This window comes from Hemiscyllium ocellatum, chromosome 29 (genome assembly GCF_020745735.1).
Source record: "Hemiscyllium ocellatum isolate sHemOce1 chromosome 29, sHemOce1.pat.X.cur, whole genome shotgun sequence".
NCBI lineage: Eukaryota > Metazoa > Chordata > Chondrichthyes > Orectolobiformes > Hemiscylliidae > Hemiscyllium > Hemiscyllium ocellatum.
Genome location: NC_083429.1, coordinates 40,896,379 through 40,968,467, shown reverse-complemented (window position 1 = coordinate 40,968,467; position 72,089 = coordinate 40,896,379).

Here is a 72,089-nt window from a genome sequence, read left to right as displayed (position 1 = left end):
TATATGACTGGGGTGATATGCTGTGGTGCTTTTGATGTGAATGTTCCATAAAGATAAGCAAACTAATACAATGGAGATTCAATCATTTACAAGTAAGTTTTTAAAATATATTTACATAGTGCATTTAAATAATTTTTATCTGATATTTTAAATCATTAACATGGGCATCCATTATATATTTCTACTTGTTATCTTTGAAGAATAGTTATGCTCAATTGTCTGCTATAATTATGGACAAATAAATAGATATAAGGAGGAGGCAACCAGTAGCTGAAGATGAATAATAAAGTGCCATTCTTGGACTCAGATTGATTGACTATGGTCTCTTAGAATGAGATTCACACACTGTATACAGTGTAACATCAAAGGAGAGTTCAATGCCGTCACTCTAATACATTGGCAAATCTACAGCTCTTACTGCATTATTGAAATCACTCAATTCAACAATTCCATTCATCTTAAATTCATAATGTCACAAACAGCCAGGGAATGAAAGGTAAGGCAAGGTTTAGAGATGAGGGTTAGACTTTCCCAGCAACTTGCACTTCGAGAACACCTGGGACATTTTGCTGATTTGGCAGAGACATTCTATCAAACGTACTCTGACTGAACTAAAGGTCACTTAGAACGATATTAGGCTGGATGAACAAAGGGTTGGGAAGCATTACAGAGCATTTTAAAGGACTGATAAAGATGGAGAAAAATATCAAAGCCTATCTTAGAAACCACGTTACTGTGGGCACTTCTGATTATTCAGCATTGAGGCAGGGTTATGAAGGTCTGAGCTGAGCAAGTTTTGAACTGATAGTTCACCAATAAGATAATTGTACGAATGAGTAATGTAAATGAATGATTAGAGAATGATTTAGAGACAAGCAATGGGTTTTTTGACTGATACTGAGTTTGTATACACATTTCCAATCATGGGTAAATAACCCAGGTACACAGGTGAAGACCAGTGTGCAAATGATGCAAATATCCCTCAGGCAGATGGGTTTGTGGATGTCCTGTGCAGTCAGAATCATGTCAGGTGACCATGGGCCATTCACCACCCTTCCAACATGTAGGACAGTTAGTAGTCAACACTGTGTCTCTTTTCATTTTGCTTTGCTTCAATTTGCAAAAACACCAAATGAAAATATGAAGCTAACATACTGTACCTCCTCTGGTTTGCCTGTTGTAAAGAGGTCACAACAATCAGTTTGTCTCTGAAGAGTCAGAGAAACGAATTCTGAATACCTATAAAACAGAGAGAGAAAAATGGAGTAAGTGCGGCATAAATGGAGTAAAATGCAGACAGGAAACAAATTGAGCAGTAAGGTGAATGCAGAGAACTGATTAAAACTGAAGATGTCTAAGTGCTTTTAGACCAGAATGGGTAATAGATGAAGGCATGAAAGATGAGAAGTAATGTGAGTGATTAAGGACCAAGAGGAAGAGAAATAAATGGAGTGAGTGCACAGATTGAAGGGGATGTAATAAAATGCACAAAGATGAAAAGTAGAAAGTGCTGGAAAAACTCAACTGTACCTGTGGATTGCAAAACAGAGTTAACATTTCAAATCCAATGTGAGTTTTCTTCTGAACTGAACAAAACTCATATTGACTCAAAACGTTAACTCTGCTTCTCACTCCACAGATGCTGACAGACATCCTGAGGTCCTCCAGCACTTTTGGTTTTCATTTCAAATCTCCAGCATCTGTAGTACTTCACTCTCGTTAATATTACAAAGGTAATTGAAAGTTGACAGAGTAAAGGGTACATTGAGAGTGAACAAGTGAAGAAAGCGATAATATTTTTTAGGGGAAAGAAAGGAAAATCAATTGCTGAGAGCCACCCTCTGGTCTGCCAACTATCAGTGGAATGACTGAGGACATGTTCCTCTTGTGTACTCCACCCACTGCTTCTTCACTAATCTTTATCTGTTAATCTCGGGCCAGGAGAGAGTGTGAAGCAGAAGACTGAGAGAGAAGCTAAAAAAAGAATCAAGTGGCAGAAAGCACAAAAAAGAAAAAGAGAAACAAGAGAGAAAGAGGAAAAACTTAACCCTTTCATCACTTGACTCCCTAAAGGCTGTCAGCCACGACACAGCACAAGTCAGGGATGTGATGGAATACTCTCCAGTCGTCTGGAAAAGTGCAGCTCCAACAACACTCAATAAGTTCAACACAAGTCAGGACACAGTATCTTGATTGACACCACATTCATTCCCTTTACTATCGACATACAGTGGCAGCTGTATAAACTGCAACAACTCAACATGCAGTAACAGTTCTTTGAATTGGAGGTGAGTTTTTGCACATTTAATTTTAATATTATATAATCAAATTTTAAAATTATTTTGCAGACACAAATGTTCAATTCCTCCCCACTTCAAACAGAGTTCTCCATGGTAGTTATTCATATTCTTCACAAGTTAAGATGCTTAGTGGCAATGAATAGTTGGAAAATAATCTGGAGAAACTTATTGATAGCCAGAATGATTTCATTATGTGTTCAGTGAATTAAGAGATTGTTAAACAGGACAGGGTCAAGACACTTTTATGAATTTATACATGACCATAGCTTCAACAATTATTTCTATAAACTATCTTATTCTTGAAATTATATCAATTCATCTCTTTCTCAAAAAGCAATATGTACATGCAAATAAAACTAAACTTGCCAGAATAAGAAAGTATTTTACAAATAAACCCTTCAGCAGTCTTTCAAATAAAACTAATATGGACTTTTGATTCACATCATCATTGTTTACTAAACATATTAGTTTTACATCTATAGCCCAGGGACTCCTTTGTAAAAGTCAATGCATAATAAGTTTGAACAGCATGTAAAATGATCTCAATTAAAATCTGTCCATTCCTCTATTTATTTATAGATAAAATGCATAACAAACAGCCACAATTTTTCTTTCTCTCTGACACATTCATTCATTAATTCAGTGATTACTTTCTATAATTAACCCCACAGCAAGCTATATATTAAATGTTGCCTTGTGTAGATGCATTGTCTGTTCACTCGATGACTTTTAAAACAACTTCAATCACTGCTGTTCTCATCTTTCATTAAAACTACACAATTACATTAGGAATGATCAGAAAGAAGTCTGAAAATCAAAATTACATATGGAACAAAATAAGATCTTTCAGTCATTAAACTCATTACTTCTGTGGAACAAGTATTATTCATTCCATTTTGGATTGTTCAAAGCTCCTGAGAAAGATTATTAAATATGAGGAAAGTTTGAGAAGCAGAAATGTCAAATTACTTCATCTGTACAAATTAGTTTAGGAATAATTAGTCCCATATTACTCCTCATAAGTATCAACCTTACTTTCAAACAGGTATTTGTACAATAGTTTCATTATCAAAATGAGTTTTGCTGAAAATGTAATCACCTGAAACATTAACTCTGTTTCTCTCTCTGTTTACAATGTGTTCCTCCATTCAGATAAATTTAGGCCAGACTCCAAGATGTTTGATCAAACAGTCTTTATTAGCAATATATGTATTCTGGCAGAGTCAATAAGAAGTTGATAGTGCTGGTCTAGTTCCAACCTTCCAGCAGAGTCTTTGTTACATGATTACCAAGGTCACAATGCTAAAGCCACCTGAGAGGCTCTTCTGCCTATCTTTAAAGTGTGCTTTTACACTTTTCACGCATGCTGCCTAACTTGATGAGCATTTCTAGCTTTTTCACTTTTTGTTTCGGATTTACAGTTATGCACAGTAAGCGCTTTTAGAAAATAGGAGCAGCAGTAGACCATTCTTAGAGTTTTTCTGGGGAATTCAGAATCAGGTTCATAATCTAAGGACCTGGGGTAGGCTAGTTAGGACTGAGATGAGGAGAAATTTCTTCATCCAGAGAGTACTGAGCCCATGGAATTCTCTGCCCTAGAAAGCAGTTGAGACTAAAACACTTAATAATATTTTCAAGAATGAGTTTAATGTAGTTATTCGAGCTAAAGGGATCAAAAGATACGGGGAGAAAGCAGAAACAGTGCACTGAGTTGGATGATCAGTCATGATCTTGTTGATTGGGGAAACAGGTTCCAAGGGCTGCTGCACCTATTTTCTTTGTTTCTATATTTCCATGACTGTGTTTAATCTTGTTAAAAACAGCCACAGTTGCTGATGCAAACATTACTATAAAATGCAGATGCATAACACCCAATTTATGTTTAGAAAGTCCTTCGTGCAGCATTCAGCACACCTCCCGCAGTTGAACAAACATCTAAGAATATAAATAGGTATTTTCCACTGACAACAGCTATGGCAAATTAACATATCCTCTACTAGCTTGTTTCTGTTCACTCTCCCAAGCAATCTTCAAATTCAGTTGATAGGTTGGATTCAACACTGTTATGCCTGACTCTGAAAAAAAAAGACACCGCAGAATAAAATAGAGTTTTTAAAAACAATGAGATGTGCCTCCTTTATTTGGTTGCAGAAAAGCAATCAACAGAATGATGGCAGACATTGAAAACATAACTGGCAAGAAAAACTGGATTAGGAAAATGAGAACCAATGGGAAAATATCCGGATAGAAATTTTCCAACAACTCTACAGCAGTGAGGATAGTTCAATTTTCACTCTAATGCCACTCTCTACAATACAGGTGTGAAATTTTATAACTTATATCTGTTGCACGGTGCAAGCCAGATCAAATCTTCATGCAACCGTTGGTACCATCTCAGATGATTATACAAGGCCAACCACTGCCAGCATGTGGTTGGGCAGATACCTGTCATCATCCCCTTTTCTGGCCGGTCTACAAGTCTGATATGATCTAAATTGGTAACGGAGAACCATGAGCTAGTCTAATGAGAAAACGTTTGTGCCTTAAAGAATGTAGTTTACAACCACAATCAGGTATAACGTACATTCAGATAATAACTTAGGTAGATGTATTAGGAGAAGTAAGATAGATATTGTTACAAAGACTATGAGGCGGTTTACGATAAAGCACAATCCAATGGCATGGAGAAACATACAGCTGAACTAAATCAGCCTTTCTAACTCTGCATTTACAATACGGTAAAATTAAAACCTTCAAAAGCCCTCAAAATTGATATTAATGGTTCCTAATCAGACACTTGAATTACCACTCCTAGACTCTACAAATAATCAATTCCAGATACTGGCTTGTATCTTAACTGAACGACTTATCAGTTTATTAACAATATGGTAACTTTAGCATCACAAAAAATCAACAACAAAGTAATTTACTAAGTCTATAAGCCTCTCTTTTTAGGCCCATTCACACAAAAGACAGACAGACAAACAAGGTTAAGGAACAAATAAAATAACAAAATTGGCCATATCACTTAAGTGGTTTCCATTGTAAGTTTTTCCACAGGCATGGATGATTATTTCTTGGTCCATTTTCTGAAATGTCAATCAGGGTCATCTTTACAGTGCACTCAGACAAAGGAGGTAATACTTAAAATTTAGTTTTCTATTCTCTGAACTTCCAAGAGCTGTTCATGGGAGATTAGGCAGAGAGCTTTCAAATCTTCATGCTGTAGCATCAACAAGATTTCTTTTTTTTCCTCACAGTAAATACAGTCTAAAGCCCAATTCCAACTCAGACCATTCCCTGACAGACTGACCATCTCCTCCATGAGGACCCAGTAACCATTCGACATCTGCCACCTCCTTGAACATAAGGTCTTTTCCAAACTTTCTGAACCTAATTCCCAGGCATTGACCTTGTTACCAGCCAGCTTCAGCTATCTGGTTAAACATAATGCTCTTCCCTGCTGACAAAGCATCTGCAGACCCCTTTGACCAAAAGCCAACCTGCAATTAACTCCAAGATCTGGCCTCATGAGTGAACAAAAGTTTGTTTGATCTGTGTGCCTTTTATGACGACCAGTTAGCCACAGTCCTAATCATTATTCCAAGTTCAAAGCTCCAAACTAAAATTGATGAAGGAATAAAATAAAAATAATGAAAAGTCAGTGAGCACTGTAATAAGACATTCTGCCTTTTCTCACTCAATTCCTAATGGCTTCATTAAATTGGATGCAGCTTAATGTAGTATTAAACCTTTCAGAACAATTTTGTACAATGGGATCTTGAACAAATGTTTGGTACAGAATGTTGAGGTTCTTTACGTTCCCAATCTGATTCATGAAGCTTGACTTAGCTCTGTTAAGATAGCTAGTAGTGGTCCAATCATAATGATGGGCTGTCATGGTAGCCCAGCCACAGTATCTGCTGCAGGTGTACAAGGTTAGGACAGGTTTGGATAAGGTAGTCAAGGAATCTAGTCTTATGTGCTAATATTGCAAGTACTAAGGTTTGGGGCAAGAGCTGCAGAGGAGATGTCAGTAAGACCCTCTTTCATGAAGTGTGGTAATAACCTGGAACTCACTACCAATGAAGGTGATAGGTAATCAATAATTTCAAAAGAAAGTTGGATGTGCACTTGAATGAAATAAATCTCAAGGTTACGAGGACAAATTGGAGGGGGCACACAGGACTGATGTGATTGACTTTTAGAGTGAATAATTGTGCCAAAACTTCTGTGCCTCAATAACATGCTGTCATTCCGAAGGTACAGAAATGAAACAGGCCATTGTGCTGCACGACTTTTGAACAAGACCACTCACTGGCCTTTTTCCATTGCCTGCCAAGAAGGATTAAAGTTTTGTATTATTCAATGGGTTTAATATTGCTTCTTTAATTTTAGTTTCTAGCTTTTGTTTACTTCATATCTGCCTGTCTATGTTTGCACAGACACCTGTATATATGAATACTCCTTTGTTTGACTAACATAGAGGATGTGCTCACACATAACAGGGAAAGCAAAAAAAAATGTGGAATGTTTTGATACAATATATTGTTGCATACACACTGTCTCTTCCTCTAACCCCCACCCCCATAAGAAATTAATCAGCTCATCAAGCTTGGGTAAACAACAATGACAATCATTTCAAGTGAATTAAGTAGAGAAATATAACATGCAGATTTCCAACACTTTGGCTTCACTTGAATTTTGATGTAGTACAAATTCAGCTTGGCTGTGAAGTAATTGTTCCAAATCCAAATATCTTATAATACCTTTGCATCTTTCCACACTCATCATGTCAGCAGATCTAGAAGCATAACTCTGAATACTTTGTGTATTTCTTTTCAAAGAAGAAATAAATACATAACTCAGTGAAAGTATTAGAGCAGGATATTATTATTGTTTGGGAATTTGAATTCTAAAGAGGAATTAAATTGATTTTTTTTATTTTTAGCTCTGTGAAGGTGACATTCTTCTAAAAAAAAGAGTCAGAAACACCTTTTTTAACTGTAAGTCAAGAGACCCATTTCCAAGAAAGTATATGATTACATTTAAAGCCTTACGCGCCACCTGTTGAGATCATTGCTGAAATATTTACTGATGGCAGCTTTTATAGTTTACAGAAAGAAGGAGACAGAAGTTAGAAGTTGGTTCAGTTTAGAGTAAAAGTTTTATTCCAGCAGATATACTATTTATCAGCCCTAAAGCAGTCAAAGCTACACACAAGTTAACCTGTCAATATATCTCTGGAAGAAATTGAGGAACTATGTCTGATAAATGTAGAGAAAAGAAATATTCGTAACCTCATGAGTTGAGTTAGACATTTCAAAATGAAGTAGGAATTACACTTCACTGGGATTGATAATCTGTAAAGGATATAATTGAGGGGAAAAAAAGAGTTGAATCTGTCTTTTGCTCTTAATGATAAGATTGTTCCAATTTCTCTCATAGCTTTCTTTGCATCTCTTATTTTGTGAGATAAACTTTTGTTCTTTTAGAAAATGTTCATTGAGAGTCTTGAGTGAATATGTTCAGAGACTGACCGCCACAGTAATCAAATTGCAAAAATAAAACTTATGGTCTATCAAACCAGGTTTCACTGTATAATCTGACCTGTCCAGTGTTATGGATTACACCAAACTACTTCAAATATATCAAGGAGATAGAGATCCTAACATTTTGTTATTTAGAGGGAAGTGTAAGGTGATGTGTTCCAGATGTAGTTCAATTTGTTACACTACTTGACTTTAAGCAAAATACGTGTTATTCCGACTCTACAGTTAAAACACAGACAAAAGAAAGAAGAATTGGTCTAACTAACTCTACTGGAAAACCTTTGGGAAGTCATGTTGAGGTTGTACAGGACATCAGTGAGGCCTCTTCTGGAATATTGTGTCCAATTCTTGCTGCTTAGTCATAGGAAGGATATTATCAAGCTGGAGAGGGTTCAGAAGAGATTTAACAGGAATATGCTGGGTATGGAAGGTTTGAGTTATAAAGAAAGCCTGGATAAGCTGGGACATCTTTCACGGGAGCATAGGAGGTTGAGAGGTGATCTGACAGAAGTTCATAAAACAATGAGAGATACAGGTAGACTTAATGGTAGTTGTCTTTTCCTTGGGATGGGGGATTTCAAGGCTGGGGGGCACATTTTTAAAGTAAGAGGAGAAAGATTCTATAAAGACAAATCTTTTACACAGAGGGTAGTTTGCATGTGGAATGAACATCCTGAGAAAGTGGTGGAAGTGGGGGCAAATACAACATTTAAAAGTCATTTGGATGGGTACATGAAGAAGAAACGTTTGGAGGGATATGGGGCAGGAACAGGCAGGTGGGACTAGTTTAGTTTGGGATTATGTTCAGCATGGACTGAATGGACTAAAGGGTCTGTTTCCACATTGTATGGCTCTATGATTCTATAACTGCTCCAAAATAATAACATCCTATAATCACACCCTTGGCAAAAGCAAATTCAGTAAAACAGATTGTCTCACATTCAATGTTTCTCTCGTCCAGGAGGAAAGAACATCAAGAGAAAATTCTGGCAAACACAGAGAGAACTTAAGCATTTTTCTGTTGCGGGGAGAGATGTATAGCAGCTTCAAAACTCCAACAACTACTGAAAGTTAAACTGTAACCCTAGTTTTATGGGAGACTGATTTTCATGCTGCTTTGACTGTTCCAACTTTTTAAAAACGCCCAAGGCCTCACAAGTTGTTAAATTTATGGGTTAGAACAGACTGCTCATTACCTGTCTCAACCTCTCTTCATTAAAAAAAACTTGGCAAAATACACCTCTTAAAGCCATAGTATCATCACAGTATTACCATTCAGCTGGAAACCTATAATTGAACTTAATATTTTAACATGTTCCACATTTTTTTGTGCACAGTAACTGTTGTTATGCCAGCAAAAATAGCAAATATATAATTGTGTTAACGTGATGTTTAATTGATAGTATTGGCTTAATAAACTGAATCTAGTACCTTATCAAATACAAGGCAAAAATATTCAACTTTTGCATAAATAGTTCATTGCCAGTAGTCCTGTGAAACAGATTAACTTCTGAGGTCCACTCTATTCAGTTAAACATAAAAAAATCTGAATTTTCTGTCAGTGAGTCTCTGCTTTCCTATAAGGTGTATTGTTGAAGCCCTCACCGTCAGCAATCAACTAGAAATAACTGAAATGATGACAACTTGCTCTTTATACTTCTCATCTTGCTGTAAAAATCTTTGAAAATGTAAGACCTTGAAAAGGAATAAAATGTTTCCAGAATTTTAATGTTACACTAAATTTTTAATTCTTCCTTAGAAACCACACTGGTCCTAAAGAGCAAGTGTATTTGTGAACTGTAGAACGTGCATATTATAATAAAATCCTCATTCTTCTATAATATCAATTCAAAAGGCAAATGATGTTTCAACATGCTCTTTTTAGTCCCATGATTATGATCCAATTATATACTCTATTCTGTCTACATTCTATGTCCTATCTTCTACAATAACAAGTGAAGAATAATCAGTGCAATTTACAAAGGGAATGTCGTCATAGAGTCATAGGTATGGTCATTTGGCTCAGAGATTCCATGCAGTGTGCTGGAGAGCAATCCAGTACAAATGTGGGAACTTGTCAACTTAATTGCCTCTTTATCCTCCACAATAGCTTCCCTATTGCTGGATGTGTGGAGTCCCTTTGACTTGATGCCAAATTCTAACTCGTGTCCAGAAAGAGAAAATCAAAGCCACCAGAAGCATCAGATCTTTGGGGTCAACTTTGCTTGAGATCAGCAGCGAGGTTTGTCATTTTGTCACTGACCAAGAAATCTGGGCTAAATGTGTCTGTGGTGCAGGAGGAAATTTCCAATCGATTCATTTCAAGAATCATTAGAAGGGATGATCTCTTTAGCACAATCTGTTTACCATTATGCCTAAGCTTTATATAAAAAAAAGCAGTTATGAATTACTTACCACAATGCATTCTTCAAGCTTTTAAGTCAGACAACGGCAATTGGAACTGCTGAAATGGACCTTTTATAGCAATAAACGGGTTGTAAAAAAGATTTTAAATTGTAAGCAGCATGATTAATTACAGATAATACTGCCAGATTGGCTGTAAACACCCACGCAAACTGTCCGATTTGAATGAACCTTAACTGGGATATGATGAAGAATGAGGGTAAGATTCCTGAGGTGTAACAGAGACTTCTGTATAATACAATTTGATGGTTCATTAACAATATCATCTTGTTCTGTTAATCCTGGCAGATGAAAACTTTGCAGTATTGTGGTTCCAAGTGTATTCCCTCTTATTAAGGATGACAAAATTTATTGGACGCTGACATACTAGTAGGATTTTAAAATATAATACATCTCACGACTACTACCCCATCTCATGAGTTCCAGCACTTCATTTAATTAGGTTCATTAGAGATGATGTGAACTCAATCACATTGAAATAAGTCCTTGTAGTGAGCTCTGCTGTTCTGATGCACCAAACTCCAACACAGGACAACAAATTGTGTGGAGGAGGCAATTTACTTGAATAAAGTTAAGGAATGAAAAATGGAAGACTAAATCTGCAAAATGGGGTAGACTCTTCCCTTGACACCACCCCCTTCATTTTCCGGCTCCTCAAATGCTGCCTGACCCGCTGTGCATTTCCAGCATCACTCTAATCTTGACCACCCCCTTCATTATCCAAGTCATCTAAATGACTCTTGATCCCTTTCTTTTGAACACTTGAGGTTGCTGAATAATTGTGTTTCATGAACAGGGCTTAAAAATAATAACACTTTTTTTTCTATTATGCAGCAGAACCCTCTACAGCATATCTTTTAGCACTGGAGTTCACAGAGTTCCATTATCAGAGTCATACTTCCCTCAATTAAAGATTGGGAAGACAGAAGCCATCATCTCCTGTTCCAGATCCAAATCCTATTCCCCAGCACTTGGCTCCATCTCTGATCAACAGTCTGAGACTAAGCTAGTCTGCTTACAACTATTGGGTGTTTTCATTGAAACAAAGGTAATCTCCGAACTTCAGAAACATGCCATCACTAAGGCCATTAATTTCAACCTCAAGAAAAACGGCCACCTTCATCTTATCTCAGTTTATCTGCTACTAAAGCTTGCCTTCATTATCTAAGATCTTGGCAATTCCAATTATCTCTCTTATATTAGCATCCAAATATCCACCATGTCAGAACTCTTGGTGAGTCCCATTCCCTCACCACCCTTGTGCTAACTAATGTCTCACAGTCAAACAATAATTCATCTCTGTGTTTTCTGTAATCTCTGCCAGCTCCAATTTTCTGACATATTTGTTCTCCTCAAATTCGGGCCTCTTCTGCATTACCAGCCTCATCATCCGTGACCGTGACTTTACTTGCCCAGGTCCCAAGCTCCAGAATATGCACCAAACACCTCTCAGCATCTCTATCCACTTTCATCTTTGAAGCTTTTCAAGGCATTCCTATCTCTTTAACCAGCATTTTCTCATCTAACATGTTGCGTCCTTTTGTGCCCGGATGTCATACTTTGTTTTACTTTGTTTCTGTGAAGAATCATAGGAAATTTCATTACATTCAAGGTACTGCATAAATGTAAAGTTGCATGTTGCTCTCACTTATTTGATTGCATTTATGACCCAAGTTAAAAAGTTGTGGATGCAATGAGCAGAAACCTCATCCAAGGAGTTCTACGTTGTCAGAAATGCAGTATTTTCAGACAAGACATTACAGTAATGTCCCATCCTCTGCAGTCAGATGATTCAAGACCTCATGAAGAGATGCCATGATTTTATCTCTCACAGCAGTATTCCAAAAAATTAAAGGAGCAAACATACTTCCCAATAGCAACATGACTGAAGCCAACAAATCTATTAATTGCCCATTTCATACATTTGAGGTGGGCCTTGCTGTGTGAAAATTGATTGCTGTGCTTACTTGCAAACAATGACTACCCCTTAGGTAGTAATTGTCATGAAGTTAGTCAGGTAGACCTCATAGAATATGAGTTCCCTGATTGGGACCATTAACCTGGTCCAATCAAGGTGCCCTGGCTGACAGATATAAACAAGAGTGTCAAAGGTTCTGTTCACTCTGAGAGCTAGCTTTGAGGAAGTCAACACAGTGTCAAGCAGTATGTATATGTAAATAAAGGGTGACTTGGTGATGGGATACCAGCCTCCAAATGAATAACAGTGAGGCAGATGAAAAGCAATGAATAATTCCCCTGACAGCTTGTGAACCCACAACTTTTTTTGTTATTAGGAGCCTAACCTTCTCTGAGACACCAGATACTAAAACCTTTCAAGAGTTGACAGATTTATTGTGGGAATTTTATGACCCTAAGCCTCCTTCTAGTGTCAAAGAAACCTCAGAGTCTGAGACGGACACAGAGGATGTTACAGCCTCGAAGTATTTGCTGCCCGAAGAAGAGAAGTTTCTTCCGAGACACTTTGGATGCAAGAAGTGAGCTGTGGGCTGCTGTATCCAAAGCTGAGTTGGAGGAAACAGACTCCAGGAGAGGCTACAAGTGAAAGAACAGGCCTTTGCCCTAGACCTAGAAGGGGAGGTACATAGTGATTGTGATAAAATCAACCAGATGAACTTCATAGAATTTGAGTTCCTTGAATGAGGCCATTAACCTGGTCCAATTGGGGAGTCCTTGATGACAGATATAAACAGAAATGTGGAGTCCGTAGACCATTTGTATATTGGGTGTGGACATTTGCACTCTCTTTTTGATTTTCTCAAAAACCTCCTCCTCTGCTTTTGGTTGCACTTCAGTCCCACGCTCCTGATCTTTGAGCACCCGGTACGGAGGAGGGAGGGCAGATCTGAAGCTCGTCTCTTGAGTCTGCTCCTGGGCCTGGCCAAACTGGCCATAAACAGGTCCAGCAGCGGGCCCTGGAGGGGGTTGTTAGGGCCGACTGCCTGCCCATCTTCCGAGGTTATGTTTGAACCCGGGTGTCATTGGAGAAGGAGCACATGGTGTCCACCAATATCCTTGAATTGTTCATGGAGAGGTGGGTGCCATTGGGAGTGGAGTGCATTATTTCCCCCTCCAACTCTATTTTGATTTCATCCCTGCCCTCCCCTTCACTGTTTGATCACACAGCATTGCCCGTTGATATGAAGGGCACTGATTGTCACTGGCCACTTGGGTGTTTCCTTTCTTTCTGGTAGTGGAAACCGAATAAAGATTCATGCACCTTGTGTCTTTCACTGTGTCTCACAACTGCACACACGCAACACGGGGCTGCGGAAAAATAAGCACTACCGCAGTTAGGCAGTAGTGTGGGGGTAAAAGAAAGAGGAGTGAAAAAAAAAGAAAAATGAGAAAAGAGAAAAACCCAGAAATGTCAGAGGTTCTGTTCACTCTGAGTATGACTCTGATTAAGTCAGGGCAATGTTGTGTACAATGCATGTGTAAATAAAAGGTGTATTGGCCTATATGGAGTTATTACACATTATATGCATTTTACTGCAAGTGAAGTGCTTCAAAATAGTTTGATCACATAATATGACTTACATAGATGTACGTTTGTCTCCTCAATATGAAGAAAAAGCAGACTGCAAAAAAGATCGGCTGTATTTTAAAATTTGATTAAGGTTCACGAGGTCAGCAGAGCATGAAAACTTACTGACAGCATTTTCATGGAGAATTTACCTTATACTCTTCACTCTTATTCACTCATCCCTTCCAACAGATACCTCATGACCTCGCATAAATAAAACAACATAAAGAATAATCAGATTTTAAGGACATAGGCTGGAAAACAGTTCAGTCAAATGAAGCAACATTGCCAATAACAGTTGGGAGTACAAAATATAGCATTAGATTCATTATCTGAAAGAGCAAGAAAATATAGCTTACTTTGATATACACATACTATTGTAATAGGGGAGGTGATGGTCCAGTGGCATTATCGCTGGACTGCTAATCCAGCAACTCCGGTAATGCTCTGGGAACCTGGTTTGAATCCTGCCCTACCAGATGGTAGAATTTGAATTCAATAAAACTCCGGAATTAAGAGTCTAGTGATGACAATAAATGATTATGGAGGAAACACTCATCTGGTTCATTAATGTCCTTTAGGAAAGGAAGCTGTTACCTTTACCTGGTCTGGCCTACAGGTGACTCCATACCCACAACAATGTGGTTGACTCTTAATTGCCCTCTGGGTATTCAGGGAAGGGCAATGAATGAGCCAGTGATGCCCTCATCCCATGAATGAATAAAAAAAGGCATTACTAATAGACATCAGTAATTTTGCATACAGTAAAATTACACAGAATCTTCATTAGTGCTTCCCAAATGTTTACCCATTATGACTCTATTTTAATGCCTGAAAATTAGTGCATCCTCAGAATGAAGGTAGGGTTGGAGAGATTTGTTCAGTATTGGGAATTAGAAGGAATGCAGGATGTTGGTGTACAAGAGGACGTTGTTGATGGAGGAAAGGAAAGCTTTGCTCAGTCAACCGTTTCAAAGACTCTGACAGGATCTTGAAGCTGCAAATTGTGCCCTAATGTGTGGTGGAGCCTGGGCACCAAGCCCTGAGCTGTACAGCCAGTGTTTCTGCTTGTATATTGTCATTGTTGTCTTGGAGTTCTCAATCTCTGATGAGCATCATTAAGACCTGAAAGAAGAGTAACAACCAGTTGTATGTTCAAGGTGATATCTTTATTGAAGTGAACCTAAAATGTCTGGCTGGTTCTCCATCACTTAATTCCGGCAATGACTTGGCAGTATTATCAAAGTAAATGTGACTGTCATTTTACCTTGATTTTGCCAGTTGTACCTTCTGGCCTCCAAAACTTCTTTTTTAGCTATTGGAAGAGTAATTTGAAACAGTGTGACTGTCTTTGTACTGGGCTACTCTCTATGCCTTCAGTAGGTATATGTTTCGACTCTCAGTAAACATCATTTCATTGCAGGATCACTTGTGTGTTATATAATCCTGTCTGTAATTGGAATATCATTGAATTGCACAATCCACGGGTTCCTGAGTTAATCATGCTACATATTGATCTATAAATGCTCTTTCACTTTGATTCCATATTGAATATGTACCTTATGTGTGTCAAAGAGAGCATCTCCAAAGCTTTTAAAATTGTTGGCTTGTCTGCTCTTCAAGAGTTTGAGGATGAAAATACTTTGAAACAGTCTGTTCTGACTGTGGTAAAAGTGTAGTGACTTCTAACTCTTCTTGCTTGTTCAATAAATCTGTTGTTATTGAACATTGTGGCACTGTCTATGGAAAAACATTCAATTTTGTTTCACATTTCCTGTTATTTGAGCAAGAACTGGTCAGGGAGATGCTGGAAGCATTTTCTCTTCATTGGTGTTTTAACTGTAGTTTGCTTAGAGTCATAGAGTAATACAGTATGGAAACAGGCCCTTCGGCCCAAACTGGTCCATGCTGACCATGGTGCCCACTCAACTAGTTCCAATTGCCTGCATTTAGTCCATAGCTCTCTAAACCCTTCCTAACCATGTACCTATCCAAATGTTTTTAAATTTTGCTATTGTACCTGCCTCAACCACTCTCTTCGGGTGCAGGATGCTGTGCCAATGCAGTCCAACCCAAACTGAACTGGAGCAGTTCATCGACAACTGCATCAGTACAGCGTCCTGCACCCAGGATGAAATGGAGCAGTTAATTGACTTCACCCGCAACTTCCACCCCTTAACTTCACTTAGTCCATCTCGGACACCTCCCTCCTCTTTCTTGACCTCTCCATTTCCATCTCCGGTAACAGTCTCCAGATGGATGTTTACTATAAATCCACACACTCTCACAACGACCTGGACTATACCTGTTTTTAGTGGAGCGTTTTCTCTCAGCAATGTGCAACACTACTCCATTATTCCCCAGTAACAACTCAAGCAGTCATTTGTCATTTTCCTTGTCCAGTTAATCACCACACGTATGGAAGGAGACAAAAAGGACTTAAAAGGAAGTTGAGAAAAATGGCATTGCAATGTAAAATCTGAAAAAGAAGGCTGAAAGAATCATTGACAATATTCTCATTTGACACAGAAAAGGAGAAAGATGTCACACAGGGATTTTTTTTTACATTATATAAAAGGAGATTATTAGAAGATGGAGGTTATTTTGTAAAGCCAGCAACAACAGCGAATTAATTATAAAAGCAATGAAATCACAAGCTACAGAAACACTATTGCATTTACTTTCTTGTATAGCCACAAAGCTGTTGACTTATGGAACACATTGCCACTAACAGAAGAAATGAATAGACTTATTTGGCTGTTAAACATAGGGATCAGGTCTGGCACACAAACAAAATGAAACTGGTTTCTCAAGGAGCAGTCTGTCACCTCATTTCTGAGCTATTGTGCTTATAAGCATAGCAAACTTCCAAGAACAGTGTATCAATTATCAATACCCTTGATGTTAAACACAGTTTCCCCGCCACAAATAACATTTCGACACTGTTATCATTACATTGTAAGAATTGTTTACATAAATCTCTCAGTGCTGGCTGCCACTTGCTCCAAGCTGCACTGTGCCGAGTGATGAAGAAACATGTAGTCTTGTACATATGTTTACACCCTGCCTAATCCACCTGCAATACTAAGGCAGCAGCAATGTTATTTCAATTCGTAATCTAAACTGATTTATAAACAGAGTTTGAAAGAATTAAATGGGAAATCTGAGCAGTTCTTACCACTGACTGTTGCAGCAAGGTAAACTTACCTCCAGAATTGATACAAAACTGAAGTCAGACAGAAGAACTAAAAGAAATTATAAGGCCAATAAGAGTACAAGTTGGTCTCATCCACCTTCCTGCTGTATGCTAAGTGGTTTTCTTTAAGGATACTTATCCAATTTAACCTTGAAGCAATCCATATAGTATGCCACTTGAACTTCTCTTTGTAACATAGAGGCAAAATACTTTGGATGCTGCAAATCTAAAAAAAAGCAGAAGATGCTGAGCAAGTCTAGCAGCAACTATGGAAAGACAAATAGACTTGAAGGGGAAGGAGATTCAACACTGAAATGAGATTTTAGGCACTTCCAGAAAATCATTATTCCCCAGTGTTTAACTTGAATTTTTGAGACATTATTTTTATTTTAGCCTCACTTTGTGTCATAAAAATCTATTGAAGAAGATAACATACTCAACATGTTAAAAATTGAGAAACGTCCTTGATTTTAGGATTTTGTACATGTTGTGCCAAAAATAATGCTTAAAACTTGATTGTTTTGTGCTTCAAGAGAAACTCAAATATGCATACTTAATTTTGGCAAAGCATTTTAATCTCCCATAAATGAAATTGGGAGGATATTTGGCTGTGACTTGACATCAGCAAAATGGTTTCACCGTTTGGCAATTTTCGTTCCAAAATCTGGCTTGAGGCCTGAAAGGAAACTGCAGGTCAGAAAGTGCAAGGGTTGAGCGTCAATAATGCCATGCTCCTTGTGAGGAGCCCTAATGTCCACGATTTCCAGTTAGAAAAGAAAATCTGAGTCTTCACATCTATAATGACCATACAGAGTATAAGAACAATCCAAAATCTTATGCAACCCCCCTTTACATATTTATGTGTCCAAGATCTTTTCTCCTTGTGCATTTTCATTCTGAATGAGGACGAGTCACATTTCTAACAGCAATAAATGAATCAGCTAACAAAGACAAGAGACAATCACAGAATGACAAGAAAGTTCATTAACTGTGGAATGCATAACAGTACTGAGAAACATCAAAGGTTTAGGTTCAGGTTTAGCTTGCTCTTGAATTACTGTATACTGTAAAAAGGATAATGCCCAGCTGTTCTAAGAGACTGATTTCAGTCATTTCGATGGCATGTTAATTTCAGTTCAGACTGGATCTCATTTATTGATGGTTTAATGACCAGTTCAACTTGGTCAGTATTTTTATATCTCTTAGTATGTGAAAGATTTCAATTATTATGTTTAAGTGGTAGAAGTTAAAAAAATGATATTTCACTTTTACTACAGTCATGACATTTGATTGAGGTTGGAAGAGGATGCGGTTCACAAAAGTACAGAAAAGGGAGAACTTCAAAAGTAAAAGGCGGTATGATCAAAGGTTATGAATGTATATATTCTCATGGATTCAATTGCAGAGTTCACAGGAATAAAATTATTATGGATCAAATGAGAAGTGAGCAAGAGAACTTTATTTCTGAAATACTTTTCTATGATTCCCTTGACTATGATTGCAAAGTCATCCTCTGGAATTTTTAAAATTTAATTTGCTATTTTTGGTGTTTTCCCTATCCTGTTGCATTGGGACACAGAACAGATTTCAACACTGGCAAATTGCAACTGCAAACAAATATTTGACTCAACTTCCAAAGAAAAGGATGTGATTTCTGCAAATTGCACAAAGACTTTCATAACTAATATGTAACTCATCTCTCCTCAACACCAAATATTGGTCTTTTTAACAGTCGCCCATGAACAGAAACAATGACTTCTAAAAAGCAAACAAAAGGGAGATTTAATCAAGAATCCAAATTCTTATAAAGTTTTTTTTTAAATAGAGTAAATACAAGTAACTGTCTCAAGTGGGAGAAGGGTCAGTAAACAGAGAACTTAAACCTAAAGTAATTAGCAAAACAAAACAAAACTCTGATATATTTTGCACAATAAATTGTCGAAGTTTGGAATGCACCGCATTGGCTAAAAAGGTGGTCGAGCAAGATCAATAACAACATCCAAAAGGGAGCTGGATAAACAATTCAAACAGAGGCCTTTAGAGAAAAGGCAGGGAATTAAAACTAATGAAATTGCTTTGGCACAGAACAAGTTGTTTCTGTTCTGTAACATTTATGATCATCCACAACTTTGTGGTCCTTCGATCTGCCACCTTAATTCTATGTAAAATGACAATACAGTACAACAAAAGGAAGTATGAATGTTTGAAAACTAGTTCAAGATCTCCAGATTCTGGCTATAAAATTGAGATGTAGAATCATAAGTGTGATGAAGCTGCACCTGTAACAAGGTTATGTTGCCTTAGCTTTTTTTTTCAGAGAGATCGTAAAACACACAGACTCCAAAAAGTCTAAGTTGAAGGGTTTAGGGCCAATTTGATTATAGCTAACAGATATGCCGCATGCAATGGGCTTTCGAGTGTTTTGGACAATCAAACAGGAGTGGCCAGTTCCCCCAGCTCAGCTTTACTCTGTTTTGGTTTCGTTTTTGGCAGTAATATCAAACAAGCTGCTGGACCCATAGAAGCAGGTCCATGCTGATTCTCTCTGTCTGACCTCTCTCCTGTAAGACCCTGTATTTTATTTTACCTTTTGTGCCAAGGGATGTTTATGAGGATTGTTGCAAGTATTTAGAACAGCATCATTAAGTTGGGATAATCTGTTGGGTTTACGGATAAGTTGATATTTGGTATTCTATTCTCTTTCGTTTGACCAGCAGCATCTCTCCTGGAATATCCACTTTATACCTGCTTAAAACAACTGGCAAAGTTAGGGTCTGGGCTAACTTCTTGAAATGTTTTGAAGGGTCCGGCCTGGTCCATAACATAAGGTCTTTTGATCCAATAGCAAAAGGTGCACTAGTAATAAACAGTGATGATGATGTTAAGATTAGAGTGGTGCTGGAAAAGCACAGCAGGTCAGGCAGCATCCGAGGAGCAGGAAAATCAATGCTTCAGGCAAAAGCCCTTCAGCAGGACGAGCCATTCCCTGCTCCTTGCTGCTGCCTGACCTGCTGTGCTTTTCCAGCATCACTCTGATCTTGACTCTAATCTCCAGCAACTGCATTACCCACTTCCACCTAGTTGATAATGATGTTAGGTCATTATAGAGAAATAGATAATGAACAAGAATATAATTAAGATCTCTTAATTCTTTAAGTCAAGAGCGAATCCATCTATAAACCACCCAGACTGTGTTATAGTTCAAAAACAAAAACAGAAATTGCTGGAAAAGCTCAGCTGGTCTGGCAGCATCTGTGAAGAGAAATCAGTGCTAACATTTTGGGTCGAGTGATCCTCATATTTCACTTAGCTCAGGTATAGGTGTAATGGTTTGATTTTGTGGTGTGGGAGGGATAATGCACTGGGAATTGGGAGGTGGCAATGGAAGGGATCCAAACTGTCAACTTAACTCTGAGCCCCATGCGTGGAGCTGATCTTTGTCCAGCCATAAACACCTATTCTGAATCATCACTTTGTCTCTTCAAAGCAACCAACTTTTTGTTGCATGACACCTTTAATCTCTAATCGCCTTCATCCTCTAACCTTATCCTGACTATGTTCGCTGTTCCACTTGCCCCTTCCTTGGTCAAGAGTGTACAACACATAATGTAGAATGTATAAAATTCATTAGACTGGGACCCAGATTAACCTTTTCTAATTTAAACTGCAAAAAGAAAAGAAAGGGTATGCAGGTTTCGCATTATAAAAATGACAAGCTCAGAAATGATGTAAAGAAGCAAGGTGTGAACGATAACTCAGAATGGCATTTGAAGTTTGGAGAAAGAGGGAAACTCAGAAGTTGTTCAAAAGGCAGTTAGTTGCAGTGAAGGGAAAATTTATAGCTTTCCTGGGAGCAATAACATAATTGAACCCAATGACCTCCTTCATCTGATCTACATTTATCTTTATGATCTGCATTTGTCCTTGCTCCAATTTAGGGCTGGAAGTTTAAATTTATATGTATTGCATCACAAAGTAACAGATGGCCAAGGTAAAATTATTAATGTGCACACAGTCCTCAGCTTAGTTTGGAATTGTACAATATTCAATGTCCCACGCAAACAGATAGATTATAGAATCCCTACAGTGTGGAAGCAGGTCATTTGGTCCCTTGAGTATTTACCTACTCTTCAAAGAGCATCCCACCCAGACTCACACCCCTACCCTATCACTCTACATTTCCTTTGGCTAATTCACTTAGCCTCACATCCTTAGATACCAGGAGCAATTTAGCATGGTTAATCTACTTAAATTGCACAATGTTGGGAGGAAACCAGTGCACCCAGAGGACACCCTTACTGAAATAGGGAGAAGGTGCAAACTTCACACAGACAGTTGCCCAGGGATGGAATTGAACCTGGGTCCTTGGTGCTGTGAGGCAGCAGTGCTAACCCCCACTGAGCCATTGTGCCATTGAGCGTCTCATGCCTTTAACAAATTTAGTTTGACCATCAGCTTCAGGAAGTTAACTGATCTGGCCCAGATGTTGCCATACTGCCATCAATCAGCAGTGACAATGTAATACTGGAAGTTGTTGATATCGTCACAACACAGGCTCACTTATCTTGACTCTATAATAACCATAAATCTATCACTTGATGCTGAAGTCAACACATTGATACAATCATAGTGAAACTTCATCTACCTTCATTTACTTTGCTACCTGAGACTTTAAGAATTAGAAATGGATTTATTGTCACAATTTGGAGACGCCGGTCTTGGACTGGGGTGTGCAAAGTTAAAAATAACACAACACCAGATTATAGTCCAACAGGTTTATTTGGAAGCATTAGCTTTCAGAGCATTGCTCCTTCAACCAACTGATGAAGGAGCAGCGCTCCCAATGCTAGTGCTTTCAAAGAAACGTGTTAGACTATAACCTGATGTTGTGTGATTTTTAACTTTATTGTCACATGCACTCACATGAGTACTATGAAGAGTTTGTAAGTTGCCATTTACGACACAATCTTAGGTACATAGGTCCAGATTCTAACAATTTATAAAGTGACACTGCAGACCTATAATGTCTGCTGCTATCACCTGACAAACACAGACTACCTAAATAGAATATATAAAACTGGCTACATTTGGATTACCATTTATGTCAAGAGGCACTGAAATTCAGTGAAGCATCAAGAAATTTGATTTTCTTCTTTTACTCATATTTGCATGATAAATTCACAAATTGAGAGATGAAAGATCTCCTCCAACTATCCACCTTCAAATGAAACAAATACCAGAATTCACAGATATCAACAGCAACAAAGGATAACAGCAACAAAACAAAACATGGACTGATTTTAGCAAGGGTGCTGAGAAGTCTCCTCTCGCTCCCTCTCTCTCTCAATCTCAGGAACCAATGTCTCACACCATTCCGAAAACAAGTTAGGTAAAAAAGAAATCATTTACTGAGAAATCAAGATTATCTGCATGCTTTGCACCTCCTGAGGGACCAGGACAACAGATAAATCTTCGGAGCCAAGTTTCTCTCTCACAAGTTAAAGTCAGTAAAAACTTCAAAGTACTTTCCTGATTGCATGGACAACCTTCCCATCCTACACTTTCTTTTTAAAACTTTATCATCTTCTTTTGTGCGTACACATTTGATGTTGCATTTTCTTAGTTTTGTCAGAACTGATAGATAATAAAACTGTGCTCAAGAAAACCTCGGAATTGACTTTATTGACTTTGTAGGTTAACCTAGTTAAAACAGAAAAATGGATTCAAAGCTCTGAAGCAGACATTACAAAAAAAAATGAGCTCCATTCTGTGAGTGTGAAGTCTGTAAACCAACAGCAGGCGAAATGCCATGCAGAGTCACAACATTGTATATCAGCAACACATGGAGTTCTTAAAAACTAAACTCAGGCCATAACAAATGGGAGCCAATCATCTCTTCTCACCTGGTTGTGGCAATGTTCATTGTAAAACCTGCAGCTATTATAGCCAAGTTGAGCAATAGAGTACAATAACAGCAATGACGCAAAGGAAACCAAACTGCAAATCACCCAAGCCTGCATTCTCTATTCTGATGGAATCTGGACAGCACATATACTCAAGTAGTAGAAAGTGATGGCTGCAGACGCTGGAGATCAGAGTCGAGTGTGTGGTGCTGGAAAAGCACAGCAGGCCAGGCAGCATCCGAGGAGCAGGAGAATCGACATTTTGGGCTTAAGCCCTTCATCATATACTCAGCAAGAACAAAGGTTAAACAGTTTACTGTCTCAGACATATCCTTGGTATCAGTTGGCAAGGCAAATCACCAACCCAGATATCTTGCAAACTTACTCAACTTGTTGCTCAGCTAGTGACATGCGCACTGACTCAGCTATGTTCATTGGATGGATGACAGTCTTCGATATAGTGACCTGACCACGAGGTCATTTCTTCCTGACCTTCCATGCTTCCACTACAAAAACAGGAGATGTGAAGATGCTGCTCACTGACTTCTGGGAGACAGTTGATGGCCATAAGCTCTGAAGTCTAATTCTTTGGAAGGGCACTAAAAGAGGTGAATAGAAGCACACATCTGGTGAAGAAAATGGCCTAAAGAAACCAGAGGCCAAAAGGCATGAGCTGACTTAGCCCACCTTCTCCCTCTGTGACAACATTTTCAAGAACAATCATGTCAGAGTGAGACTCTTCAGCCAAACCTTACAATCCTGCTAGTTGCTTTCCTCTACTTCTGACTTTTTAATTTATCCCCAGTTATTCTCAATAAACCCATTAGCACCCATTCCTTCAGCTGTTAGATCCCAAACCTTTATCCTCCTTTAATTTACTCCTTAAAACCTATATCTGACCAAGCTGACCTGTACAAATAGCTCCTCATGTGACTTGATATAGGTCAAGGTCAATTTTATTTTAATCTTTCATGCTCTGTTGAAGTGCCTTATGACAATTTTTTGGTGTTAAAGGTGCCACATGAATGCAAGTTGCTGTTCTTGACAACAAGCCAAAAAGAAGAGGTTGACCTCTAAACCGAATGAAGAGTTAGATTAAAGTTAGCTCCAAAACATAACTGCAATGCAGTAGAATGAAAATTCTCTGCAAAAATAAAGTACATTTCTGCAACTGTAAAAGAGATGGAAAATGTAAGTCTCTTGGATGGAATGATGCATACCAAGAGCCCCCAAGGAAATAACACTGTACTGGATTTAATGTAACATTCGCTCTATGCGTCCTGTCAATTTAAATATAAAAACGTCACTCAGGAGGGCAATAACTATCCAACTGTGACAGGCTAAAACCACAAAGGCATTTATTTGCATTTAAACTAAACACGCAGATTAGGAACTAGGCAGTGCTGTAAGTGCAAGGCAAGATTGGTTACGTATACTTCAGTTTCTCAGCACACACTGGCACTATATTTCAGAATTTGCACACCCCAGCTGTTAATTTTAACAGAAAGTGCGCTCAGGGAGCAGGACTTCATGTCTCTGCTCTGCCCCTTGTAAAAGCCCATTAAAGCATCCGCTATCACCATTTGTTTGCTTTTGTGGGAAATAATGTTGTGCAGTCTGCAGGCACAAGCATGATAACAAGTATTTGGGTTGTGTGAGATCTCCCCTTGTGAGCAATGTGGGCTTTGTCATAGAGTCCTTCTTTCTATGATACTTAAAATGAGAAAAGGAACAATAGCATATCAAACAGCTTTAAAGATATTTGTCACTTTGAAGCAGGATTCAATTGAATATCAAAGTGACTTTATCCAGCACAGTATTGTTGGTTTTCTTACTGTTCAGACATAATATTTGAGGGACTATCCATGACTTGCAGTTGAATCCTTCTTAAGTGCATCAGTAAAATGGTATACATTATAAAATGTAATCAGTGGAGCAGAATGATTATCAAATGCCTCAGCTGCTGAAATCTTGACTTCTGAATTTGCATTTTAAAGGAATGTACCCAATCACCCATGGATTTAAAAACAATTATCTTAAATTCTGATAAACTATTGCCACAGGAATTCTATTTTTGGTCAATCATTATGAACCTAAACTTCAAAATGGTCTTCATTTTGAATTCAGTTCCTCCCTAGCTTTTATCATCTATTATAGCTGCAGAAACATTGCATAAACACATCTGTTTCTAAAATAAATTCTACCAGCAGGGTTCAAAGTCCTGCCGCTGGCACCCCAATGGGACACATGCACAAATGACATTAACTACAAACTAGCTGGTGGAATTGAAAACGGGTCCAACAATAGAACATAGAAACTAAGGGTGCTATTATGACATAGTGGCAATGTCGCTACTTCTGGGGGCTAAAAGTCTAGTTTCAAGTCCGACCTACCCCAAGTCTGTCATAATAAGTTTAAACATATTGATTAATAATATGTACAGAAATTAAGGAATACAAAGTCTCCAAGACCAGACGGAAGAAAGACAGTGAACAGTGGGAATATTCTGGGGACCTGTCTTGCACTATTTTCAGATAATTTGTTTAATAATACATGCTGAAGACTCAAGTCTGTGTTGAGGTGATTAGTCTGAATGAGCTTCAGAGTATTTAAGGAAATCTGAACAAAAGAGTGATAATTATATTTTTAATTTATTAAAGACTATTTTTTTAATTTATGGGACATGGGCTTTGCTGGCTGGCCAGCATTTTTATTGCCTGTCCCTAGTTGCTCTCGAGAAGGTGGTGGTGAGTTGCCTTTTTGAACCACATCAGTCCACATGCTGACAATTGACTCATAATGTCATTAGGGAGGGAATTCCAGGATTTTGACAGCAACAGTGAAGGAACATTAATATATTTCCACATCAGGATGGTGAGTGGCTTGGAGGGGAACTTGCAGGTGGCGGTGTTCCCATGTATCTGCTGCCCTTATCCTTCCAGATGGAAGTGGTTTTGGGTTTCAAAGGTGCTGTCTAAGGAGCTTTGGTGAATTTCTGCAGTGCATCTTGCAGATAGTACACACTGCTGCTACTGAGTGCCAGTGTGGAGAGAGTGGATGCTTGTTGGTGTGGTGCCAAACAACTGGATTGATTTATGCTAGACGGTGTCAAGCTTCTTGAGCGTTGTTGGGGCTGCCCTCATTCAGATAAGTGGAGAGCATTCCAGCATACTGCTGACTTGTCATTTGTAGATGATGGGCAAGCTTTAAGGAATCAGGAGATGATTTACCCACTGTAGTATTCCCAACCTCTGACTTGGCTCTTGTAGGCATTGTATTTATGTAAGAAATCCAATTGAATTTCTGGTCAATGGTAACCTCAAAGATGTTGATAGTGGGGGATTCAGTGATGTTAACATGATTGAGTGTCAAAGGGCTTAGATTGTCTCTTATTGGAAATGGTCATTGTCTGGTATTTGTGTGGCACAAATGCTACTTGCCACTTGTCAGCCCAAGCCTGGATGTTGTCTAGGTGTTGTCGGATTTAAACGTGACTGTCACAGTATCTGACAACTCGTGAATGGTGCTAAACATTGTGCAATCATCAGCGGACATCTCTACCTCTGACCTTATAATGAAGGAAAAGCAGTTTTCACCAATCTCTCCTCATACCTAATATCCTCGGAGCTAAGCAACATCTTGGTAAGCTGTTTCTGTCCCCTCTCCAGATTCATCATCCTTCTGGCTGTGTGGCAATCTCCATTGTAAACAATACTCAAACAAAAATTCTATACAGCTGCAACATGACTTTTGCTGACTTTTATACTTTATGTCCCAGCTGATGAAGGCAAGCATGCCATATGGCATTTTGATCTCTTTATCCAATTGTGTTGCCACATTCAGGGAACTGTGGACCTGTATGCCTAGATCCTGTTATAGGTTGATACTTCTAAGGGTTCTAGGAGAAAGTGAGGACTGCAGATGCTGGAGATCAGAGCTGAAAATGTGTTGCTGGAAAAGCGCAGCAGGTCAGGCAGCACCCAAGGAGCAGAAGAGTCGAAGTTTCGGGCATGAGCCCTTCTTCAGGAATGAGGAAAGTGTGTCCAGCAGGCTAAGATAAAAGGTAGGGAGGAGGGACTTGGGGGAGGGGCGTTGGAAATGCGATAGGTGGAAGGAGGTCAAGGTGAGGGTGATAGGCTGGAGTGGGGGTGGGGGCGGAGAGGTCAGGAAGAAGATTGCAGGTTAGGAAGGCCGTGCTGAGTTCGAGAGTTGGGACTGAGACAAGGTGGGGGGAGGGGAAATGAGGAAACTGGAGGAAACTGGAGAAATCTGAGCCCCTCCCCAAAGTCCCTCCTCCCTACCTTTTATCTTAGCCTGCTGGACACACTTTCCTCATTCCTGAAGAAGGGCTCATGCCCGAAAAGTCGACTGTCCTGCTCCTTGGATGCTGCCTGACCTGCTGCACTTTTCCAGCAACACATTTTCAGCTCACTTCTAAGGGTTCTGCCATTTATTGTATACACCCCTCCTGCATGAGATCTTCTTTGCTTTGAAGCTCGTGGTTATGAGAAATGTAGATTAACAAATTTTCCATGCAACATAACTGTTTCAAAGCTGCTCAAATGAAGGACACATATTTGGGGAGAAATGTTTCTTATGGAGTTGCTTTCTACCATCTTAACTTGCATAAATGGCCTGGCATTTCATTTGATAACCTCATGAGTGGGGGTGGGGAAGCTCCTGAAACATTAAAGTGGAGTTTTAAAACCTGTGTTTACTGGTTTTCAGTAACAATGCAGGTTTGAGAAAGTGCATATTGGGGAAAATTATACATGGTCTTTGAATGAATACATTTCTGGCTATTATCTTTCCACTTGACTGTAACAGTACGGCGAAGGTGGGTATTGCAGATGCTGGAGATTAGAGTAAGATTAGAGTGGTGTGGAAAAGCATAGCAGGTCAGGCAGCATCCAAGGAGCAGGAAAATCGACATTTCGGCAAAAGCCCTTCATCGGCCCTCCCTGATGAAAGGCTTTTGCCCGTAACGTCGATTTTCCTGCTCCTCGGATTCTGCTTGACCTGCTGTGCTTTTCCAGCACCACTCTAACCTGTAACAGAATGGCATCAGTTCTGCCACGATAATCAATTCAACAACACAATTCAACAACTAGCTGAGAGATGATATCAGGGAACAGCATGTTAATGTTTCAATGTAACGTCAGACGTAGGTACATAACTCCACCCCCCCACCCCTGATTTCCAAACCACAAGCTACTTAATCCCACTTATTTCACACAGAACAGCAAAAAAAGTCAATCTTCTTACAAAAACACTTAAAAGCCAAAATTCTGAATTACATTTCCCAGCCGTTCCTTCTAACCAGTAAATGTTGCACATTCTGATGTGAAGCTAATGTGCAGAAACAATGTTTAAACTTTGTTGGATCCCTGCATAGAGATTATATGTGAAGATCATGTTAATCCATTGCTTTTGATAGTACTGCTTACATAAGAATTGTTTCCTGCCATCTTGTGTAAAACAGAATAGACAGCACTTTTTTAATATAATTTACTTAACAAAGCAACTTAATGGCAATGCTCTTTTATTAAAGTCAAAATTTCAATTATGTTATTGACACACTATAGCACACACACAGGTGGGATGTATTTTCTTGTCACATAGTCAATAATCAGGTTAGAGGTTTTCACAGGTTTGACCTCTTATGGTTACATATGTAACATTTCTTTACATCGTTCATCATTCACCTTAATCTAGCATCTGATCAATGTAAACTGATCACAAAAAAACGTCAATGTCTTCCTGTGTCTGAATTATAATTTGTCATTGGAAACAGGCTCATCCAAGCATAGAATGTTCTCGGACAAGAAAAATGAGCATTAGTAATTACACCTTGAATACAAAATATAGCAGTGCTTTTAAGACTTGACTTTGACTGATTCAGATTGCCTTCAAGTTGGTATCACGATATGGGTCAGAATATAAAGCTCTTTGGCCTTTAGTATCCAGAAGTAAAATGAAGTAAAATAATTGTAATGTTGTATCTGATCTGGGATATCTTGGGAAGATTCACTGTCACCAATCCTTTTTGTTAGTATAAATCCACCTTACTGATAACACTTTGGGAAGGATACCTATACCAGACTCTATGCCAAGATTAGTCTCAGTCTTCATATTTTTTTCCATATTATTTAATTGCTAGTTACATTACATCAGAAACACATGATTGTCTCTTGCCAGACATCAGACTCAACTTAAAAATAAGTGGGTGAAAGTGATGCTGGAGATTAGAATCAAGAGTGTGGTGCTGGAAAAGCACAGCAGGTCAGGCAGCATCCAAGGAGCAGGAAAATTGACATTTCGGGCAAAAGCCCTTCATCAGGAAGGATGAAAATAGGTGTACATTTCCATTTTAGCTTTATGTTGCTAACACGAAAATCAAAAACTCGAAAACTGGTTAGGACTCATTCAAACACATGGCGAACTAGTTAGCAAGGTTAGATCACATTGAATCGAGGGAGAGTTAGTCATTTGGATACAAAATTGGCATGAAGGTAGGAGATAGGGAGTAGTGATGGAAGGTTGTTTTTCAATCTAGATATCTATGACCAGTGGTGTGCCGCAAGAATCAGTGATGAGTCCATTGCTTTTTGTCATTTATATAAATGATTTGGATGTGAATTTAGGAGAAACGTTTGCAGATGACACCAAAATTGGTGGTGTAGTGGACAGTGAAGAACTTTATCTCAGAATACAATGCGACATTGAACAGATGGGCTAAGAAGTGGCAAGTGGAGTTAATTTAGAGAAATGTGAGGTGTTACATTTTGGCAAAGCAAATCAGGGTAGGAGTTTGACACTTAATGACAAAGTCCTGAGGAGTGTTTCAAACAAAGAGACCTCAGGATGCAGGTTCATAATTCCTTGAAGATGGAGTCATGGGTAGACAGGATAATGAAGATGATGTTTGGCACTCTTTCTTTTATTAGTCAGTGCATTGAGTGTAGGAACTGGGCTATCATGTTGCAGTTTGACAGGACATTAGTTCGGCCATTTTTGCAATACTGCATTCAATTCTGGTCTCCCTGCTATAGGAAAGATATTGCTAAACTTCAAAGGGTTCAAAAAGATTTACAAGGATGTTGCTGGGGTTGGAGACTTTGAGCTATAGGAGAGGCTGAAGAGGCTGGGTCTATTTTCCTTGGAGTGTTACAGGCTGAGGGGTGACCTCATAGAGGTTTATAAAATCATGAGGGGCATGGATAGGGTGACCAGCCAAGGTCTTTTTGCCCGGGTAAAGGAGTCTAAAACTAGGGGGCATAAGTTTAAGGTGAGAGGGGAAAGATTTAGAAGGGACCTAGGAGGTAACTAAGAAGAGGGTGATGTGTGTATGGAATGAGCTGCCAGTGGTGGTATTGGAAGCTGGTACAATTACAACATTTAAAAGGCACCTGGATGATGACATGGATGGGGGGAGGTTTACAGGGATATGGGCCAAATTGGACTAGATTAATACAGGATATCTGGTCAGCACGGATGAGTTGGATCGAAGGGTCTGTTTCCGTGTTGTACAACTCTCTGACTCCATGACTTTATAACTAGTTTGCTCTCCCAGGCACAGTCCTTTATATCTTGATGACCGGAGCTTATTGTGACTTCTCATTTAACCCTTTGAGTTTCTAACTGCCTCATACAAAACATTGATCTTAAGAAACATAGAGATTTTAAAAAATGAGAGTAATGAATAAACAATCAAGTATCATTCTTACTTCTGTCAGGTTCATTTCTGTACACTTGCCACTTCCTGATGCACTTATGATTGAGATTGTTGTTTATTTGAATACTTACTTTGCAAACTGATTCTTAATTCTGGCGCTATTTAATGCTGATTATTAATTTCTTGCCAAAGTACACTTCAAAGGAGCCAAATGCTTCATTGTGATAATGGGTTATCTGAGATGCGAGGCTATAATTTACACTTATTGAAGGAAGCGGAGGTCCAGCTGGAAGCAACAGCTGGAGTGTGTGCAACATGGAGCCCTGACAAAAACAACAGAGTAACCAACTCCAGAGAGAGAGAGAGAGAGAGAGAGAAATAAAATAACCTCCTTGTTGGATGTAAATTGCAAGATGGGCTGCAGGATGAAAAGGAACACATTCTCTGCCAGAATATAGACAGGCAAAAGTCAGCAGAGAGACCTTCAAACAGCAACTGGAAAGGCTTGAATGGTTGATTCCATTGAAGTACAAATTTTCTCTGATTGGAGCAGTGGTAGCACATTTCTTTTCAGCTCCAGGGAGTGGAGCTTAAATCCAACTCCAACTGACAAGATGATGACAGTTTTCCCTCTCTCCTTTTGCCAGCTGTACTGGGTAAACCATGACTCTGCACAGTAGTGCAAACTGATAAGGTGATAATGAGTGGGCAACCCATTTTAAAATCACTTTTGATTTTTATTCTCACTGAGGTCTACCGGCAGATGTGTTGACTCGCCATCTCTTATTTTAAACTTTTGCACAAAGTCAAATCAGCACCAATATAAATGGGTCATTCAAACTTACTGTGTAATGGGTCCCAGAAATGAAATTGGCTTTTGGATCATTGAACTATTGCCTCCAGATGCGACCTTCCCCAACTTGGTTCAGCCCCAAAAGAGACTGGCTTATTTTTTTTTCATTTTGCTGATATGGCAACACACCCTTACAGCAAACACATAGCTGCTTCCCTGCTCCTCTGTCACTATTTGCTGCACCAGCACATCGAGAATTTGTGGCAGTTCAGTTGTGAATTTCTGCTCTGTGTCCACCAGAAAATTAGTCCCATCGATTGACCTTTCTTTTCATTTTGAAAGCTGAGCATTTTTACTGCTTTCTGATTCGATTTAAAAATAAAATTGGCCAAACTTCAGCATAAACTTGAATGTCACTCAGAGGAAGTTGCTATGATCACTGTGGAATGCTCTCTTTAACCAAGCTCCAACAATGCTGAAGCACTCTGCCTGCGCTCTGTCAATGGCTATATGACACAAATGTCGGGGGCACTAATTTCTGTCACTCGGGAGGCAATAGCCCAGTGGTATTATTGCAAGACTGTTAACCTAGAGACCCTGGCAATGTTTAGGGGACCTGGTTCAAACCCCACCATGGCAGATGGTAGAATTTGAATTCAATACATATCTAGGATTAAGAGTCTAATGATGACCACAAATCTATTGTTGCAAAAACTCATCTGGTTCTCTAATATCCTTTCAGGAAGGAAACTGCCATCCTAACCTGGGTCTGACTCCAGACCCACAGCAATGTGGTTGACTCTTAACTGCCCTCTGGGCAATTATGGATGGGCAATAAATGCTGTCTAGCTGGTGATGTCTTCATCCTATGAATGAATTAAGAAAAAACTCATGCACAAGCTTAAAAGTCACCAAAATGTCCTGAACACCAGTCTGTCATAGGGCTACTGTGCATCTCCACTAATGTTGCAAATAGTGACAACAAAGGTAGGGGGTGGGCGACAGTGATTAGGGAAGGGCTAGGGTGGGCAAAACAATCACTGATACTAAACTAAGTATATCGTATAAATGAATTTCATCTTTACCATAGTAAATAGAAACAACTCTTTGCTTTCCAACAAAGTTTTCACCAAGTGAAACCTATGCGGAAATGAAACATAAAATTGACCATTTGGCCAAATTGTGGACAGTAACCAAGTTGGTAATGGCCCAAAAACAACCATTTTTAAGTAAGAAAATCATTCAGCCACTTTTACTCTAACCGCTCCATCTTTTTACTAACTCTAATCCCATTATTCTTAGTAATGTGACTGGAACACTCCAAATTGAGTCAAAATTTACTATATTCAGATGGGGCTACTGAAAAAAAGAGTGAAAAGGGAATTGAATGCATGGTCTGGGTTTTTCACTTCATGGATTTGACTGATGAAGGAGCTCTGACACACCTGTAATAAAGTGGCAGTTCTCAGATTTGGTGAAGGATTTTTTTTGAGCTGCTGTCTTTTAAGCAATTTTACTTTTTCAGGAATATGGCCTGTTCCCCAGAAATATTTTTTAACATTTTCTTCTTTTATTGCATAAGAAGAATTCTGGAATGTTTGCACACAATGAGTCAAAGAGTTATACAGCACGGAAACAGATCCGAGTCAATCGTGTGTTTTTCACTGTAATCTTTCACAGCCCCCTCCTAGTTCCCTATTCGAGACTGCAATAAATTCAGGCCACTGCCAACATTACTCTGGAACCAATCATTCAACAGAGACACAGGATGGTTTGATTCCTTCAGCCCATCCCATGAATATCTGAATTGACAAAGATGATTTGGTGAAGATCAGCAACTATCACATGACAGAAATGGACCCAACAACTACACAAAGTACACTACATCCACCATCTGCATTAATTCAACATGTTACCAAGCCAGCTGTTCAAACTCTGGAAAGATTTGAGTGATTGTCCTCAGCTCTGAACATATAAATTGCATTTTCACATTTGTTTGCCTTAGCTGGGATGTAAACAGCAGCAGTAGGCCCCAGGGATAGCTAAGTGCTACTCAGTCTGGTTTCCTTCCCCCTTTGAACATGTGAACTTCGCCCATTCATGTGAAGCCAAGCTGCAAAATGAAAGTGAATTAGTAAATTCATGCCTGGAGCACTCACCCTGATCAAACTGACTTTTGTCAGTGCTGCACACAACTTGCTTTGTTCGCCACACATTTATATTTCCACCATATTTATGGCATGCAAAATACATAATTTATGCCTTCATTCTTGAGTTATATGTGTAGCTAGCTCATAGCAAAGAATTTAAAAAGCAACGCCTTGACTAATGAGCTGCAGTCATATTCTGCAATACACTGCTTCTCTGAGCAATCTTTCTAAGGTGATTAAATACTTAAAGGCATTTGAAATGTACATCAATAACTGCAATAAAACCACAAAATCAAAGCAGTGAACCCTACTGGCGAAACGTAATTTTGGAAACACAAGAGTATGCATGCCTCAACATAATATGAAAAACATTCTGTTCTCATTTACCACAAAAAGGCAGCGGATATCGGGTAAGAGATTGCTTTTTGCTCCTCCATTGAAATAAAGATTGTTCATTTTGATATTCCATATTCTTCTTTCACAGGAGATCTCTGTACATTTCTTTGTATGGTGTTAGCACAATAAGCAATGCCTTGATTCTAGCAGAAAGAATTACCTTTGATAATTACAGATAAATTCAGCCTACCTTTTTTTTTCTGGACTGTTCAAAAGGCAGGCAACTTGTGCAGATGCTATTATCATTTCTTGATTCTGCATGAATTAAGTTTAATAACAATGAAGACAATGATAGCATATCTCCTAACCTCCAGAAAACTAACATATCTCAGTCTCATGTTCCTTGGCATATATTGGATTATATCTGATGCTTCAAGTATGCAGGATATTAGCTTGATCCAAGATACTGACTACAATTCAGAAGTCATAATATCAGTCATCAATACCACTTACACAGACTGTCTTTTACAAACTTTCCCTTTTCAAGTAACTGGCCCCTGATCTGGGAGAAAGTATTTCGTGTACTGTATGATGAAGTTTATATTATGTTATTGTAGAATGGGAACTTGGGTTCTAAAGCAGAACTAAGTGGAGTTTTGGTTCACAATTCTATTATGATGGCATTTCTTAAGGTTTATTTTGCATTGACTTACAACAGCTTTTCCGAAAAATCACGTGTCTTAAACTTAATTCCCAAGAAAACCACCTTGTAAGATAACTGTGGAAGTGAATCATAAAAGATATATGTCCCAGAGACAGAGACAGAGACAGAGAGAGAGAGAGAGAAAGAGAGAGAGATGGAGAGGAGCCACACACAGGTCCAGTTCAGAGGCAAAGGATCTAAACCAACAGAGGGGTAATTTAGCATTGGAAGTCTTTGGGACATCAAAGCTGGAATGAAATCACATGTTTTTGTATTAGTCCCAGTTGACAGAACTGGAAAATGGTAGAGTTCTTCTGAGAGTTCAACAAGGAAATGCTAGTGAAAATGAACTTGAAACTGAACAGTATTCATCTCCTTAGAAGTCAGGCCACTGAATATAGATTCAGGGTAGGGTTAAGAAGAAGTATTATGATCCAGAGTATTGCCAAAAAGAAGAACAGCTACCTACCATGGTGGACATTTATGAAGTTACAGGTTTCCCAAGTTATGTGATGGGCCAGCTACCTGATTTTACAGGGAAGAATTCCTCCATGACAGAAATTCAGGACGTTAAAAGACCCCAGATAAGATAATAGTTCCACTACTGAGCTTAGAAGGAATAACATTCTTTGTAAAGGACATGCAAGAGATAAAGTTATTCCTGCAGAGAGACTTTTCCAAATGAATCAAACTCAACATCAGAATGAAAGTCAGCAGTCTTCAAACCAAAATCTTATCTTTACAATTTAAAATCTCAAGACCAACTGAATACATAAATGGTAACTATGGGGAAAATGCTTAGCAGGTGGAATTGCATAGAGTAACTTTTGATCAAAAATGTTTGTTTTTTTAAGGCATAACTGTGAATATATATTCAGTTACTCTGTGACAGAGTCATCTGTGAAGCTATGAAATGTCACATCTGCACAGAGGCAGGAAACTTCAAACATAAAGACCAATAAGGAAGAGATAAAGAGAGGCTGATTGCAAACTGTTCCCTCAATAGAAAATCAGATGTTTGTGGTTTACCCTTCCAGGAACACACAAACATAGGTGATCAAATTTGGCTGAAACCCTTGCTCTGAGTGTGTTAGTGGCCTAGTCCACTAGTGTGTGCTGTGAAGGTCACAGTTTGATAACAGCTATTAAACATCCATGCATGACTGGCAAAAGAAAAAAAAACACTTCCATCTCACTCTGAATGTGACCAGCCAACCACTCTTAAGGAAACAAGATAAAAAGCCTGATTAAATAGTCTCTTTTCAAAACATAAATTCATTTGATCTGGGAGAAAGTACCCACAAGGAGAAAGTTGCTTCTTAAATTAACTTAGTTGCAAAGGACTGAAGAAGTGTATGAATAAAGAGGAGGAGCTAGTTCCTCCCCAGTCACCAGGAGCTTAATATTTTGGTGTTCCATCTGGAATCATAATAATTTGGGGCATCTTCCAGAATCCCAAAGAGTTTCCCAAAGAGTTAATAGATCTTCATTCTCTCTGGAGATCTCTGATCATTGACTGAAGCCTGATTTTATACCTGGCAATGTCTATCCCCAATTTATTCTTTCGAAAACATCACCCGAGGGGAAACTAAATAAGCACTGTTTCACTCAAGATGCCAAACATATTGAAGTGATGTCAGTGTTCGAAGCAACTCTTATTTCTTCACCCATGGTATTTGGTCTGACAGGACAGTGTCACTCACCACTATATTAACTTAAAATTAATTCGATGTCCACTGACATAAACAGACTCCATCAAATCTCAGTCAACTGAATCACAAATTTCCACTAGGAATGCCTTACTTTTTTTTTAATGGCATTGGGTCTATTGCATTCATAGATTTATATAAGGAAGCATTTGTTTTTTTTGCCACCCTGAAACTTCATTCTTCTTCTGCACATCCTCTAGCAGATATAGCATTCTTCTATCATAGTTGGTTACTTCATTTGCTTGCCAGGCATTTTTGGTCAAAACATGTGGTGCTAGAAAGCACACTAACATTAGCACATACTCTTAGTAACTGTTGTTTAGCGCACTTACTGCGTTGATTTTTCATATGTAGCATTATTACATTTACACTTTACAAAATGATTCTGCTGCACTCTTGTGATAAAGCTGCCCTGCTTCACACAGAACTCTTTCATGAGTATTCCTGGTTTCAGTTTCCTGTGCAATTTGAATATAAAGTCAAATCTTCTTTGGATTGCACTACATCAGACAATGGCTCATCAATAATTCGAACAATGATTCTGTCCCTTATGAATCATGATTGCAAAGCTCCATTGTCATGGTTTCTGATCAACTGATAGAGATAATCAATAAAATTACCTATAAATTCTCCTGTATACCAAACACTTCTGAAAAGTCTTGTTCTTTCAAGAATTTTATCAACTCTCAGATTAAAGTAATTGTTAACTGTTTGAAGATTGTTTTTAAATGCATTTATGTCTTCTTTTATACTTTGGTGATTCATAACATTGTTAGCTATAGAATCAATTAGAGTCATAGAGTCATAGAGATGTACAGCATGGAAACAGACCCTTCTGTCCAATCTGTCCATGCCAACCAGATATCCAACCCAATTTAGTCCCACCTGCCAGCACCGGCCCATATCACTCCAAACTTTTCCTATTCATATACCCATCCAAATGCCTTTGAAATGTTGCAATTGTACCAGCCTCCACCACTTCCTCTAGCAGGTCATTCCATACACATACCACCCTCTGTGTGAAAAAGTTGCCCCTTCGGTCTCTTTTATATCTTTCCCCTCTCACCCTAAACCTATGCCCTCTAGTTCTAGACTCCCCGACCCCAGGGAAAAGACTTTGTCTATTTATCCTATCCATACCCCTCATGATTTTGTAACCTCTATAAGGTCACCCCTCAACCTCCGACGCTCCAGGGAAAATAGCCCCAGTCTGTTCAGCCTCTCCCTATAGTTCAAATCCTCCAACTCTGGCAACATCCTTGTAAGTCTTTTCTGAACCCTTTCAAGTTTCACAATATCATTCTGATAGGAAGGAGACCAGAATTGCATGCAATATTCCAACAGTGGTCTAACCAATGTCCTGTACAGCTGCAACACGACCTCCCAATTTCTGTACTCAATACTCTGACCAATAAAGGAAAGCATACCAAAGGCCTTCTTCATTACCTTATCTACCTGTGACTCCACTTTCATGGAGCTATAAACCTGCACTTCAAGGTATCTCATTCATTTTTCAACTTAAGATTTAGCATTTATAATTGAGGGAAATCTGCACCTTTATTGTTTTCTCCAAGATCTAAAACCTTGTGTTCAATTTGATCCATTTTATAGCTTCATTTTTTTGGCATTTTTATTTCTCCTGTAATGTCATTTTAATGTGATTATTTATTTTTCTTCATTCAATTTGTTTTTAAAATTTTGTATTATTAATTACTGCTGCATTTCTGTCCTAAAAGTTTGAATGCTGTAATTTTTTTAAAAATTCATTAATGGCTTGTCGATATCACAGCATTTATTATCCAGCCCGAATTGCCCAGAGAGCAGTTAAATGCCAACCACATTGCTGCAGGTAAGTCACATGTAGACCAGGCCAGGATGACAGTTTCTTTCCCCAGAGGATTTTAGCGAACCAAATGGATTTTCCCTTATGATGGTCCCATGGTCATCAGGAGAATCTACAATCCAGACATTTATTGAATTCAAATTCTGCCATCTGCCACACCAGGATTTGAACCCAGAACATTTCCAAGGTCTCAAGATTACTAACAGAAACAGAGGTTGCTGGAAAAGCTCAGCAGGTCTGGCAGCATCCATGAAAAGAAATCAAAGTTAACATTTCGGGTCCGGTGACCATTCCTCAGAACTCAAGATTAACAGTCTGATGGTAATGTGATGAGGCTACCACCTCTCCACAATAAGTCAATGTTACCTTAATCTATTGTTTTTTTAGAAAATTCTGTGGCCAAAATGAAGACTTCTAACATTTTTTGCAAACAAATTAGTCACATTTCCATCTCACTCAGCAGAAAACACAAAGAATGCACTTACTCTACAATTTTCCAAATAGCACTTATCCTTTTGCCAAAATTGTGCTTTAACTTATTGATCCTCTATTTCATGCTTCTCCTGTTAGAGTCTGTCTTTCATCTTTTGAATTGCCCTTTTGTCACATTCAATCTGCCTTAAAATGCGCCTAGTGGTCTAGCCTCAATGTAAATTAAATCTATGGCCTTTAATGTTGTTACCATGAGCATTCCTCATAATGGTCACTCACTGTGGCAACAATATATTATGAATGGCGAGTACTGTTTTCTCAACTTCCAGACGGGTACTTTGCAATGTTAATTCAATTTTTCCCACTTGCCTAACAGGAATTCTCAGAGCACCTTGTTAATTGCTTCCTAGCAAAACAATGTATTGGGACTGCCCAAAAGATCCTTCTTTTACAAGGACTGGCAAATGCCAAGTGTAACTCTTTTTTAAGCTCTCACAAGCCAACATTGCTTCTTCTGTGCTCCTCACAGGTCTGAAGTGAAGAAGTGCCATTTCTGCCTTGCTGTTCCTGTCACAAGTTATGCTCAACACCTTGTTTGCAACTGCTGACTGACTGGCTGCATATTTTTCACCTGGTAAGCTATTTAAAGCAGAAAACTCATTTGCTTGCTAAAAACGATTTCTCCTGAGTTACCATGGCATATGTACATGAATCAACTAGTTGTTGGGAAAATGCTGCTACCAGTCCTCCCTTCTGTAAAATCTATTTTCAATCAGCCTGTTGGGATATGTTATGATGGTCCCATCGTCATCAGGGGAATCTACAATCCAGACATTTATTGAATTCAAATTCCGCCACCTGCCACACCAGACATGATCAGTAGGACTTGAAGCTGGACTTTCTGGGCCAGAGGTAGGGATACTACCTCTGCCCAACAAGAATTTCCAATTCTCCTTTTTAAGATATGCTTAATCGACCTGTTTTAACAGATTATGACATACGTCTGGGGCAGGTGGGACTTGAACCTGGACCTTCTGGTTCAGTGGTCGGGCTACTAGAACTATACCACAAGAAAACTGGTGCTACTGTCTACACTGGTCTAAAGGCTAGCTGTAAATGTTGACAGTTGACAGTTCTAAAGAGTCCTATTGAAAAGAGATGTCAAAAGATTTTGTATTTTTGCAGTAAGTGCAAATATATTGGCAAGCTAGATACAAAAATGAAGACTATCATGAGAGACTGATGGTGTATCTATCCCCATCAGAAACTTGAATGGATTCTTCTTATCCCTATTCCAAATATACAACATTATCCGATTGGATGGAGCTTTACATAGTCTACATTAACTCTTTCAGAGTCATTATCTTAGACAGCAATGTCCAATCAAACAGTTTGGTTGGATTACTCATCATTCATTGATCATTAAATCACAGCCTCAGAAAAAGCAGTCGTTAATCATCATTGGTCAAACCTGCTTATAAGCTCTTCCACCCGTACCAGTGGGTTAATACTGCATATTAAAGACCTCAGCTCCTTTCTGCAAAGTTTAGTTGAGAAGATTTTTTTTTGAATCCTCAAACTCTTCTGTGTAATCCGTCAGGATTTTATAACCTGTCTCAGACTGGTCATTCTTTTGAACATATACTTTCTGAACATTGCGTTGTAGCAGCTTTTACCATTTCTGTCGATACAAACATTGTTTGTGTGCTTTGATACAAGCAAAGACCCAACTCCTGATTGTAGTGTAGCACATTGTCTCATATGACATGAGCCTAACAGCAAGTGCAACATTTCAGGAGGATATTTTAAGGAAAGAACCCGCTCACCCATACTCTCATATTAATAATTATCTGCTTTGAGATCAGAGCTCTGCATGTGTACTCAGTTCATTTTTACTCATCAAACATGGAGATACAGTAATGTAACATAAACCTGTGAGCTGTCCATCATACCATAGACATTTCGGTCTGATAACTCCGGGTTAAAATGAGTATTTCTGACTTTAATTCTCGATGTGCAGCAATCTCTCGAAGCCTGTTATGTTTTCCTTAATTCATGCTATGAAGCTTATGGAGTTTGTCTCATTTTTCCTGTTCAATTTATTTGATATGATACAGCACCCCCTACTCCTCATTTCTCAGCATAACATCTTCCACTCTATTCAATGTGTGTTAACATAAAATATGCACATTTAATTTATTTATTCATTAGGCAGTAGGTTTAGTCATTTCGCTTCAGTTTACCTCATCTGACTAATTTTCCAAATGACTAAGCAACTCACAAGTGAACGGATTAAATGTCATTGTTATTTTTTCATTGATGAGCCTATTTTCTGACCATAAGGAAATAATCCTATTAGAATTTGAAGGAGCACAGATCCAGCACAGCGCTTAAAGCTTGCCTTCACACTGCATAAATGATAAACTGTAAGCAATTGCAAACGTTAACTCAACATAGCAAACATTCATTATCATGAGCATCTTCAACAGTTCTCTCTCCAAAAGACAGGCATGAGCCCAATGCCATACCTTCTAACACTGGGTAAGCAGACAGGTCTTGTATCCAACTCAGTTGGGACAGAGATTAAATCCCATCCTGGTGGGGCTATTCTGATCTACACCAGCCACCTAGCCAACTGGCCTTTTAAAGAGTCTGAGTTACTAAAAGGACATGCTTTTTTTACGTGCATTTTGTAGTCCGTAGCAATGGGTAGTGATGGGAGAGGCTCATGTTTCTTACCAACAGTGGCCATGAATATTTTCTGCTGTTACTGACTATCAGTGGCATATGTAGTATTTGTTATATGACCATATTATGAGCACAATGGACTTGGTCATCAATTGGGACCAGAATCCAGAGTCTCTGTCTTAGAGACAGGGATATTACCCGCTGGGGCACAAAACCTCAATCTTCATGCATGCGGTGACAGAATATTCAAAGCACATTGATGAGGTGCCTTAAATGTTTCCTTGGATAAATTAGGCAGGAACATACATAGTAAACTAAAGTCCAAAACATGAAAGTTCAGGTAACAGTGTGGGGGTGTTGTGCCTGTTAGATTTGGAATTGCTGAGATTACACAAAAAAAATTGTAAGATTAATTATAATGAAACAATAAGGTGACATGCCAAAGAGCATTTCTTTGCACAAAAGTAGAAATCTGGATCTAGCTCCCAAAATAGCTGGTGTGGAGACCGTCAAACTTTCATCAATTGTTTTGCTGGGTAAGACTGCTTGGGGAGGATATGGATTCAAAATGGGATTAGATTTAAGATACAATAGAGGTGGAAGAGACTCAAGAAGTTAAAAGTGCCTTGTTCCTATAAAATTGAATCACTGCACCTTTGATACAAAATCAGCAGCCTAAATAAATATGTACACATTATATGGAAGCTGATGCAAAAGATTGGGAACTAGTCTCTTGTGACAGAATAGCATACTGGCAATTCACTCCTAAATTAATTTCGGGCTGAATAGGAATTGTGTTGCAAGGCATAATGTAGATTACTATTGTCTCATGGATGAACTTTCAAAGACATGGATTGTTTTGTCTAAAAGGTCAGGATAAGTAATAGGAAAACCCACTAAATATCCCTTAGGAATCTAGGTTGTAAGAGATGATGATATCTAGCAACATCTTGAAACCACAACATTTGTTTATGTAACATTTATAGTAGCTCAGATATGTGTACATGAGTAAACAAGGCTATTTCAAAAGCAATCAAAAAATTTCTCATTTACTACTAGTTACAATATTTTTTGAACAGCAAATCCATCCATAAGATCCTCACCCTGATCCACCCCAGCCAATTCCATTGAGGAAGCAATGGAAATTGTCGCAAAGTTAGTCATTAAGGATTCAATCATTAATGGCTGCCTGTCTCAAGCATGTAATAATATTGTAGATCTGATAAAGAAGCTCAATTCGACTTTTAAATAATATTCAAGGCTTGGTGCAGCAAGCAGTGACGAAGATAAATAGTTGGCATTCAAAGTGAAAGAATTTAAGTTTAGGAGTAGGAATGTCTTGCTGCAATTATAGAGGGCTGTGCTGAGACTATATCTTGAGTATTGTGTGCAGCTTGGTCTCCTCATTTGAGGAAGAATGTTCTGGCTATGGATGGAGTGCAACAAAGGTTTTTCAGACCAATTGCTGACATATAAAGAGAGACCGGATCAATTAAGATTATTTTAACTGGAGTTTAGAAGAATGAGTAGGGATCTCATTGAAACCTATAAAGGTCTAACTGGACTGGTCAAGATGAGTGGAAGAGCATGTTCCCAATGACCAAAATCTAGAACCACATGTCACAGTGTAAGGATACAGGATAAGCCAGTTAAGACTGAGATGAGGAGGAATTTATTCACCAAGAGAGTGATGATCATGTGGAATTCTTTGCCACAGAAATGGTTGAGGCCAAAACATTGAATATCTTAAAACGAGATAAATATAGGTCTTAGGGCTAAAGAGATCAAAGTGTATGGGTCAAAAGCAGAAGCAGAATACTGAGATCCTTTGATTGAGAGAGCCACTTCAATGGGCCAAGTTGCCTATTTTTGCTCCTCATTTTCTCTGCTTCTATGTTTAAAAGTGGCTGCCATGAAGTGCATGGCTGACTCTTACTCATTGATTTCCAGCCAAAAGCAAACAGAACAACCTGCCACCTCAACATTAATGACAAAGAGAATCATTTAAAATTTTATTATCATTGATTAATAGAATGGGCCTTTTTTTTAAAGTTATGAAAATTAAAGGCTTTTGAAACAACAGGCGATTGACTCAAAAACTTCCAACACAATTGACTTTGCTTTGTGGAACAACACTTCAGTAAAACCTAACATAGCACCCATCTTAATTTTGGTATAAGATCATGAGCTTCCATTTTAAAACCAGAATTCTCCAGGGACGTCTGAGGTAATATCCTCAGAGAAGGGAATTCTTATCTTAAGCAAAAGTAATTTTTAGACATCATCTGCACTTCTGTCAAAAAAAGTCAAAGCTACCTCCAAGTGTTGTCACAAAAAAACTTATTTTTCTCTCAAAGCCTGCTTTACCTATCCAGCCTACCCAGACTAGCAACCTCCACGTATTCAATCACATAAGCCATGAGAGCAGTTGAATTTTGACTCCAAGCTTATAACTGCTTCACTTAGAAAAATCTTCAAGCAATAAATGGGCCTGCGACAATGATGGACTAAATAACCTTCATTAAGTGTTGCTTATTGGCATTTATCTTAACTTATGTGTCTGTATGTCATTTAAATCCTGCAGCATGTTTAAAGATGATAAAATTCCACAATAGTTCTGCAACAAACTAATTTTGATCATGCTTAAAACAAAAGCTTTGTTGCTGGTTATTTTTATATTGAATCACTCAAAATAATTTAAAATAGGGCAAAATGACTTTAAATTGCAGCTTGCTGACCATGCTACATACACTCCTGATGCTCATGACTCTGCCTCTAATTGAAATTCCCTTGGCCAGCGATTTGAATGCTGTAATCTTTAGCAATTCCTTTTGTTTTTGCAGCCCCCATGCTGTTTTTGTTACAATATAATGGTTTATCTCAGCAGTGTTTATCATTTTTTGAAAACTCTACTTCTTTGATTTCTACCTACCCTCTGCCAATTTGATTTGTGCAGAAAACTTGGATATTATTTTTCTTTCCAAAGCATTTCTAGAAATGAAAATAAAAGAGGTCACAATCTAGATCCTTGTTGTATATGCTCTCTGTAACCTCCCAATTTGAAAAATCATACATGTCATATCACCTTTTGCTTTTTATCACCCAGCCATTTTTCTGTCACTTGCTGTCAATTCCATGCCTTGCCTAAACAATTTTGAACTATCACATCTATCAAGAAATTATTGGTGAAACGTGAAGACCGGTAAGCATTCCCTAAGAAATAAAGCAGTCTTTGCAAGTGAAGCTTCATCTGGAGGCTCACTGAAGATGTTGCCTAGTATAGTGACAAAACGTCTGAAAACAAACCTTCCAGCTCAGCGAGCAAACTTACATCCAAGTCTTTACAAATAACCACAATCAGGAAAGGTTTCCACATCAGCAAGATCCTTCCCCACAAGCTACTTCTCTGCTTTTACTTTCATGTTGATTGCTTCTCCCCATCTAAATTATAATCCAGTATAATAGTCATAATGTGTAATTATCACATGTGAAGATTAGATCACTAATGCAATTAAGACAACAAATATTTTAGATGTGCATGAATCTGTCCAAACATGTACAATCCCCACCTAGATGAGATGCCAATTGACTATACACTGACGTATATGGTGGTGATGCTCTCTTCCCCATTTCCCAAGTCACCATTTATGTTATTTCATGATCATCCTGTACAGTCTCTACAGACCCCAATTTGAAAACCACTGCTCTTGTCAGTCAAAGTCCTGAACTTGCAAGGAAACTGCAGTAGTTTTAGATCATTTACTTATAATAAGCTTATTCAATGAAATGGCTGGTATTGGGTCAATTGTCAGGCAGGAAAATCTATGAATACATTCCTGTAGGCCTTATCAGCTGAACAATACATGGCTACTTACCAGAAAAGGCTTGGACCTGACTGCTGTATTGATGTTGGAATGAACTGTGCAATGGATCAAATTATAAAGCAATCATATCTATGTATATGTCTATTCATTGCTTACAAACAGTATAGAAGTAACACTACTAAAAGGAGACTAGGCGTTGAAGCTTTCCACGTTGCATTCACCTAAACTAGGACGCAAGAAAGGCACTCGAGAAAAAAAGACAACATTTTGTACAGATAGAGAAGATTGGTTGGGCCATCATTGACAAGGAGACGCAATAAGAACAAGCAAAAGCGGCACAAGAGCATCCCACTCACCTGCTTCTTCAAACACCAGCTGCTCCACCTGGTGGCATAGTGTGTGGACCTAATATTGGAGTATTTAATCACTTCAGGACTGGAGTGGAAGAAAATCATCCTTGATCCCAAGGAAATGCCTACAAAGAAGAATTTTGGTCAGGACATTTTGAATTTCAATTGCATTGGAACTAGTGGAGGAAAAAGATTTTCCTCAATCAGTCCTAAAAGAAGGTCACATTCCCAAAGAATGCTACATATTTGGCAACCAACATTCCACTCACCAATGGTCTTAATGCTATCTCGACCAGACCAGACTTTGACAAGCATCTACTTCGCTATTATTTAATACTGATCTCTCGCCACTGCCTGTGGCCTTACAGCAACAATATTGAATAGCACAGCAGTTCTTTACCAGTGCAATATTCTGCCTCATCCCAAATGAAATTGTTTGAGCCATCAGGTTCAAGTTAAGCCAATTAGAGTTGGCACATTTCCTTTATGACAGTGTATATGCACATCTTCTATTCCCTAAATGTGTGTTGCTTCTGAATAATTGCCCCAGTGACAAAGGAAGTGAAATGGATGGCAATTGTGCAACTACACCATGCTCTGTGGAATCAAGCAATTCAATTTAGACACACTATATCCGAAATGCAGAATTCCAGTTGCTTCTGCACAGTGATCATGCTATCAACCGCTATAACTGCCAGGTACTTTAACAGAACAATTCGCTGAGATGAGTGGGAGATTTATCAATCTCAATAAGTCCAATAAATTATAAAAGGGCATACAAGATGCAAGCTGATAAAAATCGAAGAAGCATAGCAACTTGGAATGAAAAATGAAATTAATTCCTATTCCAGAATAGTTTTAAATTGGGAATCCAATTCTATCCCTACATTTTAAAAGAGATTGTCAATTATTGAATCAAATACCCTAAGGGAAGAAATGAAAAGGCTTCTTGTTCCATTTCTTAATAGGGGCTGGCAGAGGGGTGTTAAAATAAATTACAATACATGCCTTTTAAGGCTGAAAAATCCCAAAAAATGATTCTCTTGACATGTGTGCTGATGCATAAATATATTTTATTTCCTAACTGCAAGGTTCAGGCTGGTGTCAAATACTGCTGGTAACTTTGCAACACTGGGCTTTGTTCCACTGATGAGCAGACATGAAACAAAATGGAACTAAGCGTCTCTATTTTCTACCCTATGGCTGTCAATTAAAGTCAGAACAATATCACGCAGTCATTTGCTTGCAACCTGGTGAAGTGCAGCCATGAAAATAGCAGGGAAAGAAATAACCTATCAGATTTTACCAGATTGTACTAAAATTTGATTTCCTTAAATAGCACATTATGTTGAATTCAAATAGTTTTTAATGCAAATATCATTCGAAATTTAGGGGAGGTTTTATGCAATACATGAAAAGCGAAGAACATCGTTTTGCAAGTGTGATAATACACTCAGCACCTGGGAGGGTGATTTACATTTTATACTCCCATTGGTTTACAATGGGTCTTGCTCCTCTACATGGTTGCTCAATTAAAAGACATGAAGATAAGTAGTTTAGCTTCATTCCCCCTCAAGAAAATATTTGACTGATGACCTCCTGCTTCATAAAGCCTTGAGATTTGTGTGCTTAGGTATATCATTATCCTCCTCTGCAAAGTAAGGGATTATTTATGGGCCATTATCTTGCATGACTACACTGACTTTCACGTTAGAAAATAATCTTAGAGTGTGGGGGAAGCAATAAACGCCTCTTGTGACAATGGAAATGTATTATACCTTAGTCATGCAGTTATTATATCACTCAAATCGACCCTGACAGTAGTTCAGTCTTGTATGCCCGACATTTACAGTTTGGAATGCAGGCAGGTGTTAAAATGGACCATCTGTTTACATCCAGGTTCCGGCATAAAGAGCTTCATCTGCCAGGAACAGAACCATCATAAAATCAGGCATCCAGTGATATCTGTTCTTAAAAATCAAATAAAGCATGATTGAAACATATAATTTCCTGATGTATCTTGGCAGGTTTCACGTAGAAAGGATGTTTCATCTTGAGGGACTTGGGATCACTGTTTATAAATTAACTGTTGTCCATTTTAGCCAAAGGAGAATTTCTCTTGTCACACAGGGTCATGAGTCATGAACTTTCTTCCTCAAAAGATGGTGGAAGCAGGTCTTTGGATAGCGACAAAGCAAAGGCAGATAGATATTGAGGGTGAAAGATTATCAGAGATAAGTAGGATTATGGAATAGTCAGATCAGCCATGATATTGTTGGAGCAGACCCAAGGGGCAGGATGACGTACTCCTATTCCTAATTCACATGTTCAGAAAATTGTAGGTGGCTCCAGCTCAGATTTTACAAAGGCCTCCAGGCAGATGCATTTTAAAATTGAGTGCAGGTGTTGAAGAGAAAATCTGGGCTTTTGTAAGCAACTAGGCTCTGTGCCCTGTCCCTCAGTATTGCTCATCTCAACTAACTGTTCAGTTTTGTTTTGAATTGATTTGTGTGGTCTGCAAAAGAACGCCTGCAATTTGTAATCATCTTCACTAAAATTGATTATTTTCTTTTTGTGGTGGTCTCAAATGTATCTTATTAGCATTTCAACTACTAGAGGAAACTATCTATCCTCATTTACCATCTCGCAATCCTCAATAAACTCAAAGAACAGTATTAGGTCATTCCTTGCCCTTATCACCTTTTGAACAAATAAGTTGTAGATTGCAACTCCACATCATTGGGATCTGACAGATTTTAAGCCATTTTAATACAACATTGATTCTGGACTTAATCAGTGATAATTCATTGCATGAAACCGAAAATAGTTTTGCTTTTCAAGTAAGAGCAGGAATAGCAAAATGCTCAAGAGCACAGTTAACATTATTGTATTTCTCACAAGACAAGTGGGGATTGGGTAGAGTGGAGGTGCAGGAGCATGACAATTGAGGGGTATTTTTTGGCAACAGTGCAACATTGAGTTGGCAATCAATCTTACAGAGAAAAATAAAACTGGGGGGTTTTAAATATATGTGTCAGTTCATTACTTTACACTGCTTGAAATTCCCTCCCCCAATTATTTAATTGGCTGTTAAACTCTTAATCAGTTTAGTCATACAGGTAGGTGAGTCCAACTTCAAAAAGAACTCTATTTAATCCTTCTTTATTGCTGTTCTGTTTTACTGCAATGACTTCTTCATCTATAAAATCTGCTTAATCTGCTTTGACCCTATTAAACTGAATGGGAGCTTCCAATTGTTTTAATGGTGTGATGTGATGTGAGGTGATGCATTCTATGCAGAAACTATTTTTTAAATTGAGGAATGCCAATAAACATAAATGTTATAATGTGTTAATTATGGCTGTCTGTGCCTTTTGCTCCAATGCCACGTTGTTCAAACTCTCATTTATAAAAAAAACCTTTTAGGCTCAGATATCACATTAAAAACAATGTCAGGGACACTGGACCAACCCTTCCGAGTGTGTACTAAATGAGATATGTGGCCCATTTGTTGAAGATGGATTCAAATTTGGTTTCAAAAGGTGAAACATCATTGATCTCACAGATAGAATGTCACATGGTGCCAGATGAACAACTTAGAACCTGGTTCCATGTGCAATAACGTATCTCTGTTACATCACATACCAAACACACAGATGCTAACAGTTGAATCTTTAAAGGCTGGGATCTAGCCTTGATGGGCGGCACGGTGGCACAGTGGTTAGCACTGCTGTCTCACAGCGTTTGAGACCCGGGTTCAACTCCCGCCTCAGGCGACTGACTGTGTGGAGTTTGCACGTTCTCCCCGTGTCTGCGTGGGTTTCCTCCGGGTGCTCCGGTTTCCTCCCACAGTCCAAAGATGTGCGGGTCAGGTGAATTGGCCATGCTAAATTGCCCGTAGTGTTAGGTAAGGGGTAAATGTAGGGGTATGGGTGGGTTGCGCTTCGGCGGGTCAGTGTGGACTTGTTGGGCCGAAGGGCCTGTTTCCACACTGTAAGTAATCTAATCTAATCTAATCTAGTGCTTGACCCCTTTGATGTGAGCGCAGGCATCTTCAGGGACAATTGAATCCCTGTCATCATCAGCAAGAGAGCTAATCATCAGAGACCTGCAGTTTCTGGATCCTGGAGATCATTGAATGAAGGCCCAGGATTCAGGGATTCCAACAACATGAAGGTAGATAGTTTCCTTTCAGGTCATGCAGTCTGGGAGTTGTGGGGAGATGGAGGTCATAGGAGGTGGGAGGAAAGGTGACCGTCAGAAGCCACCACTTTATATCCCTCAATTGGTACCAGATTGTGGAAAATGGAGCACCATCCCAATCAACAAAACTGGCAGGCAAATAATTAGGCCAGTGGCATGTTAAAGTCTTTAAGTGGCCATTCATTGACCACTGGAGAGCCTTACTTGGTGCTGAGTCATTAACAGCCCCAATGGATATTATCACCCAGCACTTAATTGCTGAGGCAACAACTTTAGGGGCATGTCAGTCTATCATTTTCTCTTCTCATCCCATTCCTCACCACCTCAGGAAGTGTTGATCAGGTGATCAGAGTACCAAAGTGTAGGGAAGCTGCCTGAGTATCATTCTGCAAACCTGTTGGAAAAGGTTTCAAAATCTTTCAATATATACTGAAAACACTGGTCACAAAAAAAAATTCAGAAGCATAGAAAACCCATCACTTCTCATTCCCTCATGTAATATTTCAGATCAAAGTACAATGGGTAAATATCCATAAGCCGGATGCAAATAGAAAATTTCAGTTTTGTATTTTAATTACTCAACAAATTGTTAATCCATCATGTCGGTTAACTCTGACACATAAAGACTGCAGTTATAGAAGATTATACTTTGTATAATAAAATGTTAATTGCTGTTCACTTGCGAACTGAATCACAAAATATGTCCCAAGTATAAACATTGTGGATTGGTCAGATTCTATAAGCAGTGTAAAGAAATCCTGATCTAAATGCATAGTTTTAATCCATGAAAAAGTGTCTTGGAAACAAGATACCTTTTAATCAGAATTCAACTGTACAGAGAGCCTTAGACAAACTAAATGAGCACAGATGCTGGTTAATTCCCCAAGGATTGAAACACTTCTGCTATCAAACATCCCTGTCAAAACTCTTGGCAATTGCACTTTTCAATTTTGAAAAGTCAAGCAATTTCAAGAAAATAGATAATTGTAAATCCATTATGGCTTCTATCAAAAATGTGATGCTATCATCTTAAGGGCCAATCAAAAGCTCATAGCATAGCCCAATAAAAGCATAGGTCAATCTGAACAGGAAATGGCCACGTTACGCATTCAAATTCTGAATTCCTCTTAATGATGCATTTCAAATATTATAGGCATATTGGCATGGAATTAGAAATCTTTTGAAGGATTATGACAACGATTGTGAAACAGCCATGTAAATCTGATGAAGTTCTCTACATTGCTCCAATTCTGAATTCTTATGTAGCCTCAATTCATTTTACTCCCCTACAGGTAGCTGTGCCTTCAGCTCTGAAATGTGCTCCCTAAATCTTTTACCAATCCATCTGTCTATTCCAGTTTATGATAACTTTAAAATCTACCTCTATGACTAAGCTTTTATTCAGCTAACTTAATGACTCCCGGGAGTCAAATGCTCCTGTGAAGCAACACATAGAACATTACTGAAATATTAAAAGTGATATACAAATGCAACTGGGAGCTAAATATTACTTTTTTTTTGCCAAAGTGTCTGTTTCACTGAATTTCTGAGAGGGTTTCTTTCTGTGAGGCTTTGTAGCATTGCACACCACATTGTGTCAAATTCGCCTCATTAACTACCTATCCCCCCCTCTATTTCATCTCTGTCATCTGATTCTAGCCTGATTCTACAACCAGTCATTCCAGAACAACTCATCATTCATTCACCTCCCTCCTAAAACTGGATCGCTGGTGCCTGTGCCATCTTGAAAAGGCAACTAGGCAGTCAGAGCACCGTTTGCAATTTGACATCGCCCTTCACTTGCAATTTAATGGCACAACAGCCACAAAACCATGAAGCTCACAGCACATAGCTGGCACAGCTGACACTCCAATGCACATAGAACCCATTCTCTCAAACTAATCTTGCCTTAACCTGTCCTTAGCTACTTCCCGGCAAACCATCCTCTCTAAATTATTCTACTCCATCCTTACAGCCCACTGTAGACCTATAGCTTGCCATTTTTCCACTGGGGCAGCAATGGGATAATACCAAAGATGAACTTTTATTTATAGTCAGCAAAAGGGAACATAACCTACATGAATAGAGACTACAGTTCAACCCTGAAATGCAAACAAAATACTGGCATGATGAAAAACATCTATTTTGCAATTCATGACTTATTTGTAATTAGCTCCCATCTACTGAAACTGGGGATCTATCAGCTTTAGTCAGGCTTGTACCACCTGATCCAGCTGATCACTGTCATGCAGAAGAAGAGCTTCTTCCTTCCCAGTGTCCTCATCCTCTTTCTCAAGAGGGATTGCCCGCATTCACCCAGCTCTTCAGTCCCCACAACATTGCCTCACTGCCTTCTCCAAATGTGCAGAGAACAGTACTCCAGGAGGATACTGAAGACTCTGTCCAGTCTAGACTGGAGGGCATCCCTGTCCAGATCAGCCCAAGTACAGGAATCATGTCATTGGCAGATCTATCATCTTCTCCACCACGGCTCTGGTTAAAGAAAGGACAACATTGTATCTGCAATCTGTAGCAGTCAGGGGGTTGTGCAAAGCTGCCATGGGGCGTGGCCACTGTGGGTATCCCTTGTCCACCAATAGCCGGTCAGGTAAAGCACCTGGACCCTCAAAAATACCTGGAGTACTCCTACAGCTGGGTGGCAGGGCAACAGGCACACATCTCCAAAAAGTCTTAACAGTAAATGCAGGTCACCTGAACATTAAAAGGTATGAAGTCTCTTCCTGTTGAATGGTTCTGCAATGTTGTGATACAGACCTCTCAGTGCCAAGTGTGCGCAGTCAATAGTACTTGGCACCGAGAAGGAGCCAGCCATGTTTTTGAACTTTACGTCCCGGCTATCACACTGACCTTGTCATCAGAGAATGAAATAAGCCAGTGTGATCTTTCACAGATGTCCTGGATCATTGTCCTAATATATTTGTGGGTACATGTCTGAAATAGGTCGCCAGTCACTCACTAGGAGGAACCTGTCACACAGAAGCTGAAAGCTGCTTTCACCTTCTCAGTTACCAGAAGAGGATGGCCTCCCATTCCTGCAGCCCTCAGGTCACTCTGCAGCAATGGGACAGTTCTGTCAAGGTGTCCCGAGACATACTGAGCCTGTTCACCCTGCACCTCACTCATTCCCAGGAAACAGAACTGAGGGTGAAGGCCTCTGTCCTCCATGAGCTGATGCATGTGGAGGGTCCCCGAAGCTGCTACCTCTGCCTGAGCTGGGTCCAGCAGATGCAGAGCCCATGCTTTCATCAATAAAATGACACTGATTGCAATCCACTGTAGGTGTTGTCCCAGTGACTTTCCAATTGCAGTTAGCGCCAGAAAAACAGCAAGTGAGATAGGGAATGGAGCTCATGATGGAACACCTTCAGTAACTGGGCTTCACGTGGTGGCCAGGTAATCACTGAATCTCCATTTCCCCTTATATCTTGCACTACCCCCACAGTCCATTCCCACACACTACTTTGAAAGTTGCCACCAAGTTCACTCTCTGGCCTCTGTGCCCTGACAATACTCCACTGATATCCACCCTGGTGCTGTAAAGTCCTCCTGTGGTGGTCACAGCTGATAAGCCCACCACCACACCTTCTGATTCTGTACTTCATAAACAACCCCCTCCCTCTGCAACGTCACCATCCTTGTCTCCACCTTGCCTCTGCTTTCTCCTTAGCCTTATATGCCCCACACCCTCTGGGCAATTTGTAACAAACTCCCCCTTTGAACATCCTCACCACTCAACCAATTTTAACAGGTAACATGTAGAAATGACAGATCTTTGTCATTACAGGCGACTGATGTTCGCGATTCTCCTAACACTTGTCATGGTCTTCCATGTAAGATAATTGCCTACTTTCCCGAAATGTAATTGGACAGATCCCCTCATCATGTCCAGCTGAAGCAGACAATTTGACAATAGTCAAGCCCCTGAACTGTGAGCAGACTGTGTCCTCAACTGACAGAACTGAGTTCCCCCGACAGGCAGAGGCCCTGGCTGGACCGGAATAGAGACTACCCACCATATAATTTCCACCATGACCATAAGGATGAATAAATATACAACGGGCTTGCTGAGCAGGCACATGTTGTAGGTGTGAGATTGATGTTTCAGTTTGACCGACAGCAAAATGATTCTCTGGCTGATCAAACAGATCCCTGCTGACAAGTATGAAAAGCAGCTTGTCTGTGTCTGCACAAAAGAGTATGTCAAAACACTAATACTGATAGCGTTTAGTCTCTGGCTGAAGCAGCAAAGCACTAACCGGTGCGGCACGGCAATTCAAGGCATGGCTGCTGTAAGCATACAAGTATGGACTAAATGAACAAGTGCTGGGAGAGCAAGTGAGCAACCTTGGGTTGCAGTCTGGTTCAATACGTGCCTATCCAGACACACATGCAGTGGGCAGCACGGTGGCACAGTGGTTAGCACTGCTGCCTCACAGCGCCTGAGAACCGGGTTCAATTCCCGACTCAGGCGACTGACTGTGTGGAGTTTGCACGTTCTCCCCGTGTGTGCGTGGGTTTCCTCCGGGTGCTCCGGTTTCCTCCCACAGTCCAAAGATGTGCGGGTCAGGTGAATTGGCCATGGTAAATTGCCCATAGTGTTAGGTAAGGGGTAAATGTAGGGGCATGGGTGGGTTGCGCTTTGGCAGGTCGGTGTGGAATTGTTGGGCCGAAGGGCCTGTTTCCACACTGTAAAGTCTAATCTAGTCTAATCTAATCTAATCACAATGTGTTCTTGCCTTTCAGTGCTAATTGCTGGTGCACCCTGCAGTGCGGTTATGTGGCTCCTAAACATCTTGCAAGTGGAGCAGAGAGATGCCATGAGCATGGTAATTATTGAATGTCAATATCAGTCGACAAGAGCTTCATACAGCTGGTGCCTATGAACTGTGCTCAGAGGTAATGTTGGGTGGTAAGAAACATGGAGACTCTTTGCAGCCAATGGCCAGCAGAAGTTACCTGGTAACCTCTCTGACTTCACATCAGGAATTCTTAGGGTCCAGTTTGCTCGAGGCTGACGATAAAAGAGAAAAACTGCATAAAATGAGATGAGATGTGGAGTTAACAATGTCATTCACATGCAATAATCTCCCTCTCCACTGCCAAGCAAGACTCATCTCAATGCCCAGAACTTAATTAAAGGACACAGCGAATTTGAAAATATTGAGATAAGCCTCATGGACTTTTCATGGGTTTGAGGCAGAACAGTGGCTCAGTGGTTAGCACTGTTGCCTCACAGTACCAGGGACCTGGATTCACTTCTGGCCTTGGGCGACTGACTGTGTGGAGTTTGTGTTTGTGAGAAACACAAATTTCTCCTTGTGTCTGCGTAAGTGTTCGCTGGGTGCTCTGGTTTCTTTCCACAGTCCAAAGATGTGCAGGTTGGGTGGATTGGCCATGCTAAATTGCCCTTTGTGTGCTGGGTTACGGGAATAGGGTTGGGGAATGAGTTTGGGTAGGATGCTCTTCAGAGGGTGGTTGTAGTCTGAATGGCCTGCTACAACACAGCAGGGATTCTACGATTCTGCTACATTTTATTGCCACAGGCCATGTCATCAGGATCTGTAAAAGATTCCACCCTTGGTATTGCTGTTCAACTACTGCAGCAGGAATTAAACTTCATAAAAATAGAAACAGTATCAAATTTATCTAACACAGTCTGAAAATATTACTTGTGTTGGAAAGATTGTAATGAAAATCCGGTGAAACACAGGAAAGCTGCTTTTATTAAAAGTACACAATGTATACACCAAACAGTGTTTGGAAATAATGGTCTTGCTGCAATAATCATGCAGTGAAAATAATGGCATGTCAATGATGAATCATGTTGGTAATGCGGAAATCAAACAGCAAGATCAGGGGATGGAGAGGCACCATAAGTCACAAATTTCCTGATCTATTCATGTCACCCAATCATTTGTTTTACATAGATTATTAAGCACCCTTAGCCTCCACATAGTCTTTAAGAACACACTGGAATTACATATTAATGGCCAGTTAAACGCATAGCTTGAAGTTAGGGCTGGAACTTCCTTTTAGTGTATGTACCTTTCAGGCAGAATGACAACCACCAGTACAAATCCAAAGCAACTTCTCTTACCTAGAGAGGGAACAGTTTGAATTTATCAATCACGTTCCTTCATGGAGAAAATTGTTGTTAAAGTTAATCCTTCTGTCTCTTTCCTTCTCAATCCAGTCTTTCTCTTGTTTTTATTTCTGCTTCTGTGCCTGATTTGACTCTAATTTACCATCTTGCTCTATTCCTTCTGCAGTCCATAAATCCCATTTGTTCAGGAATAAAATTCCACCATTTGCCAACTTCCTGATGCCTCATTACTTTGCAGTGTCACCATAGGCTTGTACTTCCAACAAATCAAAACAGAAAAAAGATGGAGCTGAAGTGTACAACAAACAAATTCATAGGGGGTCAGATGTTCTGCTCACTATACACATCTCTTGTAAATATCAGCATAAGATGGGAACTTGCTGTGCTATCAATTCACACCAGGAGAAATTGTGCATCAATTTCTCATTGCTCTGAGCTCACACACTTCCTGTTCACTGAGTACAGGGGATGAAAATTCCTGTAAGTATTTCAGATCAAAACATGTTCAAGGTAATAGTTTGGGGATTGTTTTCTGAGCTGTGGACAAACTGGATAAAGTAAATAAAGCGAAGAAGTTAAATGAATGCCTCAAAGATGAAAGACTTAACAGACAATCAAGGTATTTTTCAATGTATAATTTCAGTTTCATCACACTGTAAACTTTTGCTATAAATCCTGTGCCTTACAATTGTGTCCTCCACAACCACCTGATGAAGGAGCGTCGCTCCGAAAGCTAGCGCTTCCAATTAAACCTGTTGGACTATAACCTGGTGTTGTGTAATTTTTAACTTTGTACACCCCAGTCCAACACCGGCATCTCCAAATCGAAGATTGGTGTGGGAATAACGGGTTTCAGTTAGTGGGCACTGCTTCCAGTGCTGTGGTAGAAAAGAGCTGTTCTGGTGGGGTGTGCTCAGATCAGAATCAAATGACATGGACTGCAGAGAAGGCTTTAACTTGAGTAGAGAAGTATTCTATCTGGAGAAGAAAAATATAGGCTCACAAAGCAAAAATATATGGCAGCAAATCAGATCAAAGGGAGGAAAAAATGGTTTTTAAAAAGGCACAATTGATGGGTGTTTATGTAAATGTATGTAGCATTGAGAAAAAAACAAATGAGTTAACAGTACAGATAGAGATTAATGAGTATGATTTAATAGCCATTACAGAGACATGGTTGCAAGGAGATCAAAGCTGGTGCCTAAATATTCAGGTGTATGTTACATTTCATTTCAAGTAAGAAGGAAAGTGTAGCGGAGTAACTTTATGATTACAGGATGGAATAAATATAGTAGCAAGAAAATCTTAGATCAGAAGCTGTAGAATACGTAATAGTGAAGGCTATAAATGACAAAATGTAAAGACACTGATGGGAGTAGAGGCCATGTACCATATGTTGCTCTGTTGGACTTAATGCCCTCATTATCTCAGAAGATAATGAGGGCATATAAAATGGCAGTACATTAACCATGAGAGGCCTTCATCTTTATATAGACTGGAAAAATCTGATCAGCAGAGAGAGCCATGAAAGAGAATGGCTCCTCAATTTGTTTCAAGACAGTTTCCTCAAACAATATGTTGTGAATCTAACCGGCGTCAGACTGTTTTGGATCTGGTAAGGTGTAATGAGGCAGATTTAATAAAAGATCCCAGTATGAAAAATCCCCTAAGAAACAGTGATAGAATTTAACATTCAATTTGAGATTGAGATTGGGTCAGTAACAATTGTGCCAAACTTAAACAAGGGTCATTACAAAGGAATGAGAACAGAGTTGGTAGGCTGGGAAAGTGTTTTGAGACAAATAAACAGTCGATGCTAGAATCCAAGTTAGACAAGCAGGAAGCTGGAAGGACACAGCAAGCCAGGTAGCATCAGAAGATGGAGAAGTCAACACTTCAGGTGTAATCCTTCTTCAGGATTAGGGGTGGGTGTAAGGGCATTGCAGACAAAGGGGCTTGACAGGATAAATGCTGAGAGGATGCTTCCCTTCATGGTAGAGACTAGAACCAAAGGGGATAGTGTTAGAATTAAGTGGTGCCAACGTAAAATGGAAATGAGAAGAAACTTCTTTTCTCAGAGGGCTGAGAGTCTTTGGAACTCCTGGCCACAGAGAGCTGTGGAGGCACAGTCCTTTTGGATATTTAAGGATGTCATAGATCGATTATTGAGCAGTATGGAAAACAATGCTTCAGAACGTGTCACTGAAGCCACAACATTATCTCTGCTTTCTCTCCACAAAGGCTGCGAGCGCGGCTGAACTTTACCAGAAATTTCTGATTTCCAGCATCTGCAGTTCTTACACTTTTAGAAAATATGGATGTCTTGTTAAACAAGACGAGTCACCAGACAGGCCACACCTAGAATACTGCAAACAGTTTTGGTCTCCTTATCTAAGGAAAAATATATTGCCATTGAAGGCGTCCAAGAGGTTCACCAGGTTGATTCCAGATATGGATGGTCTGTCTTACAAAGTGGTTGAATTGGTTGGTTCTGTTCATATCAGAGTTTAGAAGAATGAGAGGCTACCTTATTAAAACTTACAAGATTCTTAGAGGGCTTGACAGAGTAGCTGTGGAAAGGTTGTTTCCCCTTATGGGAGAATCTAAAACCAAAGGGCGTAATCCCAGAGTAAGACAGAAATGAGGAGGATTCTTTTCCCACAGACGATGATAAATCTGTGGAATTTTTTTCCCACAAAGAGCTCACACGGCTGGGTCATGAAGCGGCAGATTTTTAATCAGTGAAGTAATCAAAAGTTACAGGAAAAGGGCAGGGAAGAGGAGATGAACATAGACTAATCAGCCATGATGTCATCGAATGACAGAGCTGATTTGAAGGATCAAATGGCCTATGGCTATAATATACTTGTATTAAACAGGAATACCATTTTTACCATTGCAAATGAACAATAAAGGCTGGGTAGGTTCTTACATGTTGGGAACTTAAACTTAGTAGCATCAATATTGAATCATTCTTTGTTGCCCGGTATTGGTCACCTGCAGTGATTGTCCTTCAGTGATTTCTATCTTATTTCTTTGAAAAACAGAGAATGAATGGGTTAAGAATAATTGGAGGGAAATCAAATGTCACCATGGGCACTCTGACTGTCTTTGTCATTATGCTGCTAAACCTAATAACCAACCTAAACCATGATCATGTAACTGATCATGAGGTTGTACCAGTTAGAGGGAAGGCACAAGTCTAGAACGAACGTGTGATAAGAGACATGACATGAGAGAGCTGTGTTTCATAACCTATTACTTACAATTATGAATAAAGAAGGAGTACAGTACAAAAAGAGTTGAAAAGCTTTGCTTAGAGATAACAAGTGAATAATTTCAGGTGCAGTGTACTTACAGAGATGCTGAGCCTAAGATATAGTTCAGATCAGGATCTCAACGTGCAGATAGCAATCTTGGCTTAAAGAGCCAGATAAAGTATGGGGGAGAAAAAAAAACTGCCACAGCTACGAGTTTAAAGACTCTGCCAGAAAAAGAGATGACCTTGATGACAGGGCTATTGTCTAGGGAGACATAAAGGACAGATAGGTCTCAGAAGACTTTGAAGTCTAGGCATGAACCAGTAATATCGTGGCAAGGAAAAACACAGGATCAAACACTTCAACAGTGAGAAGGAAAGACCCATGCACTCACTCAGGTCAGTCAATGCAACAGACTGCAGGCATGGTAGCTCCCTTAGAGTCCTTACGATTATCTCAACCATGGAAACACTGGAAGTGGGGCTTTCAATAGAGTAGAATGGTATCATGCTCATAGGCTCAGGGTCTTTCTGGGAATCTGGGTTCAAATCCTGCCATGGCAGATGGTAGAATTTGAATTTAATAAATATCTGGATTTAAAAATTTAATGATGAGCATGAAATCAATATTGATTGTCAGGAAAAACTCATCTGTTTCCTTAATGTCCTTTAGGGAAGGAAACTGCTACCCTTACCTGGTCTGGCACAAATGTGACTCCAGGCTCACAGCAATGTGGTTGACTCTTAACCACCTTCTGGGCAATTATGGATAGGCAATGAATGCTGGCCTGGCCAAAGATGCTCATATCCTGTGAACGATTAATATAAGACACACACAAAGGAGCAGCATCATCAATACAATGCTGAGATTGGTGCATACTGATGGCCCTAACACTACTAGGCCACTGTTATCTACCAGATAGAAGATTTCACAAATCAAAATTAAACTTGCATCTTGGTACTGTGGTGTGATTCTGCCACTGCATAGAATTAATGCTCTGTTTTACACTGTGAGATAGTATTTTGTCGGTCATACCTTGCAATGGGATACATGTAGTAGTAGCATGTTGGTAATATATTGGGACCAACGTCTGAATCAGTTTGGGTCAGAAGGTATGTCATCCTGGGTTTTGTGGTCATGTGGTGTTGATGGTCATGAAAGCTTCTGATTCTCTTCTACTGTCAACACGGTGTGTGAGATTGGCAATACAAAAGATTTGGTCATCCACCCTCTGAAGGCTGTTTTTTGGTTTGTTAGCTGTTTGCCTCATTGAAATGTTTGTTTAGGTTTCAATGTATTTCTTTGTTATTAGTGGTGTAACATTGTACCCCAACCGTGTTATTCACCTGTATCTTACTCTAGGGTCTGGCTTGGTTTTTATAACCAGACTTCCTGAATATACCTGCCCAATATTTGTTGCAGCCACATGCTTTGCACAGAGAAGAAATGCCATTCAACATCTGGATAAGTGCAACAAACCATGTGGCAGATCTTGCTGTTTCAGTGTATATTGTTGTCTGTAGTAATAATGTTGTCTACATCTAAAGCATAAAGTTGATGTTGGCCTGCTATTACATTTTCATGCAGGCAACCATCTCCCAACAAGGCATCAATGGCATGGACCAAACTTTCCTGAAGGCTTTGAATAGATTATTTTAACCCGATTAGTCTCTCTACACGGTCTTCTTCAGAGAAATCACATTCGGACTCTTTGTTGCAGCATTGAAGACATCAGTAGGCTCTTGGGATGTTTGACTGTCTACATTAACATCATGCATGAGTTTCGTGTTGCCCCTGTTTTCACTTTTTGCCCATTGCTTTGGTGACCTCACATCCAGATATTTTCAAGGTGACTTCTTGAAAGAATGATGTGGAGATGCCAAAGTTGGACAGGGGTGGACAAAGTTAAAAATCACACAACACCAGGTTATAGTCTAATAGGTTTACTTGAAACTATAAGCTTTCAGAGCACTGCTCCTTCGTCAGGTAGCTAGTGCGGCAGGATCATAGGACACAGAATATATCGTAAAAGTTCAAAGTGTTATACAACTGATGCAATGTGTTGAACAAACCTAGATTGCTGTTGAGTCTTTAATCACTTAAAATGGGTTGCCAGTTTCAATTCATTAATATGTAAATCCCAGAACTTCTTTCAAGTCACAGTCCTAAGATAACTTAAGGTTTTATCAGTATATAAAAAAGTGGCATCTCAGCTCAGACAATTCATTAACGTTTAGAGTCTGTCTGTATTCTAAACTTGAACCAGACTGGTTCTATTTGATTAGATTAGATTACTTACAGTGTGGAAACAGGCCCTTCGGCCCAACAAGTCCACACCGACCCGCCGAAGCGCAACCCACCCATACCCCTACATATACCACTTACCTAACATTACGGGCAATTTAGCATGGCCAATTCACCTGACCCGCACATCTTTGGACTGTGGGAGGAAACCGGAGCACCCGGAGGAAACCCACGCAGACATGGGGAGAATGTGCAAACTCCACACAGTCAGTCGCCTGAGGTGGGAATTGAACCCAGGTCCCTGGCGCTGTGAGGCAGCAGTGCTAACCACTGTACCACCATGCCACCCAAAGTAGGAATTCCAAAGTAGGAATTTATAAAATTTCACCTGGACTGACTGCCTGCAGATTGTGTGCTTTATCAACAAGCTAGAATGTAACTGCAAATGCACATTCACCCTATCGACATGTGTGTGTCCGCGTGCATGTGAGAGAGAGTGAGAGAATGTGTGAGAGTGTGTGTATGAGGAAGAGAGGGAGATAGAAAGAGTGTGTGTGTATGCTTGATATAGTGTGTGCATGATTGTGATGGAGTATATGCCTGGGAGAGGTGTGAGTGCGTGTGTATGAGAGAGGGTCTGTGCGAGTATGATTGTGTGTAAGGGTGTGTGTGTGTGTGTGTGTGTGTGTGTGTGTGTGTGTGTGTGTGTGTGTGTGTGTGTGTGTGTGTGTGTGTGTGTGTATAGTGCAGTGAGGTCACTTGTAGTGTGACATGGACCCAAGATCCCGATTGAGGCCATCCTCAAGGGTACCGAACTTGGCTATCAGCCTCTGCTTGGCAACTCTTTGTTATTGCGTATCCTGAAGACTGCCTTGGAGGACGGTCACCCAAAGATCCAAGACTGAATGTCCTTGACCGCTAACATGTTCCCCAATTGGGAGGGAATATCCAAATCTGCGCAGTGTCTATTCATCCGGTGTTGTAGCATCTGCTTGCTCTCCCGAATATGCCATGCCTGCAGTGTATGAGATAGACAACGTTGGCCAAGTCGCATGAGTACCTGCCAAGTACATGGTGGGAGGTATCTCCGCGTACAATGTGGAATCCATGTCGACACTCTGACATGTCTTGCAGTTGTTGCCATGACAGGATAGTACGGTGTTGTGATCGATGTTGTCCTGAAGGCTGGGCAATTTGCTGTGGACAATGGTCTGTTTAAGGTTTGGCGGTTGTTTAAAGGCAAGGAATGGCGATGTAGGAAAGATCCTGGTGAGGTGCTCATCCTCATTGATAATGTGCTGTAGGCTGTGAAGAACGTGGCATAGTTTCTCCACTCCCAGGAAGTACTGGATGACGATGGATCCCCTATCAGTCTGTCTCCTGAGGAGCTGAAAATGTGTTGCTGGAAGAGCGCAGCAGGTCAGGCAGCATCCAAGGAGCAGGATAATCAACATTTTGGGCATGAGCCCTTCTTCAGGAATGAGGAAAGTGTGCCAAGCAGGCTAAGATAAAAGTTAGGGAGGAGGGACTTGGAGGAGGGGCGTTGGAAATGCGATAGGTGGAAGGAGGCTAAGGTGAGGGTGATAGGCCGGAGTGGGGATGGGGGCGGAGAGGTCAGGAAGAAGATTGCAGGTTAGGAAGGTGGTGCTGAGTTCGAGAATTGGGACTGAGACAAGGTGAGGGGAGAGGAAATGAGGAAACTGGATAAATCTGAGTTCATCCCTAGTGGTTGGAGCGTTCCACAAGTAGGCAGCCTGTCTCTTCCGGGTGTCCCAGAAGTGTTCTCTGAAACATTCTGCAAGTAGGCAGCCTGTGGAACATTTCAGAGAATACCTCTGGGACACCTGGACCAACCAACCCAACCACCCCGTGGCTCAACACTTCAACTCCCCCTCCCACTCCACCAAGGACATGCAGGTCCTTGGACTCCTCCATCGCCAGACCATAGCAACACGACGGCTGGAGGAAGAGCGCCTCATCTTCCACCTAGGAACCCTCCAATCACGAGGGATGAACTCAGATTTATCCAGTTTCCTCATTTCCTCTATACACTTTCATACACCTACATACCAGCAGACACGCACACACACTCTTACACGCAATCACCTTCACACACGCACGCAGACTCTCTTTCATACACATATCTCTCTCTCTCACACTCTCACACTCACATTCACATGCACACTTTCTCACAGGCATGTACTCTGTCAGACTCCTGCACACACTCTATCAAGCATACACACACTCACATGCACACACATATACACAAATGCACGCACGCACAGATACGTATAAGTCTATAGGATGAGTTTGCATTTCCAGATTTGTATATGCAGATACAATCTATTTTGTTCAAAAAGCACACAATCTGCAGGCAGTCAACCCATGTGACATTTCATAAATTCCTACTTTGGAAATAGAACCAGTCTGACTTAAGATCGGTATACAGATAGACTCTAACCTTCCATCTTTAATGCATTGCCTGAGCTGAGATGTCATTTTTTTTATATACTAATAAAACCTTAAGTTATCTTAGGACTGTGACTTGAACGAAGTTCTGGAATTTACATACTAATCAATCAAAACCTGCATCCTCATTCTAAGTGATTAGAGTCTTAACAGCAATCTAGGTTTGTTCAATATGTCACATCAGTGGTATGACACTTTGATCTTATACTATGAATTCTGTGTCCTATAATCCTGCCCTACTAACTACCTGATGAAGGAGCAGTATTCCGAAAGCTTGTACTTTCAAATAAACCTGTTGGACATATTTTGGTGTTGGATGATTTTTTAACTCTTGAAGGAAATTCTTGAACTTGTAACTTCTCAACTCTCATAGTTTGGTTCACTTTTCTCCCATTAATTATGTCATTCTTTCTTTCAAGCATAAAAACGTCTTCAAATATTGCAAGCTTAACAAAGACATTTGGTGAAGAGATGTCTGCATGTCACAGCCCATTTTCTCTCGTAATTGAACATGGTTCTCGAAGTTGAATTGTGATGGGAACTATTTTCAAACTATTTCGATGACAAGAATTTCAGATCTAAGTTGAAGTTTGGTGTACAGTACAGCTATGGATTCAACATGCTACAAAATGGTATGAATATTTCAGATTGGGTTACACTAATGAGTAACAAGTCATGAGAATACATAGTCTGGCATGCAGCCATGTAGGATTGTTGTTAAAACCTGTTCTCATTTAGATTTGTACCCAGATCCTCTAGAGTAATGTGGAGACACTAACCCCATAATATGCTTCCTGCCCGATTGTCTGCACCTATTGTTGCTACAGAGAGTCTCACTTATACTTAAGACCTAGACCATGTGAAAATGCTGTAGGTTAAATGTTTAGTGGGACAACCCTTTGACTTGTAGACAAGATACAATGGGCAACCTGTAGGTAGTAGCACACATAAGATCCATTTGATGTGCAAATGTCATCCATTCATGAGAAGAACTCATAACCATAATTTGCAAATGGATTTTCAGGTTTTGGCAATGAATGGTTCATGTAAATACACAGAATTCATTTTAAAATCATTCCAGATGTTAGCTCTGTGCATAAGTCAAATTGCATCTGTCACATTGTGAATCTAGCAGATGATGCAGGCCTTTTCTGAGCACTTCACTTGATGAAAGACCATTTTCATACCAAACCACTGACATGGAAAATATGTACGAAATGTATAATTGGCAGCAATACAACATTAAAGATTGGAATCCTGCCAGCAGTCATTGTTCAATACAACAGCTCCTGAAAAGATTTCAATTCTCACCAATGCATCCTCTCACCGAACAAAATTGCATTTGTCACCATCAATTATTCCGCTGACAAGATCACAATAAAGTAGCGAGTATCTCTAATACGCATCCATTTTATAATATGTGAAATCTTCCCATCATTTTCATTGAGTATCAAACTTTAGCCATTACTACACCTTAACAGCTAAAGATGAAGATGACTAAAACAATATCTATCATTGCAATTAACAGATTGTGATCTAGATTGTGTGAGAGACGCAGAGCTTGGGACAAATGATTTAAATCTCAGGAGTCAAGAATCAGCAAATGAGAGGAATCTCCATCTGTGTTGGTTGAAGAAAAGAAAATATTAGCGTGGCTTCCAGATTAACACATTGCTTATCCTTAAGCAGGGACCAGGAATATAAACAGACAAACATGGGCTCAATTTAAAGTTGCAGCCAGTGCATCATTTCCTCTCTCTAGAAGGAGATAGTAAAATTTGCATGAATTTACATTTCTAGAATGAACATTAAGCCCAATGTTTATTTTATTGGTGTCATCTTGGCTCAGCTATATTGAATCAAAGGTTTTGGGTTCAAGTCCTTGAAATTTGAACACAAATCCTAAATTAACACCTCAGTGCAGTATTTGAAGAGGTGCCGCATTGCCAGAGGTATCTTCTTTCAAATGAGCCATTAAACCAAGGCTCCATCTAGCAATTGAATTGAATTAGCTTTACTGTCACATGTACTCAAATGAGTACAGTGAAAAGTTTACAGGTCACCACTTATAATGCCATATTAGGTACAGAAGTACTTGGGTACAACTTCTTCAGTTACAAGATTAGTTACAGTGTAACAATGTCACCAACACATGGTGCCATCTTAGGTACAGAGTACCCAGGTACAATCCTTAGTTGCAGAATGGAGAAATGATGAAAAAAATACAGAAAAGATCCTATAGCACTATTTGGCAAACAACAGAGCAAAACTCCCCAGTACCCTGGTCATTCATTAAAAAAAGGAATATCTCATCATTATTTCATTGTTGCTTACAGAACCTTGATGTGCACATCTTGGCTGTTACATTTTCTACATTATAACGGGTGGCTGCCCTTCAAAAGTATCTAAATGGCTGGAGGCTTTTTGAATCATCAAAGGTGTTGTATGAAAGTGAGCTTTTCTTCTTAAAGGTTACATTTCAAATCATCTTACATCACTCAGGAGGGACAAACAAGCAGAAAGAAAATGTTCAACATGACACTGAATGAAAACAAATTGACAGGCAACAGCATTACAATTATTTCTGAGTATCACAATAATCTATTATTACATTTTAAAACACTATAATAGACATTGTCATTAAAGTGTGATTAGGCATGCTGAACTTCATGTGGGCGTAGATAATACATGAAGCTACAGAGATTAAATTAACTGATACAAAGTTTCACCACCTGACAAGATGTCATTTGCTAAAACAGGTTTGTTTATTTTTTATACTTAATTAAGAAAGGGCTAATTTGCATAACAATGTGGAAGTGGACAGTTAAATAGGGAAGACAAAAAATTGATGACAAATGTAAGCACAAACATTAGTGAACAGGATGTCAAACAAATGCTATAATGTTCCTTTAATAGACTGGAGAAATCTAATGATTTCTTCCCCTTTGTGGTTTTAGCACACAGGTATTTCTTCTTTAATGCAATGGTTGCACTCTTGTGTGATCCCGCGCTAAGTAAAAATCACGCAATAAAAATAGCACTTAAAGTATTGGAGACGCAATCGCATTATAGCCAATACACATTTTGAAAGTTCGCAATTTGGAAACAGCATCCTTTATTCATCAATCACGTTACAACCAACTTGTGTTGATGAAACACATATTATAGCAGAATGACCTGTATATCCAAACAATCAATTGTCACATACAGTACATTACAATTCTTGCATTGCAGCATTGTACTTCTAGAAGTTTCATCAAATTTCTTACGAAAACAAATTTCTTTCTTTTTTGCCACATGCACGCTCTATCACAAGGATAAATCGTACTATTAAATGTAGCCCATGCAATATTCACATCAAGAACACCTGCAATCTTGTGAAGAGGTGCATACACATGCATTGATGCAATTGTTAACCTTTCTCCTGTTAGCAGTCCTGACTAACTTCAGTCCTTCATAAGTCTCCAATCCTGTTTCATTATAACTTTCTTTTTCTTTGAAGGGGAACATGTTTGCAACTGGATCCCAGATCTTCTAACATTTAGACAACAACAATATTTTCATGGATCATGTGGACTTCCTTCCCATATCTCAGGGATGCATCAGGCAGCAATGAATGGACAATTCAAACTTAGCATTTTCTGCCATTTTCTGCATTGAGCTTTAATTGGTCACAACAGTCAAAGATTAAGCTAGAGTGTGTATCTAATGGGATGTCCTATCTCCTGGATTATCTGATCAAGGAGGGTTAGTAGGAAACTTTTATTATCACTGCTCCTATTGGAATTGTCAACAATGGATACTCTGGATGACTGAAAATTATCTGAAACTGCAAATAATGATTTATTACAGTAATGGGAGGGTGCAAATTGTTAATGACAATATAGAACATACATATTAAAGTTACACCTCTTGTCAATTTTTTTAAAACAGATTATTTAAAAGAGTTATTTATTTGCAATGATATTTTATTTGATCAACTTCATTGAAATTTGAAAAGAACTTCGAATGAGTATGTTTTCTTTCATGAAAGATTTGCAAACGAGTTCTTCAATTACTTTTTCCACAAACACATTCAAAATGCTCCTCATTTGTGGTTAAATCTTTGGAATTCAACTTCATTTCTTTTGGATGTATCCAGCACCCTACCTTGTGGAAGAACATCATATGCAAAGCTTTGTCTTCGCTTTCACACTCCATGCTACATCCATCAGACAGGTTGTCAAGGATTCTAGGTCAGATTGGGGGAATATTTCACTGCTCCCCAGAAAGATAAATGTTCCAGCAAATGAGTGTCTGGACATTGCCATTCAGCCAATAAATGCAGCAGATCTTATACTATGAGACCCACATCAAAAGGACATGGCAGCCTTGCAGGAGGCAAGAAGGCTGGAGGTTCTCGAAGGCAGGTATGACAGAGCATGGGTTATGATACAGGAAATGTTGGAACAGAAGTAGACCACTCAATCCATGGATATGCTCTGCTAGTCAATGAGATACTGCCTGATTTGATAATCCACAAATAAGTCCCTCATTCCTGATGAAGGGCCTATGCTCGAAACGTTGATTCCCCTGCTCCTCGGATGCTGCCTGACCGGCTGTGCTTTTCCAGCACCCCACTCTTCGACTCTGATCTCCAGCATCTGCAGTCCTCACTTTCTCCGAATCCTCAAATAACCCAATCACCCAAGAAACATGGGGAGAGATTACAATTAGACAACAGAACCAGAAGATGGTAGTTGGTCTTTGCTGTAAAGAATTGTTTATGACAGACAAATTTCAGAAATTGATTGAACTGTACCTCCCAGTGTTCCACAGGAAAAGGAAGATCTGACAGACACACGCTAAGTCTTTTCTTCTTTATGCAGGTAGCAAACCACACAATAAGGATGTGTCTCTAAAGTATCGAATGGTAAATTTATACATAGATTTGGAGCCACTGCTTCTGAGTGTGCCCCACATTCTTTGAAAATGTTAATCTGAGAAAACCTTTTTCGATTAAAGCAGACCTGATCTCATATAACCAAGATTATTCCCTCAAAACTGCCTTCAAACCACATTATAGACAATTTATAAAATTGTCACAATATGCAAGATGTCAGAGATTTGGGGAATGGTTGTTTGTGACAATCTGTATCATGAGTGAAATTGTTAGGTTTTTTAACATGTGTGCATTTCAGAATCATAGTAGTAGCAGTCAAAGCAAACAAGGGGAAAGCAGCAGCTGACAGCACGGCAGTGGACAGCATCAGGCTCTCAGGCTTCTGGCCCAGCATAGTAACAGGACAACCACACAAGAGGTTATGGTTATGGTTGAAGAACTCTTAGAGACCCTTGGGCTGAATTTACAGCCTGATTCTAAAGTCTTCTCCTGCCGCTGCTCTGTTGTCAAGTGGGGAATCTGCCCAGCAGAAAGGCACCAACTTTTATCATTGTTTCTGATACATTAAAACAGATGCAGTTTTGAAAATGTTCTGTATTTGATTTAAGGTTCTTGAAAGTGATCAACATTTCACACAAAGACCAGAAGAGGTTTGTGCTCCTTGAATACAGACTGAGTTGATCAAATACCTCATTTTCTTTCATTCATTCATGAGCTGAGGGCATTGCTGATTAAGCCAGCATTTATTGCCCAGATGTCAATAGCTGTGGGGCTGTAGCCATATGTAGGCCAGACCAGATAAGGATGGCAGTTTCCTTCCCTAAAGTAAATGAATGAACCAGATGGGTTTGTTCCCCACAATCAGCAATGGGCCCGTGGTCATCATTAGACTCTTAATTCAATTTTTTTTAAATTGAATTCAAATTCAGCTGTCTGCCAGAACATTATTTGCGTCTCTGGATTAACAGTCCAACAATAATACCACAAGGCAATTGCCTCCCCTTCTTGTTTCTAGTTATGTGAAACATCTGCAAAATTGTGAGTACAACATCAATTTAAGTTAGAAAGGGGAGCAGTGAATTACTGGTTGTGAATACATTAATATTGTAATAAATTATGAAAACAATAGCTGTGAGCCATGATCACTATCTCCACCTGGATGGATTCAGGTGGAACTGCAGATGTTGGAGCTCAGAGGTCAGTATGAGTTCACCAGTCTTAAAGACTAACCTCTGAAACTGCAAATAATGCTTTACTGCCGGAATGGGAGGGTGCAAATTATTAAGAACATATAGAATATTTATATGTAAAAAGATATGTTAATTAAAAGAGTTAAAAACATGTTAATTAAAAGTGTTGTTTATTTGCAATGGCATTTCATTTGATTAACTTTATTGAAATTTGAAAAAAACTTGCGAAAACGTAACTAATAACAACAAATTCAGTCAGTCAGCTGAGCCTGTATTCAAGGAGTGCAAACATTCTTCTAGATTTTAATACACTTAAGTTAATGTATAAATTATATAATAAATTTTAAATTAACTTAAATGCAGAACATTTTCAAAGCTACATTTTTTTTAAAGTATCAGGAGCACTAATAAAAAGTTGATATCTTTCTTCTGGGCAGCGTCCCCACTCAACAACAGAGGAGGGGCAGGAGGAAGCTTTAGTAACAGGCTAGAAATTCAGCCCAATAGTCTCCAAGAGTTCTTCACCCAATGCCCCCTTGTGCTGTTTTCCTGTTACTATTGATGGGCCAGGAACCTGGAATTCCAGTCTCATGAAGCAAAGCAGTCAACCTTTCTCATCCCTGCAATACTGCTAATGTTTCTTCTCTGCTCAGTGCTGGAAATCAATTGGTGATTCTGTTCTCCCTTGGATCCATTGTGATGCTTTATCCTTGGAAGATTCTTGGAAGATGTGTCATTCGAGAGAATTGGCATTTCTCATTTAGCGTAAGGCTTAAAGTGCCTTTAACGTGTTCCTGGCTCTCTATTTCTCCTTTCTGTTATGATGCACTACGATATCATCCAAACAGCATACCCTTTCCCCCTTCCAGGATTATAGACATTGCCTTTTGGCAAACCACTAGCACAGCGGAGAGCCCACATAGCAGCAAGCTGGAGCAATATGCCCTAAACAGTTTAATAAAGGTAGTCAGTAATCTTGACTCTTGGTCTAAAGTTACTTGCCAGAACACATAGTCCAATTTTGTGAAAAATATCCCTGTTGAAAATGTGTTGCTGGTTAAAGCACAGCAGGTCAGGCAGCATCCAAGGAACAGGAAATTCGACGTTTTGGGCTAAAGCCCTCCATCAGGAATCTTCTTCAGCTCTGATCTCCAGCATCTGCAGACCTCACTTTTTACTTAAAAATATCCCTGCTGCCAATTCTGCCCAAACTATCTTTAACAAATGAAGAGATGGACTTTTCTTCTCAGCCCTTTGTTTAAGGAATCAGTCTCACCAATGTTGGGCCCTAATTTCTGCCTGCACAGCATTTTCAAATAACTGTTCAAACATTAAGTCCTCCTTTGATTGAAAAACATTTGAAACCTCTGTACCTGCAACATCATGCTGGATGATATTAATCCATTGAAAAGGCTTCTACTGATTCACCCTGATGTTGAAATCAAGAATCAAGTCCCATTCTATCACAAAAATTCTTTTAGGTCCAAAGTCTGCAGCAGAGGCTTTAATCAAAGCATCATATGCCATCATACTTTCTAAAACCATAAGACCATCAGAAATAGAAACAGAAGTAGGCCGTTCAGCCCCTCAAGCCTACTCCGCTCTTCAACAGGATCATGGTTGATTCCTCATGTTCACTTTCCTGCCTCTTCCCCATAATCTTTGATTCCCAGACTGATCAAGAAGGGAGACATCTCCACCTCCAATATACACAAGGAATCTGCCACCATGTCTCTCTGCAGCAAGGAGTTCCAAAGACTCACAACCTTCTGAAAGGAGAAATTCCTCCTCATCTCAGTCTGAAATTAGTGCTCCTTTATTCTGAGATTATGCTCTTATGTGAGGGGAAACATCCTCTCACCATTTTCCCTCTCAAGTTCCTTAAGAATCCTTTATGTTTCAATAAGATCACCTCTCATTCTTCTAAACACCAATGAGTTGAGTCCCAACCTATTTAGCCTTTTGTCATGAGATAATCTCTCCATGCCAGGGATCATCAAAGTGAAACCTTTCTGAACTGCCTCCAATGGAATGATATCTTTCCATAAATAATAGGGACCAAAACTGCTCACACTCCTCCAGATGTGGTCTCACCAATACCTTCTACAGTTCTCTCCTTTTGTAGTCCAACCCTCTTAAGAAAAGGGTTAACATTCCACCAGCTTTCCTAATTACATGCTGCACCTGTTAGCTTTCTGAAGTTTTTCTTTACTCTGTTCTTTTGTTCTCCTTTCCAAAATGAACAATTTCACATTTTCTCACATTATACTTCATTTGTTGACTTTTGCCCACTTA